Raw genomic sequence first — 59,745 nt, 5'->3', positions numbered from 1 at the left:
CAGACCGCGCACTTATTTGTTATTTAGCACTCACTGTTATGTCATTAAATTCTGTTATCCTTTGAACCGTGCTCTGCTTATTCTATACTGGGTCCTAATGTCAAACGCTGGTCGGTTCTCCACCCGCGTCCGACACATAACAGAAAACATAATAAAACTTTCTTACCTGTAAATCTGGTCATGTTTTCTGCATAAATAAATGTTATCCATTCTTTGTGCTCAAACGCCAAAGCAGGGGCGAATCCACATGGAATGAGGGTGTGGGGCAGGGATGTGCCCCCCCCACAACACCCCTAGATTAAAGGTCCAGTTTTGAAGCCTTTTTTTTACTACAACTACTAATACTACTTATAATAATAATAATTCCGACAAGTAAAATGTTTAGAGAGAATTTAAATGTTAGAAAGAATTTAATAGTTACATTTATAAACAATGTAGGTTAGAAATGGCAAGTTTTACTGTTACAGTGCTGTCAACAGTTAAATATGAGGTCAAGTAAGAGGTCTTTATTTTACTTTTTATAAAACAAGTATATATTTTCAATGAAGTCAAGAAAGGGTGACTAAAGTGAGTTTTGGCAAAACAGGTATCATTATCATGTTGAGGTGGCAGAGTGTTGTTATCGACAGCTGGGGAAAGTAACTAAAAAAGTAACTAGTAATCTAACTTAGTTACTTTTACAATTGAGTAATCAGTAAAGTAACTAAGTTACTTTTTCAAGGAGTAATCAGTAATTGGATTACTTTTTCAAAGTACCTGTGGCAACACTGGTCTTCAGTGAGTGTCATTACTGAAAAAAAAAATCACAACTTATTTTCTGCAATTACACAGTGGTGCATTCAAGCATATCAAGCTTTATCACCATTATGTGTCTAAAACATTATATTGCTAGAAATTAGTACAAGTGTTCTTTTTTCTCTCAGCCTGGGGTCATGCTGTAAGCACGCTGCTGCACTGATGTTCAAAGTCGAGCTTTGGTTCAGGTATGAAAAGACTGAGCTGGCCTGTATCTCAGGGACAAACCAGTGGCTTCTCACATCCACAAGAGAGGTGAAGCCAGCCAGACTGAGTAAAATCCGTGTCAGAAGGCCAAAATGGAAGGACACTGGCTTAGTCCAACCAGCCAGAGGAAAGCGCCAAAAGGTCAATGTCAAAGGTGTGATTTATTTTAAATTATATTCAAAAGTAAAGATGATCAACTATAAATAAATGTTGCCAATCACCTGGAGTAAAGTTTGTCACAGGTTTCAAATGCCATAAACAATGTAGCTTTTTCTCTTTTTAAAATATTATATTATTGCTATTATACTACAATACAATGTGTTTTCTGACATCTATTTTTACAGTTATTCAGAGGTGACAGATGACAACATTAAGAAACTGGAAACACTGGAACCCAAGGCAGCTGTGCTCACTAGTCTGGACTGCGGTGACACAAACACCGCATCAGCATCTGACCAAGAGAACACAGACCTGCTGGAGCCACTGGCAGCTCTGTATGATGAGAATCTGAGAGGCCTCTCGACAACTGAATTACAAGAGAAGAGTGATGAGACATTTTCCAGACTGAGGAAGGAAATGACACAGGAGAAGTGTGCGAACCTTGAATACATTATTAAAAATCAGGCCCAATTACAAGCTTGGCAAACACACAGAATAGGATGCATAACAAGCACCACCCTACATCGCATGTGCACTGTTAGAACTGAGACAGCTAAAATAAACTTAAACAGATAATGCACTATGACAAAAAAAAAAAAAAAGACTTGTCTGGTGTTAGTGCAATAAAATGGGGAAGAGAAAATGAGCCCACTGCCAGAAAATGCTATACTCAAGCAATGAAAGCATACAGTAGTGTTCAGAATAATAGTAGTGCTATGTGACTAAAAAGTTTAATCCAGGTTTTGAGTATATTTCTTATTGTTACATGGGAAACAAGGTACCAGTAGATTCAGTAGATTCTCACAAATCCAACAAGACCAAGCATTCATGATATGCACACTCTTAAGGCTATGAAATTTTGCTATTAGCAAAAAAAAAAAAAAAGTAGAAAAGGGGGTGTTCACAATAATAGTAGCATCTACTGTTAATGCTACAAACTCAAAACTATCATGTTCAAACTGCTTTTTTAGCAATCCTGTGAATCACTAAACTAGTATTTAGTTGTATAACCACAGTTTTTCATGATTTCTTCACATCTGCGAGGCATTAATTTTGTTGGGTTGGAACCAGGATTTTGCTTGTTTACTAGTGTGCTTGCGGTCATTGTCTTGTTGAAACACCCATTTCAAGGGCATGTCCTCTTCAGCATAAGGGAACATGATCTCTTCAAGTATTTTGACATATCCAAACTGATCCATGATACCTGGTATGCGATATATAGGCCCAACACCATAGTAGGAGAAACATGCCCATATCATGATGCTTGCACCACCATGCTTCACTGTCTTCACTGTGAACTGTGGCTTAAATTCAGAGTTTGGGGGTCGTCTCACAAACTGTCTGCGGCCCTTGGACCCAAAAAGAACAATTTTACTCTCATCAGTCCACAAAATATTCCTCCATTTCTCTTTAGGCCTGTTGATGTGTTCTTTGGCAAATTGTAACCTCTTCTGCACGTCTTTTATTTAACAGAGGGACTTTGCGGGGGATTCTTGCAAATAAATTAGCTTCACACAGGCGTCTTCTTACTGTCACAGCACTTACAGGTAACTCCAGACTGTCTTTGATCATCCTGGAGCTGATCAATGGGTGAGCCTTTGCCATTCTGGTTATTCTTCTATCCATTTTGATGGTTGTTTTCCATTTTCTTCCATGCTTCTCTGTTTTTTTTTTTTTGTCCATTTTAAAGCATTGGAGATCATTGTAGATGAACAGCCTATAATTTTTTGCACCTGCGTATAAGTTTTCCCTTCTCCAAGTGTTCAGAATAATAGTAGTGCTATATGACTAAAAAGATTAATCCAGGTTTTGAGTATATTTCTTATTGTTACATGGGAAACAAGGTACCAGTAGATTCAGTAGATTCTCACAAATCCAACAAGACCAAGCATTCATGATATACACACTCTTAAGGCTATGAAATTGGGCTATTAGTAAAAAAAAAAGTAGAAAGGGGGTGTTCACAATAATAGTAGTGTGGCATTCAGTCAGTGAGTTCGTCAATTTTGTGCAACAAACAGGTATGAATCAGGTGTCCCCTATTTAAGGATGAAGCCAGCACCTGTTGAACATGCTTTTCTCTTTGAAAGCCTGAGGAAAATAGGACGTTCAAGACATTGTTCAGAAGAACAGCGTAGTTTGATTAAAAAGTTGATTGGAGAGGGGAAAACTTATACGCAGGTGTAAAAAATTAAAAATCAAAACTTCAATGTGGCACTCTGCAGTCTTGTTGTACATCCAGACAATCCACATCCTGGGGCATCACCAGATGGACTGGTAAACTGCATCTGCTGTGGTAGAGGAACTGTAGAGATCAAGTGCTCATACAAATACCGCGATGATTTGACAGGGAACACTGGGGACACGTTTTTGCTTGGACAAATCATTCCATCTCAAGAAGAACCATGAATACTACCATCAAGTTCAGCTTCATATGTTTGTATGTGACGTCCAGTACTGTGACTTTTTGATTTGGACACAACAGGATCTTGTCATCACTCGAGTAGCCAGAGATGATGAAATGCTGTAGACAGTCCTCCCAATTGCTGAACACTTCTTCAGACAAATTCTTCTGCCTGAGCTCTTAACACGCAGCATGGACCCAAAACAACAAGCATCTGCAGTCTGCTCCCAATGTGAAAGGCCAGAGTTCAGAAAAGGTCACCACCTGTGCCAAGTGCAAAAATAAGCATTACCACTACAAATGTGGTAAAGTGAAAAGAAGGGTTAAAGAACAGTGCTGTGAGCAGTGTAAAAACAAAAAGCAAAAAAACAATGCACTTTGAAACACATCATTTGTTGTAACTGTTACTGTTTAACATTCAAAGATTAGCTCAACTCACAGTGTAAAAAAAGCTAAAAAAAATAACAATGCACTTTGTAACATCATTTATTGTAACTGTTACTGTTTAAGATTCAACGTTTAGCTCAAATCACAGTGTGTATCTTATAAAAAAAGAAAAGGATATTTTGATTATTATTTTTACCTCTGCCAATGAAGTTAGGGCATACATTTTGTTTTTTGTAAGATTTTGTAAGTGTCTTTAATTCAGCACAACAATCGCCCCCAAGTTATTACCACAATGCAAATCTTATTGTCCACGTGTCCTCATTTTACACGTTATCCTGCTGATAAAGTTCAAACGTGCCTGAAACTAAAAATCATAACATTCCTCATAAAGACCAAAAAGAGTGAAAGCAACCCAATGAAACATTTTTTTTTCTCAGCTTTTTAAGTATTCTAAACTGAATCCACTCAGAAGCATTTGTCTATGAAACGATTCGATTACTTTACCCTCTGGAGTCCAGAGGTATTTTCTAGACTTTACTGTACATACTTTCAGTGATTCCAAATTTAATGTATGTTTTTAAAGTATAATGTCCATGTGTTGCATATCACAGTGTACAGAACAATCACAGCTTTCAGAATATCAAATCACAAGAACTTTATTTTTTTGTTCAAAACGTCCTATGTGGAGGAGCAACAGGGTGCATCCACACAATATGTCACATATTTGTCTGGAACAAGGTTGGGTAGGATTACTTTGAAAGAATACATGTGGATTACATGTATGTATGTACGTACATTTGGATTACTTGTAATCTGATTACTTTTGGATTACATTTCAAAGTAATCCTACCCAACACTGGTCTGGAACACTGTAAGTAAAAATATTTTGGCTCCAAATCTGAAAACAATTCTTCAAAACTTTTTTGAAAATACACTTTATACTTGTGGGTGAGCTGTGTAATATATGAAGGAAATTGTATATCTTTAAGTACATAAAAGGGTGATTCTTTAACTACGGGCACTATTGGCCTTGTAAATGTAATTTCCACCACACCATTGCCTTACAATATAAAGCACCTTGGGGCAACTGTTTGTTGTGATTTGGCACTATATACATGTGCTCTGATGTCACTGTTTATCTCCATAGAAACTACCCAAACAATCTTTCATACAAACTGTTTAAAGGGACATTACAGTGTTGTGGTGGAAATTACGGCAATAGTGTGGGACAACTACATTTTGTTTAAAAAAATTAACAACAGTTATATGACATTAAATACCCCATTTATGTTTTGATTATTTTACTGATATTTTATTCAGAGATATTTTAAAACATTAGAAAAAACGTTTCTTTACCATTCATTTTTATCATTGAAGATCAAAAGTCTGGGTGTGGGACAAGCACAAAACGGCAATATTTGCATATAATGATGCTGAAAAAAGGTGAAAAAGTCATCATAGACTACTAGAACAAATTTCTTAACACACTTTCATTGTAAAGATAACTATAAAAGTGTGAAATTCCCCCTTTTTTTCTGTTTTTCATACAATATGATCAAAGTACATAAGTGCCCGTAGTCTAAGAATCACCCAAAAATGAAACACACCATTTCCAGCTTGTTCTGTCTTCACTCTTTGCAGAAATGCCCACATAGTTAACCATTCCACATAACACACTTATAGTCTGATCGGAATACAGGCACTGTGAGTATTATCGTGCATTCTTTTCCTCTTTACTCCTCACATATTTACACCCCCAATTCCAATAAGGTTGGGACATTGTGTAAAATGTAAATAAAAACAGAATACAATGATTTGCAAATCCTCTTCAACCTATATTCAATTGACTACACCACAAGGACAAGATATTTAATGTTCAAACTGATAAATTTATTGTTTTTGTGCAAATATTTGCTCATTTTGAAATGGATGCCTGCAACACGTTTCAAAAAAGCTGGGACAGTGGTATGTTTACCACTGTGTTACATCACCTTTCCTTCTAACAACACTCAATAAGCATTTGGGAACTGAGGACACTAATTTTTGAAGCTTTGTAGCTGGAATTCTTTCCCATTCTTGCTTGATGTACGACTTCAGTTGTTCAACAGTCCGGGGTCTCCGTTGTCATATTTTGCGCTTCATAATGTGCCACACATTTTCAATGGGCGACAGGTCTGGACTGCAGGTAGGCCAGTCTAGTACCCGCACTCTTTTACTACGAAGCCACGCTGTTGTAACATGTGCAGAATGTGGCTTGGCACTGTCTTGCTGAAATAAGCAGGGACATTTCTGAAAAAGACGTTGCTTGGATGGCAGCATGTGTTACTCCAAAACCTGGATGTACTTTTCAGCATTGATGGTGCCATCACAGATGTGTAAGTTGCCCATGCCATGGGCACTAACACACCCCATACCATCACAGATGCTGGCTTTTGAACTTTGTGCTGGTAACAATCTGGATGGTCTTTTTCCTCTTTTGTCCAGAGGACACGACATCCATGATTTCCAAAAACAATTTGAAATGTGGACTCATCAGACCACAGCACACTTTTCCACTTTGCATTAGTCCATTTCAATGAGCTCAGGCCCAGAGAGGGCGGCAGCATTTCTGGATGTTTTGATGTATGGCTTTCACTCTGCATGGAGTTTTAAGTTGCACTTGTAGATGTTGCGACGAACTGTGTTAACTGACAATGGTTTTCTGAAGTGTTCCTGAACCCACACGGTAAGACCCTTTACACAACGATGTCAGTTTTTAATGCAGTGCCGCCTGAGGGATCAAAGATCACGGGCATTCAATGTTGGTTTTCGGCCTTGCTGCTTAAGTGTAGAAAGTTCTCCAGATTCTCTGAATCTTCTGATTATATTATGGACTGTAGATTATGGAATCCCTAAAGTCCTTACAACTGAACATTGAGAAACATTGTTCTTAAACTGTTGGACAATTTTTTCACACAGTTGTACACAAAGTGGTGATCCTCGCCCCATCTTTGCTTGTAAATGGCTGAGCTTTTTGGGGATGCTCCTTTTATACCCAATCATGACACTCACCTGTTTCCATTTATGTGTTCTTTGAGCATTCATCAACTTTCCAAGTCTTTTGTTGCCCCGTCCCAACTTTTTAAATGTGTTGCAGGCATCCATTTCAAAATGAGCAAATATTTGCACAAAAACAATAAAAAAAAGTTTATCAGTTTGAACATTAAATATCTTGTCTTTGTGGTGTATTCAATTGAATATAGGTTGAACAGGATTTGCAAATTGTATTCTGTTTTTATTTACATTTTACACAACGTCCCAACTTCATTGGAATTGGGGTTGTACTTTGAAAAAGTAATCCAATTACTGATTACTCGTTGTATAAGTAACTTAGTTACTTTACTGATTTCTGTTTCAAAGGTAACTAAGTTGGATTACTCATTACTTTATTAGTTACTTTCAGCACCTGCTGACAACACCCCCCCCCCCCGTATCACCTCGACATGAAGATGACAACCTGTTTTGCCAATACTCACTTTATAGCAACCTTTTCTTGACTTCAATGAACATAAATACTTGTTTTGTAAAAAATAAAATAAAGACATCTTTCTTGACCTCATATATAAATGTTGCAGTGTGAGGGCAAAACTTTGAATTTCTAATCTACATTGTTTATAAAAGTAACTATTAAATTTGTTCTAACATTTTTTTAACATTTAAATTATTTCTAAACATTTTAGTTGTTGAAATTCTTCTTATCATTATTATTATTATAAGTAGTAGTTGTTGTACTTGTATCAGGAGGAAAAAAATGTGTTCAAAAGAGGGGACCTTTAATCTAGGGGTGTTGTGGGGGACACCCGCACAACACCGCCTGGATTTGCTCGTTTTGGCATCGAAGCACGAAGAAAGGACATTTATTTATGCAGAAAGGAGACCAGATTAGCAGGTAAGAAAGTTTTATCAGCATGTTTTACATCATGTCGTCCTCAGAAAGAGACTTTAGGTGCATTTTGATGGAAAAAAAGTCTTAGTATTAGTTGTTAAATAGCGGATCAGCTGTTTTTAGCAAGCAGCTCAGAGTTTTAAATAAAGGGGGAAAAAGCATAAAAATGTCTTTCTAAAGCTCAGTGCAGGTGCTGCCATCACCACACTTTGAGAGACAACTGTTTCTTCAACTCAGAGCTGCTCCACAAAACTGCAGATGAAAAGCTCGCAGCTCTTTGAAAGTGGGCAGTTCAGTGGATCCCCAACCTCCCCCTGCCCAGTGACCCACAATGCAAAAATAATAGTAATGCACAGGGACTTGGAGAAGTAATTTTAATCTGATTACTAATTTGGAAAGATAAACACGCTAAATTATTTCTTTAAAAAGCGGTCTGATAAGAGTAAGGCATACTGGCACACTGATGAAAAGATTCTTCTCTGGAACAAGTCCAGCAGGTGGCAGAGATGTGTAACATGATACCTCTGTAAAACAATCTTGCTTTTTGGGTTTGATTGTATTTGTCATTGAAGTGTAACAATAGTTGGTGAAATATTTAGAAGAGTATGTACGACAGCACCACCCACCACAAGATATGAGGGTGTGCTTAGAAAAGAAGGCTGGAACTTATCAATACAGTTTAAAAGAAGAATGACGGTGATAACTTGTATTTCTCAGTATCAGCAAATATTTTTAAAAACACAGTATGGTTCTTTTATTCATCAGCATTGCTCTTCATGCTATTTTGGTTGCAGGTAATGCCATAAAAATAAATTGAACATTTTAAATGAACTAAATAGTTTAATTTCTTCATGATAATTTGCATATCGATGTTATTGCTTTAATACTGTTGTAAGTCTCCCATCCATTCACGTATTTGCTGCTTTTTCCTTCCCGATGCAGTTTCTGCAGGTTCTTCCCTCAGTGATCAAGTCTATCAGACGCCACGAGAACTGTACAACAATCCTGGAGAAAAAGCCGAACTGGAATGCTCACACAATATTTCGAGCTACAACGTGATCCTGTGGTACAGACAGTCAGACACACAGCTGCAGCTTCTGGGTTACATGGTTGTAGACAGTGGAGTCCCTGAAACTGGGGTGGATGTGAAGATGGATGGAAGTGCATCTACGGGCAAAACCTGCACTTTAACAATCAACAAACTCTACTTGAACAGCAGTGCAGTGTACTTCTGTGCTGCCAGTTTACACAGTGCAACACATCTCTGCTCCTCAGTACAAAAAACCTGCATAATCACACATTTTTTCTCATCACAGCTCCTTGCACCTGTATTAACCCAGAATAACCAACGCCGTCCTTCCCCACTAATGTAGATCAGAGATTATAGTGGGAGGTTCCTCCTGTGGATGCGGTTCGTAACCATCACCTGGTATAAACGGCAGCTTCTGAAATATAGTACATCTGCTGCATCGTTGCTTTACAGAATCACGAGAATGACTCAAATTCTCATCTCATGTATTTTATCGTCTTTGTGGCTACAAGGTACGAGAGGAGATGTGTGAGCTTTTGTTGTTATCAAGTGTTAACCTGCAGTACAGACTCCTCCTTGGGAAAATTTTTAAATTCAGTTTGATGCATATAGGTTTTTTAAATTATATTTTTTATCTTCACAGGTCTCTTCCAGGATGTGATCCAGAACCCTGAAATCAGCTTCAGCTTTGCGTCCCAATCTGCAGAGATGAACTGCAGCCACAAGAAAGATGCTGGTCACAACCAGATATACTGGTTCAGACAGCGTCCTGGAGAAACCATGAGACTGGTGGTCTACACAGCTTTTGGTTTGGAACCAGAATATGACAAGACCTCTGAGAACAAATATTTAGCCATCAAAGAGAACGTGGAAAGCGGGGCTCTCACTGTGAAGAAGCTGGAGCCCGGTGACAGCGGCGTGTATTTCTGTGCTGTCAGCAAACACAGTGATGTGAGACACACCAGCATCCGAACAAAAACTGCTCGTCAGGAAATGAAGTGAGATCATCGACTCTGAAGAACCACATTTTGGTTTTGTGACTTTGCATATTCAACAGAAGGATGTAGTTCTTGACTACAACTTTACTTTTAATTACTTTTTTAAGGTGGACAACATGACTGACTACCCACCATCATAGGTGGCCAGCCATTGTGCATATTCTTACTTATTTGGGCAATGACGAGAAGTATCAGTCTGGCTGTGGTATTGGTAACTGGCGGAGTAACTAAATGTTCTGTTGTACATGTGATGACCACAAAAGTGTCACATTTGTGTTTATGGAAATAAGAGTAAAAGGAATTTTATTTTATTTTGAATACAAGTTATTGTATTTTATTTTGAAAAAGGTACCCCCAAGAGTTTTGCATTTCCTTGTACATTGGTTTGGCTTCCCTATTCAATGTGTATGCTGTAATGTTTGCTCCATGCCAGCAGGGGGCGAGGGCGGGCGACTGGTTTAGCGTCTTGTATTGTGTTTGACCTCATTACTGCAAGATCCTTGAACCTGACAAGCCGTGTCCTCCTTTTTCTCCTGCATCACAGGTTGGTAAATGTACAAATATGCCTTGAAACTAGGAACTAGCCATGCTGAAATGTATTTGGGGTGTTAGCAAACCGTTTTTGTGTTGTAATTTTCAACAGAGACTTTTTGTGATTTTGTTTGAAGCAAGTTTGAAACACAGAGGCAAAGTCTAGCCGAGTAACAGTGCAGTGATCATGGTAGTAGAAACTCAGTTTAATATATACGCTTCTCCCACGTGAACGTACACTTGCGTAATGTTTTAGAAAATTACAATTTCGATGTGTATTGGTATTCTGCGGTCTGTAAGGTCCCCACCATTAGTTTTGAAATGGTTTTTTGTCTAATGGGGTTCAGAAGGAAAAAAGGTGACTGTTAAAAATGACGTTTGTTTACATTAAGCACTTTGAGTTCAGATGGGTGAAATGCAGTACTGTCCTGAGTTAAAACGAGGTAAAATACTTTCATGAGAAGTTTAAAAGTAACTTGAACATTAAGCTGGTTAATATTACCATTGTCTATACATTTCATTTTTGATAAATAGTTTAAAACACTAAGTAGAAGAGTAAGTGAACATGTATTTGGTGAAAAGAGGTTTATTTCGCTATTGCTTTGTACTGAAAGACATTATGGGTTTTGTGTTGACATGGACACTGAAATTCATTGAAAATGCTTAAAGGACATTGAACTTTGAATATGTAAATCATAAGAAAAGAAACATAACAAGAGTGTAATTGAAATGGGAAAACTTTAGTAAATTACTGCAAGATCCTTGAACCTAACAAGCCGTGTCCTCCTTTTTCTCCTGCGTCACAGGTTGTGTTACAGGAGTCAATCTGTTAACCACGGTGCCGTTGCTACGGTACCCGTTACAGATTTTTGGTGGCCTGTACGGGGAATGGCGTCAGATGCGCAGGCGACGAGCACAACCAGAATTAGCCGTGTGAAGCGTTCCGGCAGTTGGCGACTCTTGAGCCCATTCATCTGGAAGAAGATTGGGTCCCATAGCCACGATGTCAGTGCCTCCCCTGCCCTCCAGCGTGTGAAGACGCAATTTACCTCAACAATCTATCATCCCAGATGCACAGGCTGTACATCCACCACCACGAGTGCCTGTGAAGCGACGACGGTGCAACGCAACTGGAAACAGACCTGGAGCCACGGGTGAAAGAGCTGCTTGGAAGAGCGACCAAAAGTGAGGAAGACGGAACAGCAGTCATGGCGGACGGTGAGAGAAAAGGCTTGGTGTGGGGCATCAAGAAGAGTCTGCTCACTCTGACGGCCGATGAACTTTTCCAACTAGCTCACAGTGTTGGTCCTGTGCCGGGGAAGGATGCATCCACGCTTCAGGTTGGCGAGGAAGAAAGTTGCTTTGAGTACATCCTAGCTTTCATGAACAGTGACACTGTCATGCAATCTGAGGATTCAGGTATGGCTGTGTTGTTGGAGCTAAATGATACTGTGAATAATGTCATTCAGGTTCGTAATGCTCAGTCTAGGATGGTAGCAGATGTTGATACGCACAATGTAATGGCAACCCCAGAGCTGAGTGAGAATGCAACAACGGGTCAGTCAGATGTAGTTAGTGATGACGTGACAACTGATAATGCCACAACTAGTATTCCTAATACTAACACACCCAACACAGCTACAGTTAGCTCAACTACCCCTTCACCAACCACCTTTCCACCACTCACACACACAGTCACCACTACACAGAACACCGACACAGAGTTACAGAAAATACTTTCCAGCCTCTTACAATACATGAACACCACGTCACTGCCTACTCTCCCCTCTACACAGGTGCATCCTACACCTCCCTCTGACACCAAACACACACCTGAACAACACACACACGACAAGCATGGCCGAGTCATCCCCCTTCGGGATCTCTCAATGCTGCGACGTGAGTTCAAGGTTCAAGGCGGACCGATCAGTGATCAGAGCTCAGATTTAAGCTAGACCAACATATGCAGACAAATCGATGACGGCGTAAAAGACCAGTGAGACTGAAATACTGAGAGGCGTTCTCAGAGTTATCAGACCAGGGCATTTTAAAGACATGCTAATGCACAAAGACGATTTGACTATAGACAAGCTGAAGGGATTCCTGCAGTCCCACTTAGGTGGTCGGAGCAACACAGAACTCTTCCAAGAGCTGATGTGCACAAAACACAATGACAGTGAAACCCCCCAACAGTTCCTGTACTGTGTCATAGGTCTGAAACAAAAGATCCTCTTTGCGTCAAAACATGCTGACACAGAAGTGAAGTACAATGCGAACACAGTTCAAGACATTTTCCTTCACACCATATATCAAGGCCTTAGCCACAAACATAATGACATATGCAGAGAACTTAGAACGTTGCTTTCTGATAGCAGTGTGTCTGACGAGACAATTCTGAAACAAATGATGAAGATAACAAACACAGAGAATGAGCGACAGAGACATTTGGGGCCAGACGTGAAATAGATACAAGTAAGCGTGCACAGCACCGAGCTAGTGGAGGTTGAAGTCGCAGGTGCACAAGGCAGTGGTGCAAAGAAAGATGCCCCAGATAAACAGCCAAAGGCTAATGCACTCCAGCAGTTAACTGAAAAAGTAGCAGAGTTAATGACTAAAGTTGAGCTACTGCAACGGCCACAGCAGACTCACAGCTCTGAATCTAGCCACCATTGCAAAGCTCAAGTGGAACAAAAGAAACCCAAGTCATATAGCTGTGCTAACTGCCTCGTACAGAACCTCCCAGGTTGCACTCACTGTTTTTACTGTGGTGAAGACGGTCACAGAGCAGTAGGCTGCCTGAAGAAACCAAAGCGTCAGGAAAACTGGAGCCGGTCGCTGCAACGGGACAACCAGTGACCGGGCCTCGTATTCAGTCCCACAGTGTTAAGTGCAATGTGTTTAGCTCAGAGTCGTGCAAGGGAGAGTTTGCGGAATAAAAGGCCAAAAGTAAACATTGAAAGCGACCCCCAGTCTCCCCTTTCCCTACCCACTCAGACAAGCAGGCGCCTAGCCAAGTTTATAGGCGCCAAGGCCCTTGCACGATGTGACCTTAATGGCTTGACAGTCGATGCATTATTAGACACCAGAGCTCAGGTGAGCATGATTGATAGGGTTTGGAAGAAGAAGTACCTACCAGATGCACCGGTGCGGCCCCTCAGTGAAATGTTCGACGACGAAGAGCTGGAAATACAAGCTGTGAATGGAGGAGTTCTTCCTTTTGACAGCTGGGTCCCCATTGAAGTCAGCTTTTCCGGAAACTGTACACTTAGCCAGTCTGTAATGGTGCCTTTCCTCATCAGTAGCATCACGCTTGAACGGCCAATCCTTGGATTCAATATGCTGGAGGAAGTGGTTCAGGATAGACCAGCAGAGCTTGTTCCAGCCCTCACCACGCTCCTCTCTGATTCAATATCTGCCTCTGTGGATCAGGTGGAGCTGTTGGTGAACTTCATTCAGACAGACAAACCCTCCATGTGTCCAAGACTGCTAAGAACTGGGAATTATAACACCTCCGTCCCAGCTGGACAAGTAGCCTGGGTCAAGTGTCAGGTCCCACCGGCTGTAGAGCAGTCAGACCCCCTTCTCCTGTTTGAGCCAGAAGAAAACAGCGCCTACCTCACAGAGCTTGAGATTGGGGAGGGTCTGCTCGAAATGCAATCGGCAAAGCGACCTTATGTCACAATACCAGTAAGAAATATTACAAAGCATCCTGTCATTATACCGAGGAAGACCGTCCTGGGTAGCGTCCAGACTGTTGCTAGGGTGATTGAGACCAATCCACAGGAGATGCCCAGGCCCAGAGTAGTAGCTAATGCAGCAACAACACCAGCTGCTAAAACTGCTCCCGCCTTGTGGCAGCCTCCCGTGGACCTCAGCCACCTTAGTGAAGAAGAACAAGACAAAGTAAAGAAAATGCTGTGGGAAGAATCAGCTGCTTTCGCTCGAGACAGTCATGATATTGGCTGTATTCCCAGTTTGCAGATGTCGATCAACCTCAAGGACAAGATTCCAGTGCAGAGAGCATACTCCTCCGTCCCCAAGCCACTGTTTAAAGAGGTGAAAGAGTATGTGCAAGACTTGCTGATGAAAGGCTGGATTGTCAAGTTAAAGTCCTCTTATGCTGCGCCAGTAGTCTGCGTCCAGAAAAAAGACGGCACACTCCGCCTCTGCATAGATTATTGTCTCTTGAATCAGAAAACCATCCCCGATCGACATCCTTTACCTAGGATACAAGACCTGACTGACACCCTTGGTGGCTATTCCTGGTTCAGCATCCTCGACCAAGGAAAAGCCTATCATCAGGGTTTTGTTGCCAAAGACTCTCAACACCTCACCGCTTTCATTACCCCCTGGGGGCTGTATGAATGGGTCAGTATCCCATTTGGCCTCTCAAACGCCCCTGCAGCCTTCCAGCGGAGTATGGAAGAGATGCTAGGTCCCTTGAGAGATGACTGCTGTCTCCCGTACCTCGACGACGTGTTGTGCTATGCAAGAACCTTTGACGAACATGTGGAAGGGGTCCGCAAAGTACTTCAAGCACTTCAGAGATACGGGGTGAAGCTCAGACCTGAAAAGTGTGAGCTGTTTCACCGAGAAGTGACATACGTGGGTCGCCTTGTGTCAGCTCAAGGAGTGAGGGTCGATCCCAAAGACCTGGAGGCAGTGCGAGCATTAGCCAGCAGGATGCCACAGACGGTTGGAGATGTGAGAAAGCTCGCTGGCTTCCTGGGCTATTACCGCTCCTACATCCAGGACTTTTCGAGGATAGCAAAGCCTATCTATGAGCTACTACAAGTCAAGCCAGGACAAGCAGCTGTAGAGTGTGGTAAAGACAAAGGTCCACAACTACCATCCAGAACACCTGTGGAGTGGACCACTGGACACCAGCAAGCCCTTGACTGACTCGTTTCTCTTCTTGTTAGCCCCCCTGTGTTGGCGTACCCCAACTTTAATGCGCCTTTTGTGTTGCACACAGATGCTTCAGACCAGGGACTGGGCGCAATCTTTTACCAACACCAGGATGGCAAGTTGAGAGTCATCGGGTACGGGTCTAGGACCTTAACTGCAGCTGAACGAAACTACCATTTGCACAGTGGGAAGCTAGAGTTCCTTGCTCTGAAGTGGGCTGTATGTGAAAAATTCAGAGATTACCTGTTCTATGCACCTCACTTCACGATATATACAGACAACAATCCACTTACTTATGTAATGACCACAGCAAAGCTAAACGCTGTAGGCCATCGGTGGGTTGGGGAACTCTCTGATTTCAGATTCGACATAAAGTACCGACCTGGAAAGTCCAACATAGACGCAGACACGCTGTCACGTCTCCCTTTAGACATTGAAGCGTACAGTGAGTCCTGCGCCAAAGAGTGTTCTGAAGACGTGGTTCGCGCTGTCTGGGATGGGAGTAAAGTAGCCAAGCAGAAAGACATAGCTTGGGTGGCGGCTCTGAACATCTCCTCCCAAGCCGACCCGCCTCCTCCCCTCGATCACTTGATTGCAATCAGTCATGATGAGCTTGCTGAAGCGCAACGTGCGGACAAAGCCATCAGTGAAATAATCAAGTTGAAAGAGGCGGGTACACCCTTGACTGATGAGATACGGAAAGCCGCGAGTGGAGCTACTAAAAGGCTGTTCCATGAATGGGGGAAGCTAGTCTTGGAAAATGGTCTCCTGTACCGGTGTGCCAATGGCAGAAAGCAGTTTGTACTCCCCACCAAGTACAAAGACCTTGTCTTAAAGAAACTCCACAATGACATGGCTCATGTTGGCACAGAAAGGGTCCTCAACCTCGCCAGAGAGAGATTCTATTGGCCATTCATGGCAAGAGAGATCGAGGACCATATCACTAAGAAATGTCCATGCATAAAGTCAAAGAAGCCAGTTACTCATGTTCGCGCACCGATGGGTAGTATCACATCAAGCTCACCATTAGAGTTGGTGTGTATCGACTACTTACATCTGGAGACCAGCCGTGGTGGCTATGAGTATGTCCTAGTGGTCATTGATCATTTTACAAGATTCGCTCAGGCCTACCCGACGAAGAATAAGAGTGGAAAGACAGTGGCTGAGCACATCTTTAATGACTTCGTCCTTCGCTTTGGATATCCCTCAAAGTTACACCATGATCAAGGCCGTGAATTCGAGAATGAACTGTTCCATACTCTCCAGCAGCTGTCAGGCATCCGTCATTCCAGAACATCACCCTACCATCCCCAGGGAAACCCTGCGGAACGGTTGAATCGAATGATCCTGCAGATGTTGAGGACTTTGGCTGACAAAGAAAAAGAACGATGGAAAGATCAGATCCCGAGAGTTGTATGTGCATACAATTGTACTCGGCACGAGTCAACAGGCTTCTCGCCCTTCTTTCTCCTTTACGGCCGTCATCCTCGTCTCCCCATTGATCTGCTGTTCGGATTGCTTGAAGACACAGAGCCTGACTCGCCGAAGGGATACGCAAAGAAGTGGGCAAAGCAGATGTCTGAGGCCTATCGAATTGCCAGTGAGAACAGCAAGCAGGCCAGCGCCAAAGGCAAAGTGCTCTATGACAAGCGAGCAAGAGGAGTGGTGCTACAACCTGGCGATCGAGTCTTAGTCAGGAACCTCAGCGAGCGTGGTGGACCAGGAAAACTAAGGTCGTACTGGGAGAAGGCCATCTACGTCGTGAAAGAACAGTTTGCTGATAACCCAGTGTACGTAGTGTATCCCGAGTCTGGGGACCAGAAAAAGACAAGAACACTACATCGCAATCTGCTCTTGCTCATGAATGACCTCCCAGTTGAAGAGCCTCCACGCCAGGCTGCTCCTGAGAAGAGAACCCAGAAGAGTAAACGCCAGACCCGACGTGTCATCCCAGAGCGTGCAGTCCCACTGCCAGGAGCAGATTCAGACTCCTACTCGGATTGCGACTCTGATGGTCCTCGTTACTGGCTGAGGATATCAGCTGACAGGATACAAGAGGTACCTATGGTAGCCCCACCACAACGACCAGCCATCACCGTGAGTCGCCCGATTCCAGTACCTGTACGAGAAGAGGTGAAAGTTAACGTAGACTACTTACCTGAAGTTGACCCGGTACCTGTAAGAGAAGCAGAGACAGTAGAACCTGAGCAGGATGAAGTCCAGTCTGTTGAAGCAGGACCTGAGGAGCAAGATGGATATGCTGAGGCTCCAGAACCCATCCAGGAAGAACAGCCTCTGGTCAATGCGATGCCGGACTGACAGACAGAGGGCAGAAGGTCAAGTCGGGACAGACGACCTAGACAGATCTTTACATATGAGAGACTTGGTCAGCCCACACTGACAACACAAGCTAGCGTTAACATGGCAAACACAAACTTACACTCACCTGCTTACACCGCACCTCACACTACACAACCCCTTCACTCACTCACCCCTTACACAACACCAACATATCCTCTTAACCCCTATTCCATTCTGTATCCCCCCTTTACATACATGCCTTAGCCCTTACCATCACACCCATACATCTTACCTGTTCCTGTCACCTGTTAGGAAGAAAGAGAACTTTAGTTAAGGTGAGTTGAGTAGAAAATGGTGGGACCCATTTCTTTTTGTCGGGGAGTGTGTGACGACCACAAAAGTGTCACATTTGTGTTTATGGAAATAAGAGTAAAAGGAATTATTTTATTTTATTTTGAATACAAGTTATTGTATTTTATTTTGAAAAAGGTACCCCCAAGAATTTTGCATTTCCTTGTACATTGGTTTGGCTTCCCTATTCAATGTGTATGCTGTAATGTTTGCTCCATGCCAGCAGGGGGCGAGGGCGGGCGACTGGTTTACCATCTTGTATTGTGTTTGACCTCATTACTGCAAGATCCTTGAACCTGACAAGCCGTGTCCTCCTTTTTCTCCTGCATCACAGGTTGGTAAATGTACAAATATGCCTTTAAACTAGGAACTAGCAATGCTGAAATGTATTTGGGGTGTTAGCAAACGTTTTTGTGTTGTAATTTTCAACAGAGACTTTTTGTGATTTTGTTTGAAGCAAGTTTGAAACACAGAGGCAAAGTCTAGCCGAGTAACAGTGCAGTGATCATGGTAGTAGAAACTCAGTTTAATATATACGCTTCTCCCACGTGAACATACACTTGAGTAATGTTTTAGAAAATTACAATTTCGATGTGTATTGGTATTCTGCGGTCTGTAAGGTCCCCACCATTAGTTTTGAAATGGTTTTTTGTCTAATGGGGTTCAGAAGTAAAAAAGGTGACTGTTAAAAACGTTTCTTTACATTAAGCACTTTGAGTTCAGATGGGTGAAATGCAGTACTGTCCTGAGTTAAAACGAGGTAAAATACTTTCATGAGAAGTTTAAAAGTAACTTGAACATTAAGCTGGTTAATATTACCATTGTCTATACATTTCATTTTTGATAAATAGTTTAAAACACTAAGTAGAAGAGTAAGTGAACATGTATTTGGTGAAAAGAGGTTTATTTCGCTATTGCTTTGTACTGAAAGACATTATGGGTTTTGTGTTGACATGGACACTGAAATTCATTGAAAATGCTTAAAGGACATTGAACTTTGAATATGTAAATCATAAGAAAAGAAACATAACAAGAGTGTAATTGAAATGGGAAAACTTTAGTAAATTACTGCAAGATCCTTGAACCTGACAAGCCGTGTCCTCCCTTTTTCTCCTGCGTCACAGGTTGTGTTACAGGAGTCAATCTGTTAACCACGGTGCCGTTGCTACGGTACCCGTTACATACACCCTGAACATCGGTGGTGTGGTACCTGAGGACATGCCTGTGTTTCATGGTTCTTTTTTACTGTAAATTTTTTCGTTGTATTTGTTTTTGTGGACTCCAATTTGCTAACTCCAATTTTGAATTTGATCTGTTACATTTATCCTTTGGTGCACGGTGTTAGACATGGGGGTGCACGCTCCCTTTTATGATGCCATGGGCGTTGACTTCTGTAAGTTGGTGTGGATGGTGATGTAGTTAGCCACACGGTATCTGTGTGGCTAAAAGGGGGGAGTGTCAAATAATTACACAAATTTTGTTATTTGTCGCAAATTGGCTTCATAAAAAGATAGACGTCAAATCGGATAAAGGAATAATCAAGATTATATTTTCGGTGGGTACAGTGTGCAGACTTCACCGATGGAGTTATAATTTATGAGACTTATAGTATGATTTCAAAATTACTGGGGATGCTTAGAAGGACCTTGTTAGCATTTATCTTGGGATACAAAAATAATGGATGGAATCTCAGGGGATTATACCACTAAGTTAGTGAAGGTTTGTGCTGATTCATATTGGTATTTAGGGGGACATACGAGGTCTCTTAGATAATAAACCGACCCTTTTATTTTTTTTTTTAACTATATGGATTTGAATGACATGCGATTACACCAATCATGCTTGAACCCTCGTGCGCATGCGTGAGTTTTTTCACGCGTGTCGGTGACGTCATTTCCCTGTGGGCAGGCCTTGAGTGAGATGTGGTCCCGCCCTCTCGGCTGAATTCCTTTGTTTCACACGCTGCTCGAGACGGCGCGCGTTGCTTTATCAAAATTTTTTCTGGACCTGTGAGGAATATCCGAGTGGACACTATTCGAGAAATTAAGCTGGTTTTCTGTGAAAAGTTTAACGGCTGATGAGAGATTATGGGGTGTTTCTGTCGGTGTAAGGACTTCCCACGGAGCGGGACGTCCTGCAGCGCTTTCAGGCGCTGTCGTCGGCCTGTTTAGAGCTGAAAACATCCTAATTTAAGGCTTAATTCACCCAGGACATCGTGAGAGAACAGAGAAGATTCAGAAGAGGCCGGCATGAGGAATTTATGCGGACATTCCACTGTTTAAGGACATTTTTTTAATGAAAGACGTGCGCGCAAATTCGCCGAGTCGTTTCCGTGACGACTCAGCAAATCTGTGTGCGCCGCGACAGGAAAAACACCTCCGTGTTGAAAACCATTTGTAGAATTCAGGCGGCTTTTAATGGCTTTCAACAAGTGAGTAACTGAGAAATTGTTTAACAGCTTGGGCATGTTCCAACTTGCCCGTTAAGATTTCCAACACGGAGGTGTTTTTCCTGCCGCGACCCCCCGCGGTCGGGTCCAGCCCGACATGCGACTCTGCCCGCACGTTCTTTCATTACAAAATGACCGTTAACAATGGAATGTCCGAATAAACTCCTCATGCCGACTTCTTCTGAAAGTTCTCTGTTCTCTGACGACTTACTGCGTCAACAGAGCCTGAAATGTGGAAGTTTTCAACTTGAAACGGCGAGACGCTGCCGCCTCGAAGCGCAGATCGCCGTCAGGCGCCGTGGACCGTCCTTAAAGCGACACTACCAGACCAAAATCTCTCATCAGCCGTTAAAATTTTTACCGAAAACCAGCTGAATTTATTGAATGGTGTCCACTCAGTTGTGCCTTACAGTTTTGAAAAAATTTTTATCAAACAAAGCAACAGTCTCTGAGCCATTCATAAACAATGAAAAAAATCGACGAGCGGGTGGACGACTCCTCACTCAAAGACTGCCCACAGGCGAATGACGTAACCGACAGGCGTGAAAAAACTCTCGCATGCCCACGAGGGTTCAAGCATGTCTGATGTAATCACACGTGATTCAAATCCATATGGTTTTTGAAAAAATAATAAGGTCGGATACTTTTCTAATAGACCTCGTATATTAAGATACAACCTTCCACAAAATTAGACAATGGACTATGGAATATCCACCATTGTTTCCTTATTGCTCCATTAACTACTACTAATATGATGGAAAGGGACTTAATTCAGTAGAGATCATAGAGTAAAAAGGAGGCCTGCTAGTATTTTTACATATAGTATTTGGAAAATATGCCAGTTCAGTACTTAGGAGGGTTCCTGATGAATCTAAATGGGTCAGTCTAAATTATAAAAAATGTGGATGGAATCAATTATGTTTATTTTAATGTGCAAAGATGCATAATCTGACCAGAGGCGCTGTGACTGGACTATATGAATAATTTTCAGCCATTTCATTGATGGCTCATCTCAACAAAAATATAAACGCAACACTTTTGGTTTTGCTCCCATTTTGTATGAGATGAACTCAAAGATCTAAAACTTTTTCCACATACACAATATCACCATTTCCCTCAAATATTGTTCACAAACCAGTCTAAATCTGTGATAGTGAGCACTTCTCCTTTGCTGAGATAATCCATCCCACCTCACAGGTGTGCCATATCAAGATGCTGATTAGACACCATGATTAGTGCACAGGTGTGCCTTAGACTGCCCACAATAAAAGGCCACTCTGAAAGGTGCAGTTTTGTTTTATTGGGGGGGATACCAGTCAGTATCTGGTGTGACCACCATTTGCCTCATGCAGTGCAACACATCTCCTTCACATAGAGTTGATCAGGTTGTCAATTGTGGCCTGTGGAATGTTGGTCCACTCCTCTTCAATGGCTGTGCGAAGTTGCTGGATATTGGCAGGAACTGGTACACGCTGTCGTATACGCCGGTCCAGAGCATCCCAAACATGCTCAATGGGTGACATGTCCGGTGAGTATGCCGGCCATGCAAGAACTGGGACATTTTCAGCTTCCAAGAATTGTGTACAGATCCTTGCAACATGGGGCTGTGCATTATCCTGCTGCAACATGAGGTGATGTTCTTGGATGTATGGCACAACAATGGGCCTCAGGATCTCGTCACAGTATCTCTGTGCATTCAAAATGCCATCAATAAAATGCACCTGTGTTCTTCGTCCATAACAGATGCCTGCCCATACCATAACCCCACCGTCACCATGGGCCACTCGATCCACAACACTGACATCAGAAAACGGCTCACCCACACGACGCCACACACGCTGTCTGCCATCTGCCCTGAACAGTGTGAACCGGGATTCATCCGTGAAGAGAACACCTCTCCAACGTGCCAAACGCCAGCGAATGTGAGCATTTGCCCACTCAAGTCGGTTACGACGACGAACTGGAGTCAGGTCGAGACCACGATGAGGACGACGAGCATGCAGGTGAGCTTCCCTGAGACGGTTTCTGACAGTTTGTGCAGAAATTCTTTGGTTATGCAAACCGATTGTTTCAGCAGCTGTCCGAGTGGCTGGTCTCAGACGATCTTGGAGGTGAACATGCTGGATGTGGAGGTCCTGGGCTGGTGTGGTTACACGTGGTCTGCGGTTGTGAGGCTGGTTGGATGTACTGCCAAATTCTCTGAAACGCCTTTGGAGACGGCTTATGGTAGAGAAATGAACATTCAATACACGAGCAACAGCTCTGGTTGACATTCCTGCTGTCAGCATGCCAACTGCACGCTCCCTCAAATCTTGCGACATCTGTGGCATTGTGCTATGTGATAAAACTGCACCTTTCAGAGTGGCCTTTTATTGTGGACAGTCTAAGGCACACCTGTGCACTAATCATGGTGTCTAATCAGCATCTTGATATGGCACACCTGTGAGGTGGGATGGATTATCTCAGCAAAGGAGAAGTGCTCACTATCACAGATTTAGACTGGTTTGTGAACAATATTTGAGGGAAATGGTGATATTGTGTATGTGGAAAAAGTTTTAGATCTTTGAGTTCATCTCATACAAAATGGGAGCAAAACCAAAAGTGTTGCATTTATATTTTTGTTGAGTGTATATCTATTGTAGTAAAAAAAAACAAAACTTGCATATTTGGTTAAGAGTGTTGCAAATTACTTCCAGATGATGATATATTTGACAGGCCTGTAAACAGAGCCCCGACCGGACTATCCTAGGGATTGGCTATGGATTTGGTATCAATAACCTAATAGTTGACTGAGTTGGTAGAATATTTTGGCAGGTGGCTGGGCTGGTACCTTCATAATATTCAAATTGACTTGACTTTTGTAGTAGCTATACTGGTCTTGTGTATAAGACATTTGTTTTTCAAATGCATCACCATTGCCTTAGACACCAAATTAGGGGTATCTTTCCCCTCTGAAATGCTATAGCACTCCTAACAAAGTGATACTTATAAGTTCCCCTCCTGAAGAAGACCCTGGAAGAGGACCCTAGAAGAAGACGAGAAAGAAGACTGTGTTAAAATGTTGCGCTGCTGAGTGTTAACACATATAGGCCACAGTTTTTTTTGAAGATGTCTTCTGTGTTTTTATCTTTTTTTTATCAATTATTTTTTTAATTTTGATTCGCTGATATGGTTTCTAGATTTTTGTATGATACACTGGGCAATGATGAATCTTTGAAGCATCTAATCTGGTAATGATGTCCTGTATACATCATTTTTGCTATTGATATAGGTACTATGGTGCCTATAATTTGATTTGCCTGTACATGGAGAGACTCTGACATTATACACTTTTATTAATTAACATGTTGCAACGGACAAAAGAAGATGTTAAGAGTGATTGATGACCATCAGCGTGGATATCCGGTATATTTGTGTTCATGGTCATATGGACAATTTCATGGTGAACACTAGGAGTTTTCTGTGACACTCGATGAACTCCCTTTTTTCATTGTCTTTATAATCTTTGTATCTGATATTTTCCATATTTCATTTGATATGGGAATGTAATAATCATTTGTTGTTGGCTGAGTGCAGTATTATCTAACAGTTTAATCTTTGGGAATTGACTGGGAGATAATTCAAGTCACATTCAATGATCTTATGAATTTAAAGGTTAGTGACAATTTGGACATGACACCTTGAATGGTAGTTCCCTCTCACACCTTACTGCCCCTGCCTTGTTGGCATGTTGTGTCAGGTGAGTATGGAAGGCGGGATGGCTTATGACAGGTAAGATCCCACCTCATAACTCGGGACAACCTAACAGGCACTCAGTGAGACCCTGATTCATTACGCGGGCACCGTGAGATAGCATCAGGATAGGGTCAATTGATGGTTGCCTATGTGCTTATATGTTTGGCAGAAAACTGATTTGATTGGAATATTGGATCATACATGAGAATTGAATTATGCTAAAATGGTCTTTATTGATGACATGATAGACTCGCCAAGAGGGGGAGTTGTTAGATATCTGTGCTAAGTCCTTTTTTATGTTAGTTATCAAGTATTTGCTTTTGCTATTTGATTGGAAGTCTCTGGGATCTGGTTTAATGTTTAAACATAAGAGTTAAGTTTCACTTCCATCATATGTCTAAGTTTCAGATACAGGGAGATCTCCCTCTGTTGGTGAGAGCCAGTAAAATTAGAAATGTGAGACTAAACCACACCCATTGTAAACTCCCACACTGTATAAAAAGTGTTGTATGACCCTTTTTCTGGGCCTTTCACAAGATGGACACTGTCTGTGAGGGTCCCGGTCCGGTTTTCCTTGTGACCTTTAGCCCTCTGGGGCTGACGCCATCGTATACGACGGCAAAGACCAGCTAAATCATAAATAACTTTTTATTGATATGAGATAGAAACTTACTTTTTTTGCTGAAAAGTTAACTCTGCGGACTTTCGAGCCAGCCTTCGGCCATCTTTGTACTCCTCATAGGAGCTGTGTGGTTTTTGGGAACGCGGTGGTTCTCCTAATGATTTGCTTTGGTGTGGACATTAAAAGTTATGAGCAGCTTGTTTCCTGAATAAACTGAGTAAGTGGACATAATGAATGAAGCCAACCAAAAACACAAGGATTATGCTTTCCTCGACCTCCAGAAAGATCTGACCTCGCAAGAGAAAACGTTTTGACTCTAGCAAAGCAAAGCGACTCTTCAAAGTGAAACTCTCAAACTGAAAAATCAGTCGTGGGTCAACAAGGCTGCTGAAATCAAAGCCCTTGCTACCAGAAATGACAGAGGCTTTTTCAGTGCCACCCAGTGCTTAATTTGTAAAGTGGGAGGTCCCGGAGCGCAGAGGATGGGTGGCTCCAGTGCAGAAAAACAAGAAGGGCGGGGAGGGGGGCTTGCGAACAATGCTGTGCGCCACACTTAAAATAAACTGCACACCCACACAAACACGCACACACACCTTCACAAATGACACTAACACCCAGCCTTTTCCTCAAAAATTACTACATTTATGTTTGCTGTCTGTCTCTGTACTTTTCTGTCACTTTTGCGCTCTTTTTCATACTTTTCCCTCGTTTCAAAAGTCACCGAACGCACTTTACCGTAATATATGCAACATATAGCATACTGTTGGAAAGAACAGGTTCTTGGCTTGCTGTCAGTGTTGAAATTTTTCAGAGTGAGGGCTTACATGAGAACTTACGGTAATGAGAATCAGCGGCGCACTAGTGTGAAACTTCCATGTTTTTCCTCTGCGTTATGACATCACAGGCTTACGTTTACTGTAATACACCATATATCATTGGAAAGCCCTTGGTGTTAGCTTAACAATGCACTTTGATACATATGGAAAATATGGCGTGGGCGCCATCGCCATAGATAAAGGGATAAATAGCTGGCGGAGCCAACGTCAGAGGTTCCGGAGCGCGCGTCCGAGGTTCCGGAGCGCGCTCCGGCTTGCTCCCCCTCAAATTAAGCCCTGGTGCCACCAAAACAATATACGGCCCCTATAACCAAGGACAAGTACCTCTTAAATGCAAGGATGGCTGAGCCTGCTGAAGACTAAAGATGACATCAGTGCTTGATGGAAAGAACACTTTGAGGACCTCTTGAACACCAACCCAATCATGGAGGATAAGTACGTCCTCAGCTGTTTACTAAAGGTGCACTGACACAAGCATGCCTGTGACTCACGCAATAGCACAAACGTCATCGTGATGATCCCACCTGCTGTGTTCACAGCAGGACGCCATTCTTTGTTCCACCGGCTGCCACGCACTGGATGCTGCGTATATAAAGTAATTATTTCATGGCAGATTAATCATTTTTTTCTGCAAGTTGACTGTTAAAAATGGCTCTAATTGCATCCTGAATCACAGAGGAGGCTGCATCCAGAGCCATTCATGCACGCGCGTGCCTAACTACCTGCAGAAAGCATTTTGAGCCATCTAAAAAGATAATTATTTGTCATCTTTACATTGTCATGGCTTGATAAAACAGTTGTGTGTTCTTTCCTTCTTGTGTGCAGCTGTTAAAGTGCATTTATAACAGATTTAACTTCTTGTTATAATCCTTCAGACGAGGTGCGCTCTGATGCGATCCGCTGACGTCACCACTCACTGTTCACTTCTTTATTCCACTTGATGAGCTACACGTCGTGTTGGAGATTAGATTGTGCCACATAGCACGACATTTGTGCGTTAAAGATTTTTTGAACATTTCAAAATTCTCTGTGTGCAATAGCACGCACTGGCGCCCCTCTGGTGTCCTGTCTGCACCAGTTAAAGACAAGTTTACTCTCCAGCACGACACAGTTCATGCTAGTGCGTGAGTCAAAGGCATGCTTGCGTCAGTGCACCTTAGGCAAGACATTGTCGAACAATCCAGCTGAACCCCAACTCTTGATTAAACACTTGTCACCTTTCAAGGCATAACAAGCAACAAAGCACCTGGGAAAGATAATATCTTTAAAGGAGGTAAATTTCTCCAGCATCAGCTGCGCTAACTCATCATCGAAATCTGGACTTAAGGGAAAATTCCCACAGACCTCAAAGACTCAATGATTGTCACCATCTACATGTGGAAAGGAGAAAAGTCTGACCATGAAAACCATCGCAGAATCTCCTCACTTCCTTGGCATGTCAGTGAAGATTGATGCCAAAATTGCTCTTAAATCATTAATTTTGGCAAAGGTCAAGGTCTGGGCAAAATAGGACACATACTTAGGTAGATTACACAATTATCTTGGCAAGGTCAGCCAGAGGTCAGTCATTTGGGAGAAGATCAAGGACATTGGTGGTCAAATGTCAGATTGCAGTAGTCCTTACTATCTTCATACCCACAGGCACGATTATCAGTACTGTATAATTTGATAAAAGGTTTTCAGTGTCTGCACTCATCGTCTTCGTCATTTCCGTCCCCGCCTTCAGCTGCACAAAACACTGCAGAGACTCCAGTTATTTCTTCACATTCACCATGATGTCATCTTGTCTCATCGTGTTCATCTTCACTGTGTTGTGGATTAAAGGTATCCTACACTCAAACCGCAAGTGTTTATATTTAATTGAGCTTAAATACAAATAAATGTTCATTTAACCTTCTGTGATATCTTACTCTGTAATGTTTTTTCCAACAAATTAAACTTTTTTCTCCACATTTGTTTTCTTGGTACAGAAGGCTCCCTCAGTAAGGAAGAACAAGTGCTTCAGACTCCACTTGACCTGTTGGTCCAACCAAATGATGAAGTTACGCTGAGCTTCACGCAAAAAATTCAGAGCTATAACACTATTCTGTGGTACCAACGCTCCACAGGAGACACAGCCTTGAAGCTGATTGCATATGTGTATTATAAAAACCCCAATGTTGAGCCGTCATTCACAAGCCACTTCAATGTGAGCGGAGATGGAGCGAGTAATGCTCATCTTCACATCGTCAGCGTGAGACACCAAGACAGTGGAGAGTATTTTGGTGCAGCAAGTATACACAGTAATAAAGAGAGCGATTCTCTCACACAAAAACCACCCAGAAACAATCTAACAGACATCAGCGCTCCAGCATGAAACCACATGGTGGAACATCAAAGCGATGAAGAAAACCAATCAAACTAATGCTTTTCAAACTTAAACATGCAGGAGATCAGTGTCAGTACAACACATAATGTTAGACACATACACACACAGTTTAAATATTGCTATATTTTTAAAAGTGTGTCTTTTGAAAATTTAGTTTGCAGATGATGTGATAATGAGTTAAATAGCAGTCTTTGTAAAATATTTATGGGTACAAATTAAAAAGGCAAATTGCAGTCTGTAAAATATTTGTCTTTAAAATTCATTATTTGGTTTAAAGATGCCTCCATATACAGTTAAGGAGTAAAAGAGGTGGTGTTATCTAGTGTATGTGAACCTCATGTTACCTCAAACAAGGAAGAATAACTTCACTCATAGCGCATCATACAGATTGCAAGTCAGGTCACCGGGTCAACAGTGAAAGCTTCCAGACTTGACCTGACCACAAGTGTAGGCCTGTTACTGTATAACAGCCAGTAGTGCTTGAGAACACAAAACCCCGATGATAAGTTCCCACAATAACACATTTAAATGGAAATTTTCGATGTGCTAAACAATTCCAGTTGACCTGACTCATCTAACCTGAAAAGTGAGCAGCTGTTTCCCATTATGTGCTAGGTGAGGCTGGGAAATTTGGGACCCTGGGAATATAGGATTCTGCGAACATGAGACCCTTTGTTGATGTGTCACATGAATATGAGGATCTTGGGGCCCTGGGAATACAGGATCCTTTCTCATATTTTGATTTTGTGCCATATAATTCTGGGAAACAAAGGACCCTGTGAACATGGGACCCTTCATCTCCATACAGCTAGTAACCAACATCTGATTAAAACACTTGTAAGCAACACTTGATGTTTAATAATTTTGTGAACATCTGAGTATGCATGCTTTTACAATACCCACAGTATTTTTTTAAATTGTGCAAGAAAAAACCCTGGAGGAAATGTTGTCAGAATACAGAGAAATGTAGAGGCCCTCAGAGAAAAGATGTCTGAGGAAAGGGTTACTCTGAATACTCCTGTTCAAGTGTGTATTTCTTTTGCATGTGGAACATTTCCCGACCTCACTGACTATGGGCATAACAAAAAGGTGATTCCAATGTAAAGGCAGTTCACTGCATTTGTCCATTGTTGTTTACATTTTATTTCTTCTGTTCAGAAGCTCTCAAACAAAAAGAAAAAACTTTTCTCCAGAAATTAAGGAAAGTTGATTAGATGTTCTTATAATGAGTGGAGCATGACCGGGGACCCATTCAGAGTGACAATGTACACAGAGAGATCAGTCCCAGGATCAACCAAGAGTGATTATGCACAAGCAGGGGTCTGTTCAAAAGGCAGGAGGTCAAAACAGACAGGGCAATCATACCAGTTACCAGACTCTGAGGCAGCAGGCTAGGAGGCAGAGACAGGGTCAGGTAGCAAAGGTCGGCAAGGAGATGGCACAAGAACACAGGACACTGGAGAGACTGGCATAATAATAAAAGACAGTCTGACAGAGCAGGTGAGATGAGACAGTCAATATATACTCCAGGAACTAATTTGTGGAACAAGAGATAGCTGAGCTGACATACAAGGAAACTGTGACCACCAGAATAAAACAGGAAGTGCAAGAGAAGACCAGAGCCATGACAACCACCCCATCTAAAGGAACATCACCAGATATTCTGTGAACACCAAGATGGGAATATTAGGAATCAGCAATGAACTAAGGCTCCAGAATGTTGCTGGCAGAAACCCAGGAGTGCTCCTCTGGGGCCATACCCTCCCAGTCTACCAAAACCTGATAACCACAGCCACAACAGTACACAGCAAGAAGCTTTCACACAGTGTAGGCCGAGGCACTGTCAACAATCCGGGCAGTGGGGAAGGCAGACAAAGGAGTAAGGGGACCAAACTTAACAAGCTTAACATGAGACACATTCACCATACCATACTGAGTAGGGTGATTATGGTAGGAGCAAAGAAAAGGAAAACACACAGCAACAGGACCTATGACCTTAAACAAGTGTGTGAGCAAACAGTACCACCAGTTCTTCCTCCAACTCAGGAAAGACAAGAGGCTGATAACCATAAACAACAGAATGGTGACAATCTAGTGGAGGAGACTGGAAACAGTTGTGGGCATATTCAACCCAGATAACTCCTGATTGCACCGCTCTGTCTCCACGTTAGTTTGGGGATGTGTGCATGAGCATTGTCGTGTTGAAGAATTGTGCCTTTTACAGGATGAAAATTAAGATGCACAGCGACTGGGTTGACAACCTTAGTGATGCGAAAAGGTCCGACAAGCAGCAGCCTTGTAGGAAGCTGATGAGCAAAGAAGAACTTGCCGTGCCCGCTCCCAGGTTCTGCTACACCTCTAGATAAAGGCTAGGGCAGATGGAATAGGGGAATCACAGTCTGTGGATGAAAACATTGATGCTTGAAATCCATAAATGATGTCAAACGGTGAATACCTGGTGGAAGAGGTTGGCATACGGTTGTGTGCAAGTTCGATCCAACTTAACTTTGTAGTCCATGTGGCGGGGTGCTGTGAAGCCAGAATACGGAGCCTCTTCTCCAACTCCTGATTAAGTCATTCCGTCTGCCCACTTGTTGGTGATACACAGATGTGAGGCTGGCAGAGGCCCCAAGCAGCTTGCAGAATTCTCACCAAAATCAAGAGATGCCACAGGACAGTACGTCAAACTGTGTGACTTAAACACATTAGAGAACATGACCACGGCTGTCTCTTTAGCCAAGGGAAGCTTAAGCAATGGGATAAAATGAGCCATCTTTGACAACCGGGCTACGACAGTGAATACCATAGAATTAGCATTGCACACTGGAAGGCCTGTCACAAAGTCCAAAGAGAGGTGAGACCAAAGGCATTTGGAGACCAGAAGTGGGAGTAATTTCCCCTGAGGCCTCCCTGTGGAGATCTTGTACATGGATGCCATTAGTTCAACTGTAACTCACATTGAGTGATGAAAGGCTTGATGTCACCTGACTCTCCAGAAAAGCACTCCAGGTGGGAGAGTTGATTGCAAAAAGGAGAGTTAAAGGTGAAGCCGGTGGCAATGCCGCTGATCCTGGAAGTGGGCTGATGGTGGTTTCTGTTTGTGTTGCTGGAGAGGCTTGATGATGCAGTCTGGCCACCAGCCACCAGTTGTCCGACCTGAGTGATTAACAAGGTCATCACGGTATCTCTGCATTTGGCCAGTTCACAGCGTGGATAGTTTGTCCTTCTGTTGAGCCAGCTGTGTGAATGTGTGTGTGTACTGCCAACTGAAATGGGTCTGAGCTTGCTGTGTCCATGTTTGGCCAGATCGTTCTATCCAGGTCTGTGACACAAAGAGGGGTCACATTTAAAACGCTTTACTGAAGGTACTAGGAAGGTTCGGGACACAAGAAGGCAGTCTAAAATCAGCAACGGTATCAGAAACATCAGGCAAAATGGTCCAGAGAACAGGCAGCCAGTTCAAAAAACGCAGCAGGGTAATCAAAACACAACTCAGAAGAAAAGGGCTGGAAGCAAAGGTGGGAAGGCGCAACGATCTGGCAGGGAAAGAGTGAACAAGGTGAGGCTTAAATACACACGTCATGAACAGAAGACGAGGAACAGGTGTTGTAGTGGAAAGCTGTACCAACATTCAATGTCCTACGTTTTCATCAAGCAGAGGTCATGAATTTTCTTCAAAAGAAGAAATTCAACACAGCAAGGCCTGGTATATCTCCAGGTGTCAAAGGGAGACCCTCGAAGCCAACACAGGATGGCTCAGTGTCATAAACCCCCACCCTTTCCAGGATTTAAGATTCTCTAAAGTGCATTCCTCACAAGAGTGTGAATCCCTTATCAAGATCCCAAACCAGATGTGCCAGCTCCTCTCTCATAAAAAAAACATACCACAGAAAGACATATCTGCCCCCAAAAGTCCTAGAAATATGTCTTTACAACAAGATTCCAGTAAGTACATCTCACTGAAGAATTGCCATCAACTTGTTGATCACAGTCCAGTTTTTCTGGTCAAAATTGACCACAAATTGACAGAGTTCACATTTTGTGATGAAATTCAAAACTGTCATGGTTCTCAGGAGCGCAGGGCACAGCAGAAGGCAGGAGGCACAATGCAAACTCACAGACAGGTGGTTGGATATAGAAGTCTTTATCAAAAATACTGACAGAGGGTCTGGTACACAAAAAGGCAGTCGGTGAGACGAGGATACAGGCAGATGTAATACAAAAGTGTCGTCAAAAATACAGGCTGAGGTCAGAGCACAGCATTCCAAGTTTCAAGGGCAAGACAAAAGGTGAGGTTGAGAAAAAACAGGCAGGGTCTGCAACAAGGACCTATGGCTTAGAAAAAGAACAATAGTATGTGAGCAGGAACAGAGATAGGGACATCAACGAACAAGCAAGAGACATGAAAAGTAGCAGGGCTTAAATACACAGTGTTTTAATTAGGAAGTGATTTGGAGCAGGTGTGGTGAGCAGGCAGGAGGAGGGTATGGACAAACAAAGATGAGACACTGTGAGGCAAGAGAGTGCAGTGACAAGATGGCAGACAAAACAGGGCGTGGCCAACAGAGACGAGGAAGTGCAGGACAAGAGAGTGCAGGGAACAGAGGGAGACAGTGATACAAGTGAAACTAGGCGTGATTATATGTGAACAGAGATGAGGAGTGTAGCCAGGGGAGTGCAGAGACAACATGGACATAACTAATAACCATAAACTAACAATACAGATGTAACAAGACTGGGAAAGAACTAATGGACAAAGGATACATGGACTCTTTACAAGAAAAGATTAATACTTGACCATGAAAAGAAAAGCAGACATCCAGAAATTTAAAGGCCCAAAACTAGAACAGAACTGACATGAATAATACAACTGAAGACTAATGTGTTAAACCTGACAAATCAAACTAGTGACAAAAGCAATCAAGAAACAAACAAAAACAGTGGATCAAAACTAAACAAGAACGGAACTCAACATGTGGCTGAAGTAAGATGAACAGAAAACAAGCTGCGACAAAAGCAATAATGAACAAAAATCAAAGACAGTGGATCAAAGGCTAAACTAAACCAGAATGAAACTCAACATGTGGTTGAAGTGTAATGAACTGAAAACCAGCAGCTGTGACAAAGCAAAAAAAAAAAAAAAACAGATGATCAAAAAAGCAGACAAAAGAACTCAACAAAGACAAACTGACAGCAAATCATAATGATCGCAAACAGAGCAGGGGCAAATCATGACAAAAACCCAGTCCATGTAACAAGAGTGACCCCTGTTGGATGAATTGGGGAAGGGCATGTGACCAACTCGTGCAGTGTTAAAGTGTAACCATGTTTAAAAAGTGCGTTTTATTGTTGTAACAAAAAAAAGAAAAGAAACAACATGTGGACATTTAACCTTACATGTGAGATTTATATATATCTGGTATTTTGTACTCTCCTCATTGTGGAAAGTTTATCTAGTGTGCTTTTTCATATATAATTGTGTTGTGTGTGTATCTCCATGGAAAACCAGTAACAAGAGTTATCCTACAGGACTTGTTTGGTTTTAGAGCAGGAATCTGGGAGTGGCCAGTGATTTATATATATATATATATATATATATATATATATATATATATATATATATATATATATATATATATATATATATGTATATAACTATTGTGTTTTGTGGTATCTCCATGGAAAACCTTGTTTACTGGAGTTTGCAATACAGGACTTGCTTGGTTTGTAAGCAGGAATTTAAGAATAACAGATGCTGATTTATTAGAAAACTAGACAAAGGAACAAAGAAGAAAACTACAGTACCCAGAATTCTTGGGCGTGGAGCTTTTTCCATTTTGCCTGCTTCTCTTCTCTCTTACGTGCCCACCTCTTCTTGGGTCCAGACGCCGCCTCAGCCGTCAAGATTTATGACTCTTTGTCTACAACCACATGGTGTTTAAAACTTATTTCTTGTTTGTGCGCACCAACAAGAAATTACTTTTTCCTTTTGCTACAAATAACTTTTTCAACTTTTGTAAAGTTAAACGTACAGGTGCATTTAACTTCCTTTGACGATTTTTCAAATTGAAACCTTTTTCCTTTTTAAACTCCAAATTCCTCTCGTGAACATTTTTCTCACAAAGTCAACTGTTTTTGTATTGAGTTTTTGATTTGACCCGGCTTTCAAAGACGACAACGAACGATGGCCCCTGGGGCCCCAGAAACAAAATTATGTATCTAATGATACATTTTCAGCATCTCCTGATAAAGAAAGTCTGCATTAATAAAAAGGTCACATAATCTTGTGTGAAATCCTGTTTGAACAGCACAGTGTTTATTTTCCAGGGAGAAAAAAGTATTCTTACCATATTCCCTGATGGTACAAGATGCAGTTTGCTTTTCCCGTTTCTTTTCCCTTTCGGGTGTGTTCATGAAGACGACATGTATTTTGAGTCCTTATCAAACTTCTTCAAAGCATCTTTCTCGCCATCTTCCCTCTGTCCGACGTCGCTTTGTGACACAGACATGCCGCAAAATTCTTCTTTTAAAAACTCGATACCTCTAAAAGTATGCAATGTCCACATGCTATGTTTAGCTTAAAAACGGCGTCTTGGAGCAGGAGGCAAACAACGTCACCGTAGCAACCAGCCAGTCGTCATTTAAGGCAACTGTCGTAACAGCCACACTTTGAGTGAGGCATTTTTCTCCGCGGAGGTCCGCGCACACTGATCTATATACACTGATCTGTATACAGATCAGTGTCCACGGACTTAAAAAACTTGCACAATGTCGTTAAAAAAAGAACGCTTTACGATAGGCATTTTAAAAACTCAGTGACGATCATGATTACAGAGTACAACACGAACACCCCCCCCCCCCACCCCATGATGAAAGCCACAAAATTCCATGGATCCACGGAGTTCTCACAGCAATGTCTCTTCTCTGTCACATCACCAGAGAGGCCAGCTTCATGCCAACTACAGAGCTCACCCCCCTGATCAGTTTGTCCAGCCTGAATGTGTCCTTCTTGGATGTGCTGCCCCCCCACCCCAGCACACCATGTCCTCTTTTACCGTGTAAAAGAGGACACTGGCTACTACGGACTGGTAGAACATTCACAGGAGTTTCCTGCAGGTGTTAAACGACCGCAACCTCCTCAGAAAGTACAACCTGCTCTGTCCCTTCCTGTTCAGGTGGTTAATGTGGGTTGTCCAGTCCAGTTTGCTTTCCAGCCACAGCCCGAGGTACTTGCAGGAATCCAGAGCCTCCACCTCAGCTCCCTGGATCAGAACTGGTTGAGGACTTGGTCTGGACTTCCCAAAGTCAATGACTAGCTCCTTTGTCTTTAAGGTGTTGAGCTGTAGATGGTTGGCTGTGGCATCCAAGTCCTTCACTAGGCTCCTGTACTGCTCCTCTCTGTCATCCCTGATGCATCCAACAATGGCTGTGTCATCTGCAAACATCTGGATGTGACACAGCTCAGAGTTGTAGCAGAGGTCAGAGGTTTACAGGGTGAAGAGCAGAGGGCCAGCACCATGCCCTGGGGTGCTCCAGTGCTGCTGGTCACACTGTCAGACATGGTGTCCCTCAGCCTGACATACTGCGGGGTGTCGATGAGGTAGCGTGAGATCCATGTGGCCAGGCAGGGGTCCACTCCCATCCTGTTCAGTTTGTCCTGGAGTACAAGGGGCTGGATGGTGTTGAAGCCACTTGAGAATTCCAGAAAGAGAATCGCCACTATGCTGTTTCTCTTATCCAGGTGCGAGTGGACTTGGTGTAGCAGATAAAGGATGGCATCCTCCACATCGGCACCTGCCCTATATGCAAAATGCAGGCAATCCTGGCATGTTACACCTGGAGTTTGAGGAAGTCGAGGAAGAGCCTCTCCAACGACTTCATCAGATGAGAAATGAGCGCCACTGGACAGAAGTCATTCAGCTCACTGGGCCGGTTCTTTTTAGGAACTGTAATGATGCATGAAGTCTTCCAGACGGTGGTCATTCTCCCTAGCTGCAGGGTAAGGTTGAAGATGCACTGTAACGGTTCTCCCTGTTCAGGCGCACAGGTCTTCAGTAGACAAGGACACACCTTGTCTGATCCTGCTGCTTTCCTGGGATGAAGCTTCCTCAGCTGTGAAGCTTCCTCAGCTCAGAAGTTAACATAATCCGTGAGACAGTGTGTCAGCCCCTCTATGTCCTCACCGTGCGGGTTGATCAGCTCATCGCAGACTGTGGCATTGTAGCAGTTTCTCAGGGCACTTTCTACTTCAGAGGAGCACCTCCTGTTGGAGCGAGTGGTTACCAGCTGCCTTTGGACCAGGGCAGTGTACTGTGACTGTAGGTGAACCAGATTGTGATCAGACTTCCCTAGAGGGGGTAAGGGTGTGACTCTGCATGCATCCCTCACAGTAACATACGGTAAGTCAATTGTCCTATTTCTTCTTGTTGTTTCTTGTCCACAACCTGGTGAAATGCAGCCAAAGTAGAGTCCAAAGTTGCATGGTTAAAATCCCCAGAAATGATCATCTGTGCCTCAGGGTGCTTTGTCTGCAGCCTTACTGTGATCGTAAATTTTCTCACATGCAGTGGTTGCATCTGCTCTCAGAGGAATAGTATGGCCGTAGGCTAACAGCTAGCAGCTCGAGGTTGTTGCAGCACAAGACTGTTTTGCAGAGAGGTGTCCTGGGTTACACCAGCAGCTGTTAACATACATGATAAGACCCCACCTTTGCTTTTTCCGCATGCTTTAGTGTCTCTGTCGGCTCTCACAGCAGTGAATCCCAGAAGGTCCATGTTAGCATCCGGTACAAGGTGGGTTAGCCACGTCTCCGTAAACATTAACAAGCTGCTCTCACGGTAAATCCTCTTGTTCTTCAGTGTGGACAGCTCATCAATCTTCTTTGGCAGTGAGTTCACATTTCCCATAATCACGGAGGGAATTGATGGTTTGTAGTGCCTCCGGTTGTCTACTAGCCTAGCCTTTAGCTTAGCCCCGGCCTTCCAGCCCCTTTGTCTCCTGGAATGGGGTGTCGAATTCCGGCTTGTCCCTTTGTTTTCAGAGCCAGTAGTTCCTCTCTTGTATAAGTGAAAAAACTGGCTCCTGGTAGTGTTGAAAAGTTAAAAATATCCATGGGATATGTCTAAAGCACACAAAGTCTCCATGAGAAGAGCAGAAGGATTAAAAAGGAAAGCTACTGGAGAGGCAAAAAAAAAAAAAAAAAAGATATTATAGTCCCAATTCTGACAGACATGAAAGGACTACAATGTTTGTTCACTATAGAACAGATCAGTCTAGTAATGTCATAATATTTTCCATCTCAAACCAATGGCCCTCTGCTTAGAAGCCCACTGCACTTTGGGATTTTCTGTCGCTTTCAATTTGAAAACCAGTCTTTTAAATATTACGATCCAGCCTCAAGTCTGCCATTTGCCTTTGATTAAATTCAAGCCAATATATTATTATGACATCTATGGAGGTGATGTTTTCACCGGCATTTGTCTGTTAGTAGGATAACTCAAAATGTAAGCAACAGATTTCAATGAAATTTGCTGAGCAGATAATGTTCCAACAAATGCATGATTCACTTTCTTAATTATTCAGAATGTATATTCTTGAAGTGAGATCTAGAGGAATGCTTGGCACATAGGAACATTTAAGTCAAAACGTTTTGAGAGGATGTTGTTGAAATTTGATGTATGGATAGATAATGTTCCAGAAAATGAGGGATTTTATTTTGAATTTGATCTGAAACATCTTTTGGATCCAGGATGGAGAATATGTTTGAAGCATGTTTCAAGCAATATGTGGTCTTGGTGGGGGTATGCACTCTCTGTGCACGTTACTGTCACTTCATGTCTAAGTGGAGGCGTGAGAAACTGACAACATTGCGAATGACCTATCAGTGACAGGATGAAAGCATATCAACTTTAAGTCATTATCATACACTGACCTCTACAGGCTAGATATGGGATTACAATTAATTAAAATAAAGTATGATTCTATTGGCTTGGTTTTAGAATGATTATACTTAAATTTGTAGTGACTTCTGCAGATTAAAAGTGACACAATGCTTCATGATGTACAACCCCTCGCAAAAATTATGGAATCACCGGCCTCGGAGGATGTTCATTCAGTTGTTTAATTTTGTAGAAAAAAAGCAGATCACAGACATGACACAAAACTAAAGTAATTTCAAATGGCAACTTTCTGGCTTTAAGAAACACTATAAGAAATCAAGAAAAAAAATTGTGGCAGTCAGTAACGGTTACTTTTTTAGACCAAGCAGAGGGAAAAAAATACGGACTCACTCAATTCTGAGGAATAAATTATGGAATCACCCTGTAAATTTTCATCCCCAAAACTAACACCTGCAACAAATCAGATCTGCTCATTCATCTGCATCTAAAAAGGAGTGATCACACCTTGGAGAGCTGTTGCACCAAGTGGACTGACATGAATCATGGCTCCAACACGAGAGATGTCAATTGAAACAAAGGAGAGGATTATCAAACTCTTAAAAGAGGGTAAATCATCACGCAATGTTGCAAAAGATGTTGGTTGTTCACAGTCAGCTGTGTCTAAACTCTGGACCAAATACAAACATGGGAAGGTTGTTAAAGGCAAACATACTGGTAGACCAAGGAAGACATCAAAGCGTCAAGACAGAAAACTTAAAGCAATATGTCTCAAAAATCGAAAATGCACCACAAAACAAATGAGGAACGAATGGGAGGAAACTGGAGTCAACGTCTGTGACCGAACTGTAAGAAACCGCCTAAAGGAAATGGGATTTACATACAGAAAAGCTAAATGAAAGCCATCATTAACACCTAAACAGAAAAAAACAAGGTTACAATGGGCTAAGGAAAAGCAATCGTGGACTGTGGATGACTGGCTGAAAGTCATATTCAGTGATGAATCTCGAATCTGCATTGGGCAAGGTGATGATGCTGGAACTTTTGTTTGGTGCCGTTCCAATGAGATTTATAAAGATGACTGCCTGAAGAGAACATGTAAATTTCCACAGTCATTGATGATATGGGGCTGCATGTCAGGTAAAGGCACTGGGGAGATGGCTGTCATTACAGCATCAATAAATGCACAAGTTTACGTTGATATTTTGGACACTTTTCTTATCCCATCAATTGAAAGGATGTTTGGGGATGATGAAATCATTTTTCAAGATGATAATGCATCTTGCCATAGAGCAAAAACTGTGAAAACATTCCTTGCAAAAAGACACATAGGGTCAATGTCATGGCCTGCAAATAGTCCGGATCTTAATCCAATTGAAAATCTTTGGTGGAAGTTGAAGAAAATGGTCCATGATAAGGCTCCAACCTGCAAAGCTGATCTGGCAACAGCAATCAGAGAAAGTTGGAGCCAGATTGATGAAGAGTACTGTTTGTCACTCATTAAGTCCATGCCTCAGAGACTGCAAGCTGTTATAAAAGCCAGAGGTGGTGCAACAAAATACTAGTGATGTGTTGGAGCGTTCTTTTGTTTTTCATGATTCCATATTTTTTTCCCTCTGCTTGGTCTAAAAAAGTAACCGTTACTGACTGCCACAATTTTTTTTCCTGATTTCTTATAGTGTTTCTTAAAGCCAGAAAGTTGCCAGCTGGTTATTGTTGGCGTTGTGCTGTTTCTTTTTCACCTACCAAACTCCGAGCTGCCGACATGAGCGCCGCCAGTGTGCAGCTGTTTGTAGTTGCTCCTTTGTCCTAGGTTCCCCGCACCTCCCAAAAACTGCATCCCAAAGTTCTTCAACTGAGTCCAGTAGGGCTTTTGTTTCCGCCAAAAATAGCAGCACTTTCATAAATCTAGGGGCAAAAATTTTATTGCGGGTTGCCCTGCCCAAGCCGTTAAATTTGGCAATGCTGACTGGCCAAATATTTATTATTGTTCCTTAGGAACCACACAAAATTGGCCCAGGGGCAAAAATTCTATCACCCCCAAGATAATAAATTTGGCGATGCTGATTGGCCAAATATTTATTATTTTTCCACACACAACTGGTCATTTTGCTGCACTTCAAGGGGCTCTTTGAGTGACCTGTCATTGGAAATAAATGCACTGTTGAATGACAGTCAGTTGGTGGAAATGTTGTTTTAATAATTCAGATTACATGTAGACACATACTATTAAGTAAAACTGACACTGATAATACTTTTTTAAACAATATATTTTATAATTTTTCCGCTCCACATCTGGCAGGGCGGCGCCCAAAAGCCCCCTATAGGCTGGCCACCACTGCTCCCAACCAAATAAATCCATTGCCATGATGCAGTTGTCTAACATTGAGCATAATTCATTGATTTCATTGCTTTAACCCATTTAACAGGATATTTTATACAGTTTCCTTTGAAGAAAAAAGTGATACAACCAAGTGAGAATCCATCTCTGTATCATTCACATGATCTAAGGATACCTGGGCGGGAAAACAAAGAGGTGTGACCAAGACAAAGATGTCACTTCCTGTGAGTGGCTGCAAACAAACAACAGAAACAGTTTTGCTCTTCCTTTCTGAGCTTGCTGTTTCTTTTCTTAGCTGTCACAGAAATAGTTTGGCTCGGTGGTGCTGGAGCAGCTGCAGCCAGACTCACAGATGGAGGTTTAGATACGTAAAAACAACAGGTGGGGGGAAGGCGAGAACACGAGAAGGTTCATATTTTTGTGCGGTGCTTTTTCACCGTGGGGACAGGGGGCCACGGTGATACAGTCCCATAGAGCCGCTGTACAAAAACCTCCTACCATTAACAGCCACTGTGCAGAGTGCTGCAGACTCTCTGAAGCACAAAACACGGGTTACCTGAAGGCGTGTAGGACACCAGGCTGCTCCAACACACCAACACTCAACATATGCAAGAAATAAAGTTTAAAAAATGACTTTTAATGCACATGTGGAGCTCATGGAGATCTTCTTTAGTAAACATGATGAACACTTTCAAATGTCAGACATCATGCACGTTGGACCTTCTTCACCCTCGGGTTGGTGTCAGTTGCTTGATCGTGGAGATCTGAGTGACTTTTTGTTTAAGGAGACTTTCAGTGTGACTCTGGAACTGAAGCTTACTTTGGAAAGGGAACCAAACTCACTGTTTTGGGTAAGTCGGAGCTTTAATAATGCAAACTGAAAATATCAGAACGATTGGTTTGACAAAGAAGTGATAATCAGTGAGAGAGAGAAATCTGAACTATTGAGCAGAACCCAGAACACTGTGACCTACACTGACCCCGCTTACTTTGGTGGAGGAACCAAACTGACCGTTTTAGGTAAATATGTCATTTAAATACTGTATTTTAGTCACTTTGATGTTGGTTTAAAGGTTTAATCAATATAAATATGAGATGAAAAAAACAGAAACAAACAGAAGAGTTTCATGCTCGGTGTTTGTGCACTGTGACAACGTCAACGAAGCATTTTTCGGAAAAGGAACCAAACTGACAGTTCTGGGTAAGTGAACGGAGGAATGACTTGAAAAGATGTGCCCATAGAGTCACATTTTCAAAAAGGTGCTTAAATTTAGCTATTTGAGCCACCGAGTGCTTTTTGACGTTAAGATTCATTGCTGTGTGAATTATGAAGCCTATTTCGGTCAAGGGACCAAACTGACGGTTTTAGGTAAATATGTTGTTTAAATACTGTATTTTAGTCAATTTGATGTTGGTTTAAAGGTTTGGTAAAGATGGGTATTAGATGAAAAACTCCAGACAAACAGAAGAGTTTCATGCTTTGTGTTTGTGCACTGTGACAACGCCTACGAAGCAATTTTTGGAAAAGGAACAAAACTGACAGTTTTGGGTAAGTGAACAAAGGAATGACTTGAAAAGATGTGTCCGTAAAGGCACATTTTCAAAAATGTAGTTTGGTTTGTGGGTTTTATGAGCCGCTGAGCGCTTTTTGACATTAAGTGTCAACACCATGTCAATGTCGAAGCCTATTTCGGTCAAGGGACCAAACTGACGGTTCTCGGTGAGTAAAAAAACCTTGTTTTGTTGCATCAGAAGGAAAAACATTTATCCAGACTGCAGGCTGGCTGCAGACAAACAGTTTTAGAACAGATTTAAAAAGGAGCACAAGCTTTTTGTATTTTGAGCAAAAGTGGTGTTTAACAGTTTGTACTGTGAAAAAACTCTAGCAAAAATAGAAAAGATGACCAACCCCCCCAAAACTGGCATGTTGAGGTGATATTAGTACTGATTACGTGCACTGTGCCGGTGGTACCTACGAGGCTCATTTTGGTGGTGGAACAAGATTAACAGTATTAGGTAAGAAATGAACATAAAGCTCACTAATATTCATGTTTTATTAAAATGTTCAAATCTGATGTGAAAAATCTAAAGCTAAAGTGTTTGACACATTTTTCATTCTGAATCCAATAAAAAATATTAACATTTCCATAAAACATATAAAAATGGTTGATGTTTACAGGGTGAATTTAAATGAACTGGTTTTTATTGGAAACCAGATTAAAGTGTAAGTCTGCATGTGTGAACAAGAATGTGAAAATGATTTAAAACCGACAAACTCGAGCGTACAGGAAGAGTTTTTGTTGCACACAAAAAGCTCTGTGTTCTTACAACGAGGCTTATTTTGGAGCTGGAACTAAACTCACCGTTTTGGGTAAGAAAAGCTGCAGAAAAAAATCTAACTGAGCTTTGTTTAAACTGAATGTGCCTGTGGGGAAAAAAATCAGGCAGTATTTAAAAAAAAAAAAAATCAACTTTTAGACATTTCATTGTATGCCGACAAACAAAATCTGTCCATTCTGAAGAATGACTTATGTTTTAGCAGCAGAATTTAGTTTGTAGCAAAGAGAGAACTGCAGCAGTCAACAGATTTGGCTGTTTGCCCAAAATATTTCTGAGTTCTTATCAGCGCTCTGACAGACTGTGAATTACCAGGCAGAGGCTCACTTTGGAGCCGGAACTAAACTCACTGTTTTAGGTAAGAAAAGACTAAAGATTATCAGATGTATGAAAAATATTCAGTGGATTATATTGTTATTTATATGAGAGTCACCAGGTTAAGAGTTCTGCTTATTTCACAATATAAATAGACTTTAAATCAACTTTGTTGTAGAGGACTGAATTAATCTAAATTCAAATGTCACTTTTGGTAGCATTTTGTAAGATTTATAGTTTTGAAAAGAGGCACATATACAGAGCCGTCAGCGTTGGCAGCTTGGAGAGTTTTTTCTGTAACCTTGTATCAGTGTGAACAATTACGAGCCTGTTTACTTTGGCAGTGGAACCAGACTGACAGTTTTAGGTAAGAAAAATCACAAAAATCCTTTAATTTATGTTTCAGTTTAAAATATCTTAATGTTATTGTTGGGTGACATTTATAGCTGTAAAAGAAAACTGCACATATTTTGTGTGTGTGTTAATTAATCATGTTTTATATAGTTTGATATGTTATGATTTAATTTTTATTATTTCTTGTGAAGCACTGTGTGATTTTTATCTGTGATAAGTGCTATATAAATAAATGTTACTTACTTATTTACTGCACACCAATGTGTCAAAAAATGCAAAGCTGTAAATATAATGTGCTTTATGTCAAATAATAATAATAGTTAAAGAAAAATTCCTGTGTTCTGTGTAAAGTTGTGTGAAATATGGCATTTATAAAGTGTCCTTAAAAACATCATCGGTGATTACTGTCTGGATTTACGAATCTAGAGAAAAAAAAGTCGTCCAATAAATAATGTGGTTTCAGATTAGAAACTGATATATAACTGATATAAAAAATAAAATAATAAAATAAAAATGTTTTTTTGTTGTTGGTGGTTTTATCTTATTTATTTATTTATTTCTTTATTTATTTATTTGGAGAGGGAATAAGGCAAACAGTTCTTCAAAAGTTAATTTTTAAAGATGTATCTGAAAAAGTATAATATGAATAACTTTTAATGTAACAGTTGTAACATCTCACACCTGTTTTTCTTATTTTTGCAGCCTGATGCTCATTTGTTATGTATTTGTGTAAATCTTTCTGTTGTTTTGTACTTTGGGTGACCGTTTATGTTTTTTTTTATTTTTGCAGAACCAGGCCATGACATCACACCGCCAGAACGCGTATCAGTGTTTAAGCCAAAGGGGTGCAAAAACAAGAAGGTGACGTTGGTGTGCGTGGCCTCGGGTTTCTATCCAGACCACGTCACTGTGTCCTGGAAGATCAATCAGGACAAAGACACTGAAAATGTGGCGACTGACGCCATCGCCCTGCGGGAAGGTAAATATTACAGCATCACCAGCAGGCTGAAGGTCACGGACAGCATGTGGTTCACAAGGAGCAACAAGTTCACCTGTGTGGTCGATTTCTTCAACGGAACAGCAACAAAATCATATTATGGTTCAATTTACGGTGAAGAAGGTAGTTATTGGTCATTTTTGTTCAAAATGTTGTTATTTTGCCACAAAAACATTGTGTATTTATCTAATCCATTTTTATCTTCCTTCCTTAGTGAAAAGAACAAACCTGGCAACAGGTAAATATGTGATTTTGTGGTTATTTCAGTAATAAACACTTACAATAGTTTAGTTAGGATCATATAGAAAACCTTATTTTGAGGCTGGGATTCTCACACAAGGTGTCCTGGGCTGAAGACCAGAGGCCCCGAGTCACATGGGGCCCACATGTTGTGTTCTCCACAATCATACTGTGGACAACACAACAATAACACAAACACTAACACTAACACAGAGAACTCACATCATAACTAGAAGAGACCCTCAGAGAGTGCAGCACCTGCACCTTATGTGCTTGATACCGAGTCACACAAACAAAGTTTGTGATAATATGTGGTTCTCTGCGGCCTTGATCAATTCTTTTCACAATTCATCAATTTTAACTTTTATAACTGACTAACACACAACCCTTCCACCATGTTTAATCCATATGGGCTCCAAGCACTTTGAATTAAACAGTTATGAGCCTGGGTTTGACCTTTCAAGGTCATCAAAGGTCAGAAGATGTATGACAAAATGCAAAGCTTGCACTGTGCACAATCTCTCCAATCACAGGCACATAAGCCCATAACTTCTCCTGGGTGGTCTGGGTGTCTTGGTGGCTTTCCTCACTCTTCTCCTTCTTGCACAGTCACTCAGTTTTTGAGAGCTGTCTACTCCATGCAGATTTACCATAGAGTGCCATATTGTTTGTATTTCTTCATAATTGATGTAAATAAAGTCCGAAACATATTTAGTGGCAGCTTTACCATCAGAGAGCCTCGTCCACAACTACCACAAAAGAATTAAGAACAGGGGTATGTAAACTTTTGATCAGGGTCATTTGGGTAGTTTCTGTTGTCATTATGATTTGTAAAGAGTAAACACTGTTGTTTGCCAATAAATGGCTTCACCCAACCACTAACCATGAGTGAAAAAAAAGTTTTTGTGTTATCATTCATATTCTCTGAAAAATGGCCAAAAAAAAAAAAAACTAAACTTCTGTCTGGGTATGTAAATGTTTGGCCCCAACTGTATCTACTTCATGTGTTATAAATATGGCCTTCTTTATGAAACTCCTTCCTGGTTAATTTAAGCATCCAATTATGGCTAATTTGTGCACTCGCGAATGCATTTCTAGTGCTGAAAATGCCAATTTCATTTTAATTGTGTGCACACACTGCATTAATATGATTCATGGCACACCCCAGAATGCTTGCAGATAGATGTGCCAGGGGGATTCCCCAAGGTTTCCATGGTTACTAGGCTTATATCCTTTTCATCTAATAAAATTCGACCACAAAATGGTTTTTCAGATTTCAGAGGTTTCTCCCACAATAACTGTTTACCACAGATATGCCAAATTTACATATTTCATAGCCAGTATAGCTGGCATTAAGGAGCCAAGAAATGGACAGGCTTCTTTGAATGTAATGGTATGCTTCAATGTCTCAAACATAGATGCTCATAATGGTCAATGTAATATTTTCCATATTTTGAGCATACATAAACACATTCACAGTTTAGTGTCAATGTCTGTTGTTTGACTATAGTCTACGTCTGGGTCAGAAAATTTCAGACCTCTAAGTCCATTATTTGCTGAGATATTCTACCTTGAACATGGCTCCAGAAATGACGGCCATAATTTTTGCCTAAAAAAATGGCAGACCCCATGCACACTAAATTGGCCATATCTCAGAAACTACTTGGCCTACAGGCCTCAAACTTCAGATTTGTTGTTCTGAATAGTCTGGGAATATCTGATTAAAATTTGAAGAAAATCTGAGACAAGGTGCATGAGGCCCTCGTTGAATTGACATGGAATGACCCAAAGATCAATTTCAGTTTGTACAGGAGTCAAAAGTTAAAGTTACTCCAATCTTTGTAAAATGTGATGCAAATTAAAACTCATGTGTGATACTTTAATGGCACTCCTTGAAAACCTGTTTTGTTAAAAACAGCTGATTTCACATATTTATAATAAATAAATAAATACATTTTGTAATAAAAGTATAAGACATAATGTTTGCAAAATTATAATTTGGTGCTCTTTCCTTAAATTCTGTGATTTCATTAGGATCACTTTTATCCACTCTTGCGTATTACTCACTTATTTCCGTAATTTATACTTGTATAATGTGAACTGGTGCCTCAGGAAAACTAAATAAACCTCATGTTTATTTACTAAATCATTTTGTCTTTTCTTCAGGTATCAGAAGAGTCACACGAGGTAAATATTTAACTTTATAGTTCTACACAATTGCAGTTGACAATCCACATCCCAAAGTTATAATCACATCACATTATGTTTCATATTCTAACTAAAAAATAATAATAATAGTCCTCTCCTGTCAATTATTTGTGATCTTTGCACAGACGAGTACGTGAGGGTCATGCAGATGGCCAAACTCTCCTACTGTGTGTGCATCTTCAAGAGCTGCATCTACGGAGGCTTTGTGGCCTTTTTGGTCTTGAACCATCAGGTTTGTCCTACATAGGGACAGAAAGTCTTTTATTGCACATCAAAGCTTCATGACAGAGTTGTTGGTGTTTTTTTTTTTTTAGCAGCACTTCACCCCAAGAGTTATTTTTTTAATTTGTTTGCCCATATTTGACATTTTAAAACGTCCTTCATTTCACACTTCCATAAATGGATTGTAATTCGCATAAAAAAGTGAAGTAAATCAGTCCACCACTTGTGTCTGTGTAAATGTGGGTTTTGATATTTTTTTTCTTTTTTAACATCACAGTAAAGTGGCACATTTGATCTTTTCAAATGGTATTTTAGCAAAACAAACTAAATAAAATAACAAAAGTCAAATGTTACATTTTTGGAACAACAGATGGAACTTTTTTTCATCTTTTTCCATTTTTGTTTTTTTTTTCTTTGTTTATAAGTCACAAAAATGGCAAACGAATGAGAGAGTGAATTGTGAGGAATTCCATTGTGACGTGACACCAGATACAATGTTTGCAATGATGCCTAAGATTTTTCACAGCATTGTTGATACTATCGAAGTCAAAAAGTCTGAATTTCAAAACATATTGTGTTGAACATTTTTGCTAATGAGGTGTAACTTTTTGTCTTTGTATTACAGAGATTCGCTGGAAAGCAGTGTGACTGAGAGCTGTGATCAAGCCCCCAAAAAAGCTTAAACCAGCTGTAAATAGGATTTAAAATAAAGCACTTATATGTCATCAGTGACGTTTGCATTCAGTGTGAAATCAGCCAAATTCTGTGTGCAGCAATGCTGTGTTTACACATAACGACGGCAAGTCATGAATGCCACGAAATATACATTCTTGGCTGCTGATCACGAATGTGATGATTTGAGGCAGAGGCATCAGGTCTCCTCACGAACTGCTGCACCCTGTTACCACGCATTATGATTAATGAATCAGGAACCATTACGCACGGTCAAGAATAATGTTCCGCGCCGTTGCACGCTATTGCACGTAACAGCGCATCATTGCGTTCTGTCACATTGTGAATGAGGTGAATTGTCTCCACACACACACCCATATTCATCCTACCATCAGCTGCTGAGCAATTCAGATTGCTCCAGTTTGCTCCTCAAAATCTAGATTAATCGACAGCAGAAGAACTTTGTGACTACATGCTTAGTTGGGCTCTGTGCCTTAGTGGTGGAGAGAGGAGGAGGAGATGGAGAGAGCCAGACATGTGGCTCCACATGGCTCTTGTCTCACTGTTTTTTCCAAACATCAGGCACAGCAGCAGCAGCAGGTGGAACACCTGCAGGAGCATGCTGGTGAGCATTGGAATGAGATTTGGCGTCACTGTCCTTCTTCAGCATACTGCAGCAATGAAACTGAATGAGGTGCAGCAGGGTTTAATCGTGCTCACGTCAGAGAAGAATGCTGTCACGCTCTATTAAGGATCACCAAAAATCAAGATGGATGAACACGCTCAGTTGTGACCTCCACAACATGAGGTGAAATGAAGGTGGTGTGTGACATTCGTGGAAGATTTTTTGACAGCCAAAAACATGCTCCACGAAAATCACGAATATCACGCACCAACACGCACTATTAAGAAACCTATTCAGATGCGTTAAGTCACGTTGAGAATGTCAGGAATGTGCCAAGAATGACGCAAATATGACATTCGGAATGCGTCGTGCCTATGTGTAAACGTAGCATAAAAGAACAATGTTAAGTGTGTACATGCTGGAGTATGTGCCTGCACACTGTAAAAACTTATGTTCAGTTGCTGCCTTATAAACGTACGTAAGTAAACTCTACTTCAAGTAAAGCTTATAGTCTACCTGAGTTGAATAAATGATTTTAATGCAGCAATTGAACTTAAGTTTTTAAGTTGAATCACCCTGATCATTTTTTTAGTGTAATAGTGCTGTGCTTCTGGTTGTGAAGCGCTTTGTGTAGAACTGTGTTTTTAAATAAAATATTTCAAAAGGTCCTGTTAATCATGTTGTTTTTATGTTTGTCCCAAGTGATATAGATAAAATTGGAGCTACCACTGAAAAAAGTGAACCTTCAAAAAAAAAAATCATCATTTATTTACATATCAACCATAAAAGACATGAGATTATATTTAGACATGATTCATTGTTAATTTGTACGTAGGCAAACATGAGTCAGTCATCCATAAGATGTCTAATGTGACCTCTGACAGTGAGCATCTCCAATTTTTCCAGCAGAGGTATGACATATTTTAAATGTTTTTTTTTTTTCCAAAGAACTCGGTCATTATTCATTGATATTTAATTTTTCGACTCTTTTCTTGACACGTTCAGAATTCTGGCATCCTTTTAAGCTTTTAAAGTTTGTTTTTCTTTTTTGTACAAACTTGATGAGCGTAACTCAGACTGTCAAACATTTACGTTTCTGATTATGAGGAGAAAATGTAATATTCGAGTCCAAATCAACAGGAAATGAGTGCTGGGTTTGAAGCTCTGAAGAGGCGTGCAGAGGGGAGGATGTGGTGACAGAAGAAAATGCAGCTCCTTCTCACTGCTGAGAAACAACGGCTGGACAACTTTTTTGTTTTACCGCAACCTCCACCTCCGTACACCTGCGCCTGTGCACCAGCGGCCCACGCTCTGCACAGCTCGGTGCAAAAACAAAACCTCTGTGTCAACTGAAGCTTGACAAACAACGTGTTATATCACACAACAGCTGTACGTGATCATCTGGTGCACCTACAGTGTGTGCACGTGTGTGTGTTTAAAGTGTGACACGGATGTAAAAGAGTTTTTATACATTCACAGATCCACAGTGTCCGCATGTGCAAAAAAAAAAAAAAAAAAAAATTAAGTTAAAGATCCCAGAATGAATCCAGCAGAGAGGAAAACTGAATATGATCACATTTCCACATTTGCTGTCTTTAAAAACACGTTTGTGAGATAAACACTGAATATGATCACATTTTTACATTTGGTGTCTTTAAAAACATGTTTGTGACATAAATACTGAATATGATCAAATTTCTACATTTGCTGTCTTTAAAAACATGTTTGTGAGATAAACACTGAATTTGATCACATTTTTACATTTGGTGTCTTTAAAAACGTTTGTGAGATAAACACTGAATATGATCACATTTTGACGTTTGTTGTCCTCAAAAACATGTTTGTGAGATAAACGCTGAATATGATCACATTTCTACATTTGTTGTTTTCAAAAACATGTTTGTCAGATAAACACTGAATATGATCACATTTCTACATTTGTTGGGTTCAAAAACATGTTTGTGAGATAAAGACTGAATATGATCACATTTCCACCTTTTCTCTCTTCAAAAACATGTTTGTGAGATAAACACTTAATATGATTACATTTCTATTTTCTACATTTGTTGTTTTGAAAAACGTTTGTCACATAAACACTGAATATGATCACATTTCTACATTTGTTGGGTTCAAAAACATGTTTGTGAGATAAAGACTGAATATGATTACAGTTCTATTTTCTACATTTGTTGTGCTCAAAAACATGTTTGTGAGATAAACACTGAATATGATCACATTTTCACCTTTTCTGTCTTCAAAAACATGTTTGTGAGATAAACACTGAATTTGATCATATTTTGACATTTGTTGTCCTCAAAAACATGTTTGTGAGATAAACACAATATGATTACATTTCTGTTTTCTACATTTGTTGTTTTCAAAAACATGTTTGTCAGATACACACTGAATATGATCACATTTCTACATTTGTTGTGTTAAAAACATGTTTGTCAGATAAACACTGAATATGATCACATTTCCACATTTGTTGTGTTCAAAAACATGTTTGTGAGATAAACACTGAATATGATCACATTTCGACATTTGTTGTGTTAAAAACATGTTTGTCAGATAAACACTGAATATGATCACATTTCCACATTTGTTGTGTTCAAAAACATGTTTGTGAGATAAACACTGAATATGATCACATTTCGACATTTGTTGTGTTAAAAACATGTTTGTCAGATAAACACTGAATATGATCACATTTCCACATTTGTTGTGTTCAAAAACATGTTTGTGAGATAAACACTGAATATGATCACATTTTTACATTTGTTGTGTTCAAAAACATGTTTGTGAGATAAACACTGAATTTGATCACATTTTTACATTTGTTGTGTTCAAAAACATGTTTGTGAGATAAACACTGAATATGATCACATTTCGACATTTGTTGTGTTAAAAACATGTTTGTCAGATAAACACTGAATATGATCACATTTCCACATTTGTTGTGTTCAAAAACATGTTTGTGAGATAAACACTGAATATGATCACATTTCTACATTTGTTGTGTTCAAAAACATGTTTGTCAGATAAACACTGAATATGATCACATTTCCACATTTGTTGTGTTCAAAAACATGTTTGTGAGATAAACACTGAATTTGATCACATTTTTACATTTGGTGTCTTTAAAAACATGTTTGTGAGATAAACACTGAATTTGATCACATTTTGACATTTGTTGTCCTCAAAAACATGTTTGTGAGATAAACACTGAATATGATTACATTTCGACATTTGTTGTCCTCAAAAACATATTTTGATGTAAACACTCAATATGATCACATTTCTACATTTGTTGTGTTAAAAACATGTCAGATAAACACTGAATATGATCACATTTCCACATTTGTTGTTTTCAAAAACATGTTTGTGAGATAAACACTGAATATGATCACATTTCCACCTTTTCTGTCTTCAAAAACATGTTTGTGAGATAAACACTGAATTTGATCACATTTTTACATTTGGTGTCTTTAAAAACATGTTTGTGAGATAAACACTGAATTTGATCACATTTTGACATTTGATGTCCTCAAAAAACATGTTTGTGAGATAAACGCTGAATATGATTACATTTCGACATTTGTTGTCCTCAAAAACATCTTTTTGATGTAAACACTGAATATGATCACATTTCTACATTTGTTGTGTTAAAAACATGTTTGTCAGATAAACACTGAATATGATCACATTTCTACATTTGTTGGGTTCAAAAACATGTTTGTGAGATAAAGACTGAATATGATTACAGTTCTATTTTCTACATTTGTTGTGCTCAAAAACATGTTTGTGAGATAAACACTGAATATGATCATTTCTACATTTGTTGTGTTCAAAAACATGTTTCTGAGATTAACACTGTATATCATATCATATTTCTACATTTGCTGTCTTTAAAAAATGTGAGATAAACACTGAATATGATTACATTTCCACATTTGATGTGTTCAAAAACATGTTTGTGAGATAAACACTGAATTTGATCACATTTTTACATTTGGTGTCTTTAAAAACATGTTTGTGAGATAAACACTGAATTTGATCACATTTTGACATTTGTTGTCCTCAAAAACATGTTTGTGAGATAAACGCTGAATATGATCACATTTTGACATTTGTTGTCCTCAAAAACATGTTTGTGAGATAAACGCTGAATATGATTACATTTCGACATTTGTTGTCCTCAAAAACATATTTTGATGTAAACACTCAATATGATCACATTTCTACATTTGTTGTTTTCAAAAACATGTTTGTCAGATAAACACTGAATATGATCACATTTCTACATTTGTTGTGTTAAAAACATGTTTGTGAGATAAACGCTGAATATGATTACATTTCGACATTTGTTGTCCTCAAAAACATATTTTGATGTAAACACTCAATATGATCACATTTCTACATTTGTTGTTTTCAAAAACATGTTTGTCAGATAAACACTGAATATGATCACATTTCTACATTTGTTGTGTTCAAAAACATGTTTGTGAGATAAACACTGAATATGATCACATTTCTACATTTGTTGTTTTCAAAAACATGTTTGTCAGATAAACACTGAATATGATCACATTTCTACATTTGTTGTGTTAAAAACATGTTTGTCAGATAAACACTGAATATGATGATCACATTTCCACCTTTTCTGTCTTCAAAAACATGTTTGTGAGATAAACACTGAATTTGATCACATTTTTACATTTGGTGTCTTTAAAAACATGTTTGTGAGATAAACACTGAATTTGATCACATTTTGACATTTGATGTCCTCAAAAACATGTTTGTGAGATAAACACTGAATATGATCACATTTCTACATTTGTTGTTTTCAAAAACATGTTTGTCAGATAAACACTGAATACGATCACATTTCTACATTTGTTGTGTTAAAAACATGTTTGTCAGATAAACACTGAATATGATCACATTTCCACCTTTTCTGTCTTCAAAAACATGTTTGTGAGATAAACACTGAATTTGATCACATTTTTACATTTGGTGTCTTTAAAAACATGTTTGTGAGATAAACACTGAATTTGATCACATTTTGACATTTGATGTCCTCAAAAACATGTTTGTGAGATAAACACTGAATATGATCACATTTCTACATTTGTTGTGTTAAAAACATGTTTGTCAGATAAACACTGAATATGATCACATTTCCACCTTTTCTGTCTTCAAAAACATGTTTGTGAGATAAACACTGAATTTGATCACATTTTTACATTTGGTGTCTTTAAAAACATGTTTGTGAGATAAACACTGAATTTGATCACATTTTGACATTTGTTGTCCTCAAAAACATGTTTGTGAGATAAACGCTGAATATGATCACATTTTGACATTTGTTGTCCTCAAAAACATGTTTGTGAGATAAACGCTGAATATGATTACATTTCGACATTTGTTGTCCTCAAAAACATATTTTGATGTAAACACTCAATATGATCACATTTCTACATTTGTTGTTTTCAAAAACATGTTTGTCAGATAAACACTGAATATGATCACATTTCTACATTTGTTGTGTTAAAAACATGTTTGTGAGATAAACGCTGAATATGATTACATTTCGACATTTGTTGTCCTCAAAAACATATTTTGATGTAAACACTCAATATGATCACATTTCTACATTTGTTGTTTTCAAAAACATGTTTGTCAGATAAACACTGAATATGATCACATTTCTACATTTGTTGTGTTCAAAAACATGTTTGTGAGATAAACACTGAATATGATCACATTTCTACATTTGTTGTTTTCAAAAACATGTTTGTCAGATAAACACTGAATATGATCACATTTCTACATTTGTTGTGTTAAAAACATGTTTGTCAGATAAACACTGAATATGATCACATTTCCACCTTTTCTGTCTTCAAAAACATGTTTGTGAGATAAACACTGAATTTGATCACATTTTTACATTTGGTGTCTTTAAAAACATGTTTGTGAGATAAACACTGAATTTGATCACATTTTGACATTTGATGTCCTCAAAAACATGTTTGTGAGATAAACACTGAATATGATCACATTTCTACATTTGTTGTTTTCAAAAACATGTTTGTCAGATAAACACTGAATACGATCACATTTCTACATTTGTTGTGTTAAAAACATGTTTGTCAGATAAACACTGAATATGATCACATTTCCACCTTTTCTGTCTTCAAAAACATGTTTGTGAGATAAACACTGAATTTGATCACATTTTTACATTTGGTGTCTTTAAAAACATGTTTGTGAGATAAACACTGAATTTGATCACATTTTGACATTTGATGTCCTCAAAAACATGTTTGTGAGATAAACACTGAATATGATCACATTTCTACATTTGTTGTGTTAAAAACATGTTTGTCAGATAAACACTGAATATGATCACATTTCCACCTTTTCTGTCTTCAAAAACATGTTTGTGAGATAAACACTGAATTTGATCACATTTTTACATTTGGTGTCTTTAAAAACATGTTTGTGAGATAAACACTGAATTTGATCACATTTTTACATTTGGTGTCTTTAAAAACATGTTTGTGAGATAAACACTGAATTTGATCACATTTTGACATTTGATGTCCTCAAAAACATGTTTGTGAGATAAACGCTGAATATGATCACATTTCCACATTTGTTGTGTTCAAAAACATGTCTGTCAGATAAACACTGAATATGATCACATTTCCACCTTTTCTGTCTTCAAAAACATGTTTGTGAGATAAACACTGAATTTGATCACATTTTTACATTTGGTGTCTTTAAAAACATGTTTGTGAGATAAACACTGAATTTGATCACATTTTGACATTTGATGTCCTCAAAAACATGTTTGTGAGATAAACGCTGAATATGATTACATTTCAACATTTGTTGTCCTCAAAAACATCTTTTTGATGTAAACACTCAATATGATCACATTTCTACATTTTTTGTTTTCAAAAACATGTTTGTGAGATAAACACTGAATATGATAATTTCCACATTTGTTGGGTTCAAAAACATGCTTGTGAGATAAACACTGAATATGATCACATTTCTACATTTGTTGGGTTCAAAAACATGTTTGTGAGATAAAGACTGAATATGATTACAGTTCTATTTTCTACATTTGTTGTCCTCAAAAACATGTTTGTGAGATAAACGCTGAATATGATCACATTTTGACATTTGTTGTCCTCAAAAACATGTTTGTGAGATAAACGCTGAATATGATTACATTTCGACATTTGTTGTCCTCAAAAACATATTTTGATGTAAACACTCAATATGATCACATTTCTACATTTGTTGTTTTCAAAAACATGTTTGTCAGATAAACACTGAATATGATCACATTTCTACATTTGTTGTGTTAAAAACATGTTTGTGAGATAAACGCTGAATATGATTACATTTCCACATTTGATGTGTTCAAAAACATATTTTGATGTAAACACTCAATATGATCACATTTCTACATTTGTTGTGTTCAAAAACATGCTTGTGAGATAAACACTGAATATGATCACATTTCTACATTTGTTGTTTTCAAAAACATGTTTGTCAGATAAACACTGAATATGATCACATTTCCACATTTGTTGTGTTCAAAAACATGTTTGTGAGATAAACACTGAATATGATCACATTTCCACATTTGTTGTGTTCAAAAACATGTTTGTGAGATAAACACTGAATATGATCACATTTCTACATTTGTTGTTTTCAAAAACATGTTTGTGAGATAAACACTGAATATGATCACATTTCTACATTTGTGTTAAAAACATGTTTGTCAGATAAACACTGAATATGATCACATTTCCACATTTGTTGTGTTCAAAAACATGTTTGTCAGATAAACACTGAATATGATCACATTTCCACCTTTTCTGTCTTCAAAAACATGTTTGTGAGATAAACACTGAATATGATCACATTTCTACATTTGTTGTTTTCAAAAACATGTTTGTCAGATAAACACTGAATATGATCACATTTCCACATTTGTTGTGTTCAAAAACATGTTTGTGAGATAAACACTGAATATGATCACATTTCTACATTTGTTGTTTTCAAAAACATGTTTGTCAGATAAACACTGAATATGATCACATTTCCACATTTGTTGTGTTCAAAAACATGTTTGTCAGATAAACACTGAATATGATCACATTTCCACCTTTTCTGTCTTCAAAAACATGTTTGTGAGATAAACACTGAATTTGATCACATTTTTACATTTGGTGTCTTTAAAAACATGTTTGTGAGATAAACACTCAATATGATCACATTTCTACATGTGTTGTGTTCAAAAACATGTTTGTGAGATAAACACTGAATATGATTACATTTCCACATTTGTGTTCAAAAATATGTTTGTGAGATAAACACTTAATATGATTACATTTCTATTTTCTACATTTGTTGTTTTGAAAAACATGTTTGTCACATAAACACTGAATATGATCACATTTCTACATTTGTTGGGTTCAAAAACATGTTTGTGAGATAAAGACTGAATATGATTACAGTTCTATTTTCTACATTTGTTGTGCTCAAAAACATGTTTGTGAGATAAACACTGAATATGATCACATTTCCACATTTGTTGTGTTCAAAAACATGTTTGTGAGATAAACACTGAATATGATCACATTTCTACATTTGTTGTTTTCAAAAACATGTTTGTCAGATAAACACTGAATATGATCACATTTCCACATTTGTTGTGTTCAAAAACATGTTTGTCAGATAAACACTGAATATGATCACATTTCCACCTTTTCTGTCTTCAAAAACATGTTTGTGAGATAAACACTGAATTTGATCACATTTTTACATTTGGTGTCTTTAAAAACATGTTTGTGAGATAAACACTCAATATGATCACATTTCTACATGTGTTGTGTTCAAAAACATGTTTGTGAGATAAACACTGAATATGATTACATTTCCACATTTGTGTTCAAAAATATGTTTGTGAGATAAACACTTAATATGATTACATTTCTATTTTCTACATTTGTTGTTTTGAAAAACATGTTTGTCACATAAACACTGAATATGATCACATTTCTACATTTGTTGGGTTCAAAAACATGTTTGTGAGATAAAGACTGAATATGATTACAGTTCTATTTTCTACATTTGTTGTGCTCAAAAACATGTTTGTGAGATAAACACTGAATATGATCACATTTTCACCTTTTCTGTCTTCAAAAACATGTTTGTGAGATAAACACTGAATTTGATCATATTTTGACATTTGTTGTCCTCAAAAACATGTTTGTGAGATAAACACAATATGATTACATTTCTGTTTTCTACATTTGTTGTTTTCAAAAACATGTTTGTCAGATACACACTGAGTATGATCACATTTCTACATTTGTTGTGTTAAAAACATGTTTGTCAGATAAACACTGAATATGATCACATTTCCACATTTGTTGTGTTCAAAAACATGTTTGTGAGATAAACACTGAATATGATCACATTTCGACATTTGTTGTGTTAAAAACATGTTTGTCAGATAAACACTGAATATGATCACATTTCCACATTTGTTGTGTTCAAAAACATGTTTGTGAGATAAACACTGAATTTGATCACATTTTTACATTTGGTGTCTTTAAAAACATGTTTGTGAGATAAACACTGAATTTGATCACATTTTGACATTTGTTGTCCTCAAAAACATGTTTGTGAGATAAACACTGAATATGATTACATTTCGACATTTGTTGTCCTCAAAAACATATTTTGATGTAAACACTGAATATGATCACATTTCTACATTTGTTGTGTTAAAAACATGTTTGTCAGATAAACACTGAATATGATCACATTTCCACATTTGTTGTGTTCAAAAACATGTTTGTGAGATAAACACTGAATATGATCACATTTCCACCTTTTCTGTCTTCAAAAACATGTTTGTGAGATAAACACTGAATTTGATCACATTTTTACATTTGGTGTCTTTAAAAACATGTTTGTGAGATAAACACTGAATTTGATCACATTTCTACATTTGTTGTGTTAAAAACATGTTTGTCAGATAAACACTGAATATGATCACATTTCTACATTTGTTGGGTTCAAAAACATGTTTGTGAGATAAAGACTGAATATGATTACAGTTCTATTTTCTACATTTGTTGTGCTCAAAAACATGTTTGTGAGATAAACACTGAATATGATCACATTTCTACATTTGTTGGGTTCAAAAACATGTTTGTGAGATAAAGACTGAATATGATTACAGTTCTATTTTCTACATTTGTTGTGCTCAAAAACATGTTTGTGAGATAAACACTGAATATGATCATTTCTACATTTGTTGTGTTCAAAAACATGTTTCTGAGATTAACACTGTATATCATATCATATTTCTACATTTGCTGTCTTTAAAAAATGTGAGATAAACACTGAATATGATTACATTTCCACATTTGATGTGTTCAAAAACATGTTTGTGAGATAAACACTGAATTTGATCACATTTTTACATTTGGTGTCTTTAAAAACATGTTTGTGAGATAAACACTGAATTTGATCACATTTTGACATTTGTTGTCCTCAAAAACATGTTTGTGAGATAAACGCTGAATATGATCACATTTTGACATTTGTTGTCCTCAAAAACATGTTTGTGAGATAAACGCTGAATATGATTACATTTCGACATTTGTTGTCCTCAAAAACATATTTTGATGTAAACACTCAATATGATCACATTTCTACATTTGTTGTTTTCAAAAACATGTTTGTCAGATAAACACTGAATATGATCACATTTCTACATTTGTTGTGTTAAAAACATGTTTGTGAGATAAACGCTGAATATGATTACATTTCGACATTTGTTGTCCTCAAAAACATATTTTGATGTAAACACTCAATATGATCACATTTCTACATTTGTTGTTTTCAAAAACATGTTTGTCAGATAAACACTGAATATGATCACATTTCTACATTTGTTGTGTTCAAAAACATGTTTGTGAGATAAACACTGAATATGATCACATTTCTACATTTGTTGTTTTCAAAAACATGTTTGTCAGATAAACACTGAATATGATCACATTTCTACATTTGTTGTGTTAAAAACATGTTTGTCAGATAAACACTGAATATGATCACATTTCCACCTTTTCTGTCTTCAAAAACATGTTTGTGAGATAAACACTGAATTTGATCACATTTTGACATTTGATGTCCTCAAAAACATGTTTGTGAGATAAACACTGAATATGATCACATTTCTACATTTGTTGTTTTCAAAAACATGTTTGTCAGATAAACACTGAATATGATCACATTTCTACATTTGTTGTGTTAAAAACATGTTTGTCAGATAAACACTGAATATGATCACATTTCCACCTTTTCTGTCTTCAAAAACATGTTTGTGAGATAAACACTGAATTTGATCACATTTTTACATTTGGTGTCTTTAAAAACATGTTTGTGAGATAAACACTGAATTTGATCACATTTTGACATTTGATGTCCTCA

At 39.3% G+C, this 59,745-nt stretch overlaps 2 gene segments (V, D, J or C); both read left to right on the top strand.

Annotated features, from left to right (window-relative positions):
- Positions 1–8,337: 8,337 nt before the first annotated feature.
- Positions 8,338–9,268, top strand: LOC117532000. The segment is given in 2 exon segments: positions 8,338–8,671; positions 8,820–9,268. Coding segments are annotated over 2 exon segments (480 nt in total).
- Positions 9,269–9,339: 71 nt separating this feature from the next.
- On the top strand, positions 9,340–47,586 carry LOC117532004. The segment is given in 9 exon segments: positions 9,340–9,419; positions 9,551–9,858; positions 33,266–33,275; positions 41,059–41,094; positions 44,040–44,369; positions 44,461–44,484; positions 46,653–46,673; positions 46,820–46,926; positions 47,542–47,586. Coding segments are annotated over 9 exon segments (912 nt in total).
- Positions 47,587–59,745: the final 12,159 nt, after the last annotated feature.

This window comes from Thalassophryne amazonica, chromosome 19, assembly GCF_902500255.1.
Source record: "Thalassophryne amazonica chromosome 19, fThaAma1.1, whole genome shotgun sequence".
NCBI classification, from domain to species: Eukaryota; Metazoa; Chordata; class Actinopteri; order Batrachoidiformes; family Batrachoididae; genus Thalassophryne; species Thalassophryne amazonica.
Note: the sequence above shows the minus strand (reverse complement) of the source record. Positions and strands in the feature narration are given on the sequence as shown.